This window comes from Frieseomelitta varia, unplaced genomic scaffold, assembly GCF_011392965.1.
Source record: "Frieseomelitta varia isolate USP_RPSP 00005682 unplaced genomic scaffold, Fvar_1.2 scaffold_541, whole genome shotgun sequence".
Classification (NCBI taxonomy): domain Eukaryota; kingdom Metazoa; phylum Arthropoda; class Insecta; order Hymenoptera; family Apidae; genus Frieseomelitta; species Frieseomelitta varia.
This window is the reverse complement of record NW_025110303.1, coordinates 97,643-169,521: the sequence shown is the minus strand read 5'-3', so window position 1 is coordinate 169,521 and position 71,879 is coordinate 97,643. Positions and strand designations below refer to the sequence as shown.

The window sequence follows — 71,879 nt, the reverse complement described above, 5'->3', positions numbered from 1 at the left end:
TATAGCAATCCAAAGGGATAAAATAAACGTGAGGAACGATCAAACGAAATTTCACTCTGTTGAAAACAGTCGTAAACTGTAACAACTGCGATTTTCTGTGATTTTCTTTTCGTATACGTGAAAATGGAAATAATTACGAAGAAAGCCGTATGCATTCGTGCTGCGTGCGCTGTTGGTTGCTACCGTCATACGTGTGGTAGTAGATGATTCACAATAAAACGCGAGATGACGTTACCGTAATCTGACGCGCCAGTGTGGTTTACGATTATGAGCAGCAGGTGATAACGTAGTAATAGCAGCTAGAGGAGAACTCGAACAGTGTTGGAGGTAGCTAATTCCGACGGTTATTACGCTATACTATTCCTTACTCGTTCCACATTCCGTTCATACCCGATGTACCCTAAACACAATTTCCAGTAACCCAACCAGAATTGTACAAATATTAATTTCCACGCGATTATTCTTCGATTGAATGTTCACTTCTTTATTGAGCATATTACAATGGCGAGCGATCGAATTTTGGCAAATTTTTGAGATTCTTCGAAAATAAATGAGAAAGCTAATTTTTGTAGTTGATGATAGATGATGTATGATCGATAGTACGATGGATGCTTATTTATTTTGAACTTGTACGAATGAAAGGAGAAATGTCATTTATATTTTAATTTGATTTCGATCTTTTTTACAATGATGCGCTCGCTATTTCTGTATTGCAATTTTACAGTACATTTTGCATACTACCGTCATAATATATTATACATACATACATATGTATATATATATATATATTTGTATCATCATTTTTCTCATCATTAATGTTATTTGTTTTATTATATTAATATTATTATGTTATTGGCGTGTCATTATTTAAATGTATGTAGTCTAATAATTTGTATCGTGATTATCGATGTTTATAAAAGAATATTGCAACTTATGCTTGTGTCTATTTTAAATTATATAACCCACACCTAGAACTAATCGATATTTAATTGTTCTCTATCAGAAGATCATGTATATAGAAAAAAAAGGAAGCAAATAAAGAATGTCACATTTTACAAGTAAAACCCCTTGCGTGACGATGGATTTCATGGAAACTGTTGTCCGCGTTTTGTACGACACACACGTCGCTGAACACAAATCGTTTCGCACGCCTCTAACCAGTAGAAGCAATTCACGTCGCTGCGTTTCAATGATTAACCGTGAGGATTTTCCTAAAGCTTTTCGCATCGTGGCTAAAACAAAGTGTCTATTTTTTTAATCCGATATTCTCTCGCTATATTCAGGTTTAGTCTCGAGTATAGACGTCGCGAGCATGCGAGTAATTTATTTTCGACGCTGTTTCAAGTTTTATTTACCTTACGCGGACATTAATTCGTGACTGCGTGGAATATTTTATCCTGATTTTTTTTTTTTTTTTTTTTTTTTTGTCGTTGTTGTAGTAGTAGAGTGGTAGTAATAGTAGTAGTAGTAGTAGTAGAGTAGAAGTAGTGGTAGTAGTAGAAGAGTAGTAGAGTAGTGGTTGTAGTGATGTGTGGTGTATTCACAGTAGAACAACGGTGGATTGTGATGTTGTGGTGTTGATTTTGCAGATGCAGTATGTCAATAGATATATATATATATATATGCGTGGTGCGTATGTCAAGATTTCTCTCAAGTGGAGGTGTTGTAGTTTTTTTGATTTTTTTTTTTTCGTTTGAGTGTTTTGTTTCGAGGTTATTATTATTATTATTATTTTTTTTTTTGTACAATAGTAGTAGAGCCGATCGTTTCCAACGATCGATCGGGATGATCCGCGTCGAGTGTTGTCCCGTGACACGATCGCGCGAGCGACGATATAGCCCGCCACGATGAGAAATCGTGCAGGTGGGTGCAGATCGATGACGTGAATGGTCCCCAGCGTCGAGAGATAGTCGGTTGGTAGAAGTAAAGTGTGAATGTGTTCATGTCGAAGAGAGGCGGATAGAGATGAGGAGGGATGGCGGAGAAAACAAGAATACGATTAGAATGTACATACTGCCCCGTTTACTGGGTTTTTTTTTTTTTTTTTTTTGCTCTTCTACCGTGCGCTCTTGATATAGTTTTGCACGCCCCGTATCGCATCTGCTTCGCGGATTCTCCCCGTGAAAAATTCGCGAGGACAATCCGCTTTCCGAGCGGTTACATCTTGTCGCGTGTGATGTAAACGGAGGGTACAAGTTTTTTTGTTCCAACAATTGTTCTCCTCGGACAATGGGTTTAAATTTGAATTGAAATTTCACGTTAAATCTCCATAGAAACTAATATTCATTCATAATAAACTATAAATTTCATTCGCGAATATTATCTTCGTACTTCTACTAATTACTAATTATATTTGTTTGACGATGGTACAGTGTACATTGGAACAAGTCTGTCACCCGTGGTTCAAGGATATACCGAGAGCACACCGTAGATCTACTCACTAATGATGCTAAATTAATGCTACGCTATTACTCGAGAAACTATATCGATATATATATATATATATATATATACATATATAATATATGTGTATGTATATTACAAAAAGATCGACTACATTAAAATGACAGATAGAAAGAAGAGACAGGAAAAAAAGATAGTCTAGCAAGATCGCGCGAGAACAAATGTATGAAATATGCGAAATAGAGAAAGTAGTGTCTTCACGCGACCGCTCTCGAATTTATCGAATCTCCCGGGCAAAGTATACGGCAATACAACGCACGCAACGTCTAAAACGTGAAACTGCAAGAAACGACTAGTGTGACGATGTGTTACCTGTGGCGGACAGCTGACTGGTGCTGTTACTCTTCTTCCCAAGACCTGACTGATACTGCACCGCGCTTCCGCCGCCGCTGCTACTTCCACTTCCGCTTTTACTCCCCGGCGAACTTTTGCGACCCCTTCTCGAGGAGTCCTCCACGTTCAAACCGATCGCCGTGTCGCTCAAACTACCGTCTGACAAACAGATATCGCGTGAACACGGAAACGATAAAATCTACGCGAGCGGAGTCAACGAATCTAACTAGGATGTGCAATTTCATCCAGGATGAAATGGTTACCATATCAGTCAAATTGAAATTAGAGAGAGACGCTCTGTGAGATAAACAGGTCAGATTGGCCGAAAAGTAACTGCGTGTTTCTGTTTCTCGTGTACGAACGAAAGGCGAATTTTCTGTGAGAAACGAAAGCTTTGTTGGACGATATATATTTTTTTATTTTGCCATCTTTCAACTTCGTCTTTTCGACGAAAGAACAGTTCCAAGAACGATTTGATCAGCAGCGATGTATAACAATTCTGATACATTTTTCGGGCACTTTTCTTTTCCTTTCAGTACGATAAAATGTTTCCATTTTCCGTTTTGAAATCGGCACTAAACGAGGTCGTGCAACCTTTTCTTCTTTCTAAAACAGTAGCTCGAACAATAGCTGTCAGGTTGCACGATGAATTTACTGCTTAGAATGAAATTAGTTACGTTTCAAGATACGTGTACGTTTATCTATTAAAAAAAAAAAAAAAAAAGAGCAATTACTTTTTGACCAATCAAAAAATTACTTTCGGGGCACATCTGGATCGATTACGATTGCTACTCGAATTCGAAATTTCTATTTTACAATGTTCCTAATGGTGAAAGTTCCTAGAAAGCAACCTTTTGGCAATGAACGATCAATCGTGTATCAGCGTGCTTGCGAAAAGAAGAAGAAAAGAAAAAAAGAAAAGAAAAGAAACGAAACGGGAGAAAAGAAGAAAATAAAAGACTCACCGACTTTCTCGTCCTGCGGCGCGTCGGTGTTGCTGAGACTCCTGGTGAACTGGCCCCTTTTATGATCGTCGTGCTCGTTATCGCCTGGCTGGCTCCTGGACGGCTTCTCGTACGAGCCCGACTGACTGGTGTACTCGCTGCTTTCGGGCATGGATGAGGATCGGCGATCCCGCGCGTCGTCACGTTGTTGTCGTTGTCGTTGTTGTTGTTGTTGTTGTTGTTGTTGGTTGACGACAGCAGCGGCGGCGGCGGCATCGTCGTCAGCGGCAGTTTTTTTCCGCGAACGCCGTCGGATCGACGACGTCGGGGATGCAGACGACGTGGTCACGGCGTTATCGTCGATGTTGCCGCGCGTCGACGATTTCGTGTTTCGTGAGGTATCGTGGTGGTGATCGACGGCCCGTGGGTGGTAGTTTTTAGCAGTGTCGGAGGTAGCGGTTTGGGAATCAAAGAGACTTGAATTAGCGTTACCGGGGTGGGGTGCTCGGTTACGGGGCCTACGCGGATCGCACGGGCCAAATCCGCAGTTCTCGCTGCACTGGCTCTCGCTCTCCATCGAGTACTCGTAGTACTCGAGGGTGTCGCTGATCGCTACGTTCCTCTTACTACCCTGCTGCTGTTGTTGACTCGGATGCTGCTGGGACGATTGCTGATGGCGTTGCTGTTGCTGCCTCTTCTCGAGCAGCTCGAGATCCCTAGCCTCCGGGCAACTGCTATTTCGCCTACGGTACCTATGCCTCGATTCTACCGAAGGTCTCCTCTCTCCTCCGCTCGAACGCGAGAACGAGCCAGACCTACCTAACTCGTACGACATCGCTAATTCCCGACACTCCGGACAGCTAGTCTTACGCCTACCGCGATAACGCGAGTCCGACCTAGCCAGCTCGTACCATTCCGCATAGTCGCGTGCCCGTACGTTCTCGTACTCGTATCTTGAGTCTACTACGTAACCCTCGCGACTCGTAGCCTGCCCCCCGTCGTCGTAGTAGCCCCCCGTACTAATACCCTCGCTAATCATCGCGGCCCCGCTCCCGTTCTTCTGGCGGAAACAGTCCGCGCACACGACCGTCTCCATCGAGCCGAAATCCTCGTCCGAGTCCAGAATGAAGTTCGTACTTCTCTCTTCGATCTTTCTTCGCGGTGGATCGTAGTATCGAAGCTCCCTGGCCTCCGGGCAGCTGCTGTTCCGTTTCCGCCGGTACAGACGTCTGGCTCTCTCTGCTCTCTCCGACGAGCTCAGCTCCTCGTCCGAGCGTAGGATCGGCGTCGACTCTGCTCGTTGCAGCATCATACGCTTGCTCTCGGAGAAGCTCGGCACGGTCAACGTGTCTCTCGCGCTCGACACCGACATCTCGCGATACGGCAAGTTCTCGTATACACCTGGACTGACACCGACGTCCCTGCTTCCTCTTCGACTTCTCCTCTTTCGTCGTCGTGGGAACGTGTTGTCTTGGTAACCCAAGTCGACCCGATCACACTCCGCTCCACTGTGCGCTTGATAGTCGTACTCCTCCGCGGAACGATAGTCGCGATAGTCGTCCACGTACTCGCTTTCTACGTACGCTCGCGACGATCTCTTCTTCCGTCTGCCACTTCGACCGCTCTCCCTTCCTCTGTAATAATCGTCCTCGTACGTTACCACGTCAGTTCTCGGGATTCCGCTCTCGTCCCCGTAGTCGTACAATCGTCGGTCGTCGTCGTACTCGTCGTCGACGTGCTCTCTATCGATGAAACCTTCGTCGTACTCGTCGTAACCCCCCCAGTCGTCGTAGCCGTCGTAACCGTTCTCCAAGTACGACTCGCTGCTTTTCGTTCGTCTCCGACTCGAACGACGCGACGCGGCTCTCTGATTGTCGTATCGCTTGGAACGCGCGACCCCTCGGCCGTGATAGGACGTCGTCTCCGCGGACGACAGCGCCTCGTCGATGCTGCAGTAGATGTGCTCGTTGGCCGGGTCGCCGCTGTCGAGACTCTTGGTTCGTTTTTCCGACACGTCACGGCCGAACGCGGGATCGTGCTCCTGAAACGTCGAGTCCCTGTACTTCCGTTTCGTCGGGTCCTCACGGCCGAGTAGAGTGTTCCTCAGGCCGATCTGATCGTCGCTACTGAACGAATTCTCCTCGGAGAGGTCGTACGAGTGGTAACCATCGCCCATGGCGAGATCCATGCCCACCGTGGACGACGTCTGTTGGTCGAATCGCGGCACGTAGATCTCCGTCTCGCCGCAGCTGAATTCCGAGTCGTATCCGTAGAACGGCTTGCTTGCGCGTTCCTGCTTCGCCTGGACGTAGCTCCTCTTCTGCCGATCGAGCAGAATCTTCTTCGGCAGCTTGTTGTCGTCGCCGTTCGAGTCGAAGTACGATTTACTCTGATCGCCGAGGGCCGGTATCTTGTCGCCGTAGCCGGCGTCGTTGATGGCCAGGTTCTTCTTCAGTTTTCGCCGCGCGGTCCTCAGGCTGTCGTCGCTGAATATGTTGCTTGATATCGTGTCGTACTCGAAACTCTTGGCTCTGCGCGAGAGCATGCCGGCGTTTAGCCCGAAACCGTAACGATCGGCGTAGGTGTCGTGCAGCACGTCGTAGTCGAAGCTCCTAGCCTTCGAGAATAAAAAAGATCTACGCGGCCGTAAGCTAACGTCTAGGTTCCTAATGCCGTGATCGTCCGTCACGTCGTGCAAGCCTCTCGAGAACAAGTGGTGCCGGGATTTCGCGGCCCGGCCGGCGGCGCGGTCCTGCCAGCTACGCGACCGCCTACGCATACCGGAGTGATCCAGTTGATAGGGCGACGAGTATCTGTCGCGAAACTTCTCGATGAGACGATCGTTGAAGTCGACCTGAAGGCAATCCTCCACGTATATCTCCGGTATACGATTCTTGGAGCTACCGGTTAGCTCCTCCGGCTTGAGCATGTAACCCTCGGAGACGCTGTACTCGCTGGTCTCCGGGCTGTAATATCTCAGCATGTTCTCGTCGACGGTCTGCGACCTCGTAAACGGCGTACGCATCTTTCTGTACAACGAGCGCACCACTGCGGACTTGCTCCGTACGAGGGGATGCGGGGTGGGATTGTGCTTGCTGGGGTTGTTGCTCCTGGTGGGCTTGGTGGGATTGTTGTTCGGACAGTGACATTCGCTGCAGGGTACCCTAAGTCTGTGCCTGCGCCTATTGCGCCTAGGGGGCAGGGGCATAGGGGATATGACACCGGGTATTAAAACGTTTTTAACTGTCGGTCTGCAAACAATGTTTTTCATATAGAGTTTTAGCGCATCTGCGGATTATATTAAAACGAGATTTTCTATTGTATTTTATTTTATTTCCTTTTTTTTTTTCTTTTCTTGTTATTCTTTCTTTCTGAGCCCATTCCTCGTTTTTCTTTCTTTTCAATTGAAAGAAGAAAAAAAAACAAGCCTCTACTCGCACGTTCGCGATCGATCGAACGCGTTTTCTTTTTTTTCTCATTTTTTTTTTCTTTTTGCCGATAGAGCGTTTTGCGTCTATGTATTACCGTTTTTTTCTTTTTCTTCTACTTTTTTTTTTTGATTTTTTGTTTTTTCTGGTTTCATTTCGTTTCTTTCTATTTTTTTTTTTTTTATTTTTTGTCTTTTTAACAACGTGGCAAAGCAATAGGCGCGAGAGAAAGAGAGAGAGAGAGAGAGAGATCGAGAGATCGAGAGAGAATTTGACACGAGAATTTTGTTGCACTTTTGTCACTCGCCGAACAAATATATACGTATAAAATGAAGGTTGTCTGTAGGACGTGCGACGATTGATTTAGTCTTTTCGTGATTGTACACACAACATACATACAACATATATATGTAATTGTGACGTGTTTCAACGTAGACCTAGCCGTTCGACCAACGCCACGCACTAATCCCTGCTTTGTTAGAATGGGACAACATTAAATGGACATTGACACGGTGCATAGGAGGTGCAATCTAGCCAACTAGAGAACGAAGAGAGAGAATCTCTGTCCAAGAGACAGAGACAGAGACAGAGAGAGAGAGAGAGAAAGAGAAAGAGAAAGAAAAGGAGAGAGAGAGAGCACAGAAGGATATTTTTTCAGGGTCGACCTAATCAAGCAGGCGAGGGTGGGGGGGGGGGGGGGGGGGGGGGGGGGGATGAGACGGTGCAACTACGGGTGTCATTTCATTCGGCAATGTCCATTTAATTCAGGGATTATCGTCGATGAGAAGGTAAGCCATCAAATGTTCCATTCTGCGCGCGGTGTTACATGGTCCGTAACCGGATGATTTTACTCGCGAACGAAAGCGGGATTACGCTCTATTCTGAATGAATGAACTATGAAATGAGATTGGTGGGGAGGAAAGAGGACAAAGGGAAAGAGAAAACGAGAGAGCAAAAAACGAGGGATGGGGAGGGAAGGAGAGAACGAAGAGGAAACGAGAAACAGAAAAAGAGAGAGAAGTGGAGAGGAGGGAGGAGGGAAAGCACGAATTACCCGAATGTCACGTAAAAAAAATGGTACAGTGGATGGCTGTCTCCTCTAAAGGGATACTTTCTTCTCTATGGAACTTGTCTTGCTTTGTACACTGACTTTTGAAATGCAAGGTCATCGACTCGAATATTAAAGTACAATAGACATCGAGCTATACTCACATTAGTCCTCTAGAGCCACGTGGTCGTTCCGATTGCGTACTGAAGGCACTGCTCGTCACGGAGGCTATACTCTCCATATCGGAGTCACCGAGATCGCCAAGTACGTCTTTGTCGGGGCTCAAGTGTCCCCTTCGCGGTCTGGGCATACGGTACGCGTGACTGTGCGGCAACGACAACGGATCGTGATCTATCGATAGCAGATCCGAGTCCGACAGTCCGCTGTAGTGTCTCTCCCAACCTGGAAAATCAACGATAATTCCCGTTGAAGATGCGCGTATCGTCTACAAACTTGCAAATATGTATAGAGATTTTATTTACGGATCAACGTAACACGTTTCTGACACGTTTCTGATACGTTTCCGAACGGACGGGTCGCAAGAATGCCAACGAAACTATACGTAGCTGGCGCGCGACGGTGTTGCGAAATTTATCGTCGAATTTTACACGCGCGGCATCCATCCTTCGATAACCGTTCTGTCGGAAAGTTCGTCGCGGCCGTATCCGTCGCCGCCGAGAATTTTCGGAAACAGGGTCAATTAGCAGCGCGGATTTTCACGGAGGTTCCATTACCGTCCTCATATCGCGAGAGGTATTCGAGAACTTTCGAATTAATAACTCCCTCCCCCCTCCCCCCGCTCCCCCGGTTCGCCCCTCTTCGCGGCAAGCGAAATCGAGGGGAAAAAGCAGACTCTCACCTCCGATGCCCGTGCTCCTGTACGTGGTGTGCACCTGTCTATTGCGGTGCCTTATGAATCTGGCACGTTCCTCGAGATCCTGGGCAGCCCTTTCCTTCAGAGCCGCCGGGATCAGGGGCAGTTGCCTCTTCTTCGGGCTACCGGTTGGAGTGGCTGTCGCCGACCTCGAACTGAATCTGAAATTATCCGTGAAAACCGAACATTTCTTTTATTTTATCGTTCGATCGTTTTAATGTTTTCGGCTCGGCCGTCGATAAATAATTACGTACCTGGGCGGAACGTAACCGTGCGAGTAGGGCATGGATCTGTGTTCCGGCGGAGACAGCGAGCGATGACCGGTGGGACTTTGAGACCTTCCGCGGTACCGCAGGCTCGGCGAGTCCATGGGCGCTGCACTGTGCGACCTGTGGCTCATCATTCCTCGGTGAATATCGTCCTGGGGATTACGGATATTTAAATATATAACCATCACGGTGTTTCCGTCAGGCGAGATCGATAACGCGACACGCGCGAACCGCGGAACGAGTTGAAGATGAGAAACTGTATGTATCAAACTTTGTCGATATTCCACGATCGATTGATCTTAATATGTATCAAACACAATTCAAACACGGAAAGATGATTTTGACTTTAGAATCTGTTAAAGATTGCTCTTACACAACGCTTGCTACGACTTTTCTCAAAGACTCTGACTCATCCAAACTCCAAATCCACGCTGTCAGTCGTGACTAATAATTTACAAACGCAAGCGCGACATCTTGCGTCAAGGTGACGTGGCAAGACTCACCTTGCGGTAGGTCTGGTACCCAGAAATAGACGCCGGCTGGTCTCGTATCATGAGGGCGGCTCGTTTACGCCCCTGCGGCGACATGTCCCTTCGACTTCGATGCTCCCCGTCGACGCACAGCTCCCTCTCCGGCGGGGGGCTGGAATAGTGGCTGCTCCGGCATGCGTGCAGTATTTTTCGTCAGATTAGTGAATCGTCTTGCCGCGCTTATGGCTGTGTTTAACACGTTGAACAAATGGGCGAGTTGTAAGGGGAAAGGCGAGTGTGCTGTGATTCTCGCGCTAGATTACAGAGTGCATGCGGCCAGGCTGGTTCTCATTGGCGATGCTTTTATCAAATATGCATTCTCTACGCTGCGCGTTGCACCGTGCCCGTGGTCTTTTTGTCGACCACCCAAACACCCACACTCGCACACGCACACGCACATACGCGCGCAAACGTACGAAACGAACTGTCGTTTAAGCGACAGACCAAGACACAGGATGCGAGAGTTACTTTGCTACGTCGCAGAAACAACGTAATCGAGAATCGAGAGTTCTCGCCTTCTTTTTTTTTTCAAATATTTCCAACATTGTCAGATTGCACGAGGTAGTACAACCCTTGACGAGAAGTTTCGGGGTCGAACGCAAATGTATATTCGAAAGGCGTTGAAAACCACGTTTCAGCCACGAAACGCCATTGTACTTGTTTATGAAGTGTACGGGAAAATTGTAATTACAGAGCGTACAAGAAACGTACATACATCGAAAGAAGGTATCTCGAGAAGGTATCTGCGTTTATCACCGAAAGCTATTCGTCAGCGGTGGTACCGCAAAAGTATATTCTCCCTTCGAACTTGCTTTGCATCGTGTCTTTCGTCGTCGTTGTGTTTCGTCTGGCTAACACACTGGATGGCTAAGAATTACGGATTTACGAACAGCAAGCGGTGCATCTCAGCGATCGATCAAGCGTTTCGCTCCAGAGGTTCATCTCTCCTTAATAAGTGAATCTCGTTATGTACATCCGTTCGCCGGAACGAATTGTTATCTTGTTCTATACGTTCCGTAAGACAGTATATACTGGTTACCTCGTTTCGTGGACAGAGGGGAGACTGGACGGCGAACCGGTCGATCTGCAAAGTGCAAATACACACATATCGCGGCGCGATTCACGCGCGCGAGACTCACTTCCCCCCGCGAGTTCCGCTTGCCAATAATCAGGACGAAAGTTTGGACAGTGTGTCCTCCAAGCGTTACGAGAGCGAGTCGTGTCTCAGTTGCCAAGAAGCTAGTTGGTTAAAGAAAGGCTTGGCTGCTGTAAACAATGGCCGGCGACGGGGGAGCCGATCAACGCGCGGAGCCAAACGCGTAGAAAGCGAAGGCTAACGGCGGTGGCTGGTAGATCGATCGCGCGCGAATCGCTCGGAGAACGAGTCGTTCCTGGCAACCGGCACGCCAATGAGCATCGCGAAACTCGTCCCCCGACCAACTGGACGTTGCCCAACAAATTTCCACCGACGTAGAAGCTTTCCCCGGGCAGAGGCGGAGGGGAAAGATGAAGAAGAAAGCGAAAGAGAAGAAGAGGAGAAGAGAAAGAGAAGAAGGAGAGGGAAGAAGACGGGAGCCACCCCGGCCGATGCATCCGCGTTGCCACTAAGCGTTCACTAAAAGCCATGTCGTTCGCGCCAATCTAAGGTCTCGTAAAACGTGAGAGAGATGCAAGAAGCGATGACATGATGACGCCTACTTGTGCCTACATGATCGGTGACCTACTGAATCTCTGCGCCCAACTACTTCGTTCTTGCGCTTTTTCTTTTTTTCTTTTTCTTTTTTTTTTTTTTCTTTTTGTTCGCGTTTCTCTTTTGTCATTTCTTCTTTTTCATTTGTGAAAATACTCTGATTTGGGTCTGACAAACAGGGTGTACAGTACAAACGCGGCTTGTTGTTGCTAAACTCCACTTCGTTCGAGGGGGGGGGGGGCAGTTCGGGGTTCGGTCTATCGAATAAAGTTTACACGGTCGGTGCACATGCGACAGAGAGAGAACGATCCGCGTGCAAGCAGTGGGACACATCAAGAGGGCTGATAGAGACAACCTTCCTAGCGATTAACCCTAGAATTCCTGAATCCCTCAGCTGCTACGTAAATTTCTAAATGGACAGTGAGGACTTTTGTACGTCGAGCTGTGCGATGCCTCTACAGCGAATGTCTCTTTACGACATAAATTTCAAAACTCTTATTCTCAAAATCGGCAAAAATTTCAAAAGTTGTTTGAATGTTCTAGGATTAATACTACTAGGGAAGTCGAACGCCGCGTACGATCTCTTAGACAGAAACGCCACGCGTTGACTGTTCGCTCTCGAGCGTGTTTGCAATATATGTATATATACATATCGGTTATGGTCGTCTTAACGAGCGTGTCCCCGCGCGAATTCCCCGCGAGATGCGTGGACAAAGTTGAAATATTACTTCGGCGCGAGGTTGCTCGCGATAACGAGACGGTCCGGGCGGGGAAATAAAAGCAAAGAGCTTATATCTCTCGCGAGGAAGGGAAATTTCTCTGCGAACTCTCCTGTTGCAGTCGACGCACGCGAACACGCTCGAGTGACTTTACGTCGCGAGAACGATCATCCGTCGTCTCTCGTTAGTAACGACTATATATTTGAATAATTTTGCGGATTTTCATGCAAAATATATAAAACATTCTTTAAAATAAAGTACAAAATTGCATAAATATCCGTGATTTAATAATAACGCGAGACCACGACTTCGTCCTTTTCGTCGAGGAGGGGTAAAAATACGTCTGGAAATCTCCTTCGCATAGCATTCTCCGTCACTTTTCTACAGTCGTTCTCGCCGATCCCCGACTCTCGGTATGCGGTCTCTTGCTTCCTCTACACAGGGAGATATATCTGCCTACGTGTGTCGATCATGTATCACGTATCGATTTGTAGTTCACGGTAGTATTCATCTACACGCGGAGCGCTATTTAACCTAGCATGTGTGAATGCAGGGAAACGTGTGTAAATGGCTGCGTGACTCGTGAGAGAGAGGAGGAAAATAGAAGTTTTAAAATGGCCGTACCGCTTGTAATTTGACGGCATATTACGAAACCTAAAAAATAAACAACAGAACAAAGATAAATAACAAAGGAAATCAATCGGGCGAGATCGTTAGAGAAATCATTGTCGACGAATCGTTATCGTTATCGGAACCGATATTGTGTCACTCATCTGCGACTGAGAGAAAGAAAGAAAGAAAGAAAAAAAAAGAGAGAGAACGGAACATACGTACACACACACACGCGCGCGCGCGTCGAAAATGGATTGAAAGAACGTAGCGGTGAAAGAAAAGAGAGTGATCTGATCGTGCGACACGTCGCGGCCGCCGACTCGACCGACGATGGATTTATTAATGTAACCAGTGAAACCCCTTCGGATAATCCTGTTAGGCGATATTGAAGGTTATTAAATACCTGCACGCCTCGCGGTTCGCTCCCCTTCCGGTACGCTCGCTGGGAAAACGTTTCAATTATTCGCGCGCGCATCTTTCGTTTCGCGGTTTTCGTTTCGGGCGAGCGTTTGTCTAGTCGCGTCGCGTCGTCGACGCCGTTTCAATGGGCAGAGTGAAACAGACAGAGAGTGCGGAAAGAAGAGGGGGAGTGGGTGAAGAAGAAGAAGAAGAAGAAGAAGAAGAAAGAGGAGAAGAAGAAGGAGAAGAAGAAGAAGAGGGGTAAAAAAATTGGTCAGCGACTCGCAGATTGAGGCCAGCGTGGATTAACGAAGCACGCGCCGTTCCGATTCGTTTCTACAGATTCCTCGGGCGTTGTTGCGAGGCGACCTCGAGGCGACCGCGGAAACGCGCCGCGCGTTCGCTCGATGAAAAAATCGGGGGGTCCAGTGCGAGAAGCAGCTACAGGTAATTAATAAGTTAATCGTAAACGAGCCGCACGACGTTCGATTTCTCGAAGCACACTTCTGAGACACACCGCGAGACGGTTTCAATTGAAATTGGCGAACCTTGTGATCAAATACGTTTTAACAAATATGATCTGAACTGATTTTGATCTATGGCAGTGCCTTAGCCAAGTAATTAAGGATTAATAGTAAGAATCTCACTTTTCTACATTTTCTGGTTTCTAACTGCATCTTGCAACGGACCTCTCGATCAATTGATCAGACGAACGAGGAGAGTGGGACAGGAGAGTGGGTCCCCGGCTGTCGAAACTTTCCACCGGCGAAGATCCGACAACTTTCTCCCTCGTGTGGGTTTTCCACGCTGTGTCGTGCAATTTTCAACGAGGCCCCGGTCTCAACTTTCGGATATTATTATTCGAGCACCCTCGAGTGGAAGAGGGTCGGGCCGCCAGATAAGGCGATTGATTGCGAACGAGAAAGCGAACGAGACGGAGCGTAACGCCGCGTTACAACCCTACGAGAACACGCTCTCGAGGGAACGTGCCTCGGGAATTCCGTTCGTGTAAGCATCGTCCGAACGAGGAACGAATTTGCAAAAGATCGGGACCAATTAGAGCTGGGAATGGTAGGGCGAGAGAGAAAGAGAGAGAGAGAAAGAGGCACAGACACGGGACAAAGCGGGCGGGTCGCGGTCGAGCACGGTGATTCCATCCTTTCACGATATTCTCGTTCTTGCGACACAGCAGCACGACCGTGGATCTGGTAACCTCGTGGATGTTCGATCTTTCGCGGTTGTTCGAGTGGCCACCGAATTAGGGCCACGAACAATTCGAAACGACACTGTGCACGATAATTAGCATGCACTCGCACGTCACACACGTCACCGTCACGAACATCGACTGTCTGAAACACTGACCGAGGCACTCGAACGGAAGGATAAAGCAGGCGTAAATCACCGAGCTAGATCCTCGAGGTTTCCAGGAAAAAAAGGAGAGAGAGAGAGAGAGAGAAAAAAAGGAGTCGATTAACTCGCCACAGTTAGCGGTGACACCGATAGCCTCGCGAGCCATTGAATTCGAAAAAGACACCGGTGACCACGAAATTCGGAAAGGAAATTGCACGAATTTGCGGGGGTCGGGCTCCTCTGTGCAAACGACAAAAAACTTTATTAAGCGTCTGGCTCAAAGTGGATTTGTTTAGACACGCCGGTCTACCACCGGCCTGTAGCCGTGCGGATGCCTCGATTCGCATCCTCCTTTGTTTTTCACCTCTTTTCTCCGCCAGTTTGCTCACCCTTCCGTTTTCCACCCATTTCGGTTCTAACTCGCCGCCACTTTGTCGATAGTCTGTGTTTCTATCTTCTTTTTTTCCTATCTTTCACTCTCTCTCTCTCTCTCTTTCTCTCTTTCTGCCTCTCCCTCCTCTCTCCGCCGCTTCTTTGGAGAAAAATAAAGGATCGAGAGGTTCGACGGAAAAGCACTTTGCACTCACAAATAACGATCGGACGTCATCGTTGGAATATTAATATGGATCAGGGGCTCAGGGGCTGGCTTCCGCAGCCAGCGGTGGTTGCAGGCCAACTGGCATGTCAATTGGCTTGTTGCCCAGTTTTATAACTTGGCTCTCGGCCTCTCTTCCCTCCCTCTCTCTCTCTCTCTCTCTCTTGCCTTTCTCCGACTCTCTTTCTCGTTCCCGCGTTCCTCCCCCGTTCTGCTGCACCCTTATTCGCACCCCTTGTCGCCCCCGCCAGTATTGTCTTCGTCCCTCTTTCGTCGGCTCTGTGGTCGTCGGCTTTACGTCACGACGACGCCGCCTTCCGCGAACACAACACGCAAAAACTTCCGTTTGTCTATATCACTCTCCGGATCATCCGGAGATTCACCCTTCGTGGAAATCGGTGGCCTTCGTCGATTCACTGACTTTCGCCTTTCGTGCAACACTCCGCTCCTCTTGATGCGTGCGAAACGTTCTCTCCGCGACTCTTGGTGAAATCTCGGCAATTCGGCTGGAGTAACGAGGAATCAAACACTCTCTCCTATAGATAGAACAAACACTGTTGGTCGTTCTCGAAGCGAACGTAATCCTTTCCAAAGCTAGCCTTCTCGCGACGTTTCTTCCAAAGTCGAAATTTTTGAATCCAGCAATTGTCAAATTCAATTGATCGAGGAGTTCTCGTTGGGGATCGATCAGTCCACGGCGCTGAGGTACGAGTTGCGCTATCGATCTTCGGCCATCCCCTTGCGCACACCTGGCACGCCGTGTGTCTTCTCAATGAACCGGAAGAGGCGACAGCGATGCGAGGAAGAGCAACGACGCGTGGAGAGAGGGGGGGTTAGGTTTGAGGGAGGGGTAGGACGCGTTCGAATCGCGAACCGATCTCTCTGGCGGTAGCGGCGTCCTCCCGTGTTACCGACGATTAACCACCTGCGCTGGCTAGCAACTGATTGCGGACCATAACGAGTGGCCAAACCGTATGACAATAATTCGTCGCTGTCTTTTTGAACTTGTCGGTATGAGATGTCACTGGATAGCAATTATTGAGAAGCAATAAATTCCTCATTCGTTTTTTAACCTTGGGTTATACTTAATTACACTCGAAACTGAGAAGATATTGCAATTTTGGGGACACGAAGTTCTCGACGTGCGTGGCGCGTCATTCTAGCGCAGGAGGTTAAGAGCCGGCCGCGCGCCACCGAGGGAATAACCATTACGACGATAGTTACGACCGGTCGGTTAGGTTACGAGACCTGTAAACGAGATCTCAAGTCGTGAGTAGGAACATTCGGCCAGATTAGTAACGAGCGATTCCTGGTTGGCCAAGGACACCGGCACACTGCACCCGCTCATTAATTCCTGACGAACCAAACACTTTGGTTCAACCGCGTAGAACCTTGCACGACACAGCTTCCTCTCTCCCTGCCCCTCTCACGACAAATTGTTCGTCGCCTGTTCAAGACGGTTTGCGGATCGATTAACGGGGAAGCGGCGCGTATTAATTCCTTCAGCTCGCGAGTTTGAAACCACCCCACGGTTCGTTCGCAAGTACATTTTCCCTTTCTCCCTTTCTTTCTTTCCTTGACGCGTTGACTGTCACGTAGTTAAGACCGACGTATTCGCAACACGTTCCAGAATGAATCGAAACAAAACGAGTGTCATCTTCAGCAAAGGAATTTTTTAAAGAAGTCAAATAGTCCCGTGGGACGTTGAAAGTAAGAATCGAACGTACTGCAGGACACGGTCGACGTCTCGAACTTGAAGGGAAAAGAGGTGTTAATTTCAGAAACGAGTTAGAATTCGCTGGAAAGAAAGAGTCAGCTCACATTTAGAATGTTTCTTCTTACACAGACGCTCTCGACTGACGTACCGAGATGGTGCTACAAACAGAAAAGATTTATCAAAGCGCACTCCGCGCGTGTCTGCATGCAAACCAAAGAGTAACGTCTACGCGTATGATGCAACTAAACGCAGTTGCGTTCTCTTTAAGAGGGAACGAAAGAAAGGGAAAGAAAGAAAGAAAGAAAGAAAGAAAGAAAGAAAGAAAGAAAGAAAGAAAGAAAAATGAGAAGGAGGCGGTCTCAAACTTGTCTGCCCCGTAGCGTGTCAGTTCTTCACTATCGACGGTGTGTGCCTACGTTGATCGCGCGTGGACGACGTTGACGGCGACGTTGACGATTGTTTCTCGTTAAATAGACATTGTCAGCTTTCAGACTCGGCTCGGTTCTTTTCTTTTTTTGTTTTTTTTTTTTTTTTCTTTTGTTTTGTCCCGCCGGTGTGTGGTCGAAGCGTGGACGAAGCCCACTTTGCGCCGCGAAAATGACGCATTCGCGTGTCTCTTCTCTCTCTCCACCCGATTTCATATAGATGTTGTATATCGTTTCGGTGGAAGGGAAGGGGGAGGGGGATTGGAGGGAGGAGTTGGTGGTTACGGTGGGAGAGAGAGTTTCTCGATACGCGACGTAGAGAGATTTTTCGAAGGATGGCTCTTACCTGGAGGAACTGCCGATACTGCTTATACTGGCACCGTCAGCTGTTCTCCTTTGCTCCCTGGAGACGTCGCAGTCCGTGATATCGCATTCGGAAGTGTCAGAGTCGCTCAGCCGCGACGTCGTCGACGGTGGACTGAGATGGCAGTCCACCGGAGTTATCACCGTGTCATCGGGCTCCTGATAGTATCTGTGCAACGCGAAATTTAGATCTCACGCTACGCTCTTCTCGCTAGCGCTAGGTGAAAAAGAATCAGCCGAACGGATTCGCTGAACGTTCACGCGCCGCGACGTTCATTTCACTCACGATAAAATTTCGTTCTCCCTTTCTTTCCCTCCCCTTGGATCATTCCCCCCTACGTTACTCAACTTCTTTCTCTACTCGTCTATATATATGTACATATATATATGTATATATATATATATATATATATATATATATATATATATATATATATACATATATACATATTTTTTCTCTCTTGACTTCAACGTTACGGGAATGAAACCGTTTGAGGTTAGGTTCAACTACGTACACGGGCGATCGTATACAGCGCGACAGAATAAAAAAGGGTTAACGTGACCGTCGACGGATTCCTTCTCCCTCAGCCTAAGTACGTCGGGGACCAAAGGAGAGAAAAAAAAGAAAAAAACGGGTAGCTGCACGCCTACAGTTGTTGGCCTAGCCAGTTTTCTCAGAAGCTCACACTATCTAGAAGAAGAACTCGGGTTCTCTTACTTTCTCACGGCCAACTTTTGCATTCAGCGGCTAAGAAGCGCAAAGAGTATTCGTCAGTCACCAATCTCTAAGGTAAGGTCTCTCCTAGTCTCTCATTGCAACAAGCGAACGAACGAATGCGATTGTAGCGATTGCGTCTCATCTCAGAGGCATGAAGAAAGTGAAACATCCTAAAGGTGGTCTACCGAGCTGATTCCACATACCCAATGTGTCGGTGTTCACCGTGGCCAGTCAACGGATGCCATTCCGGCTCCTCGTCGAGGCGAGCGGTCGCCAGTTCCAGCACCGTTTCGCCGAGGAAATCGTTCGTGTCGTACTTGCCGTAGTCCCACACGGTGATCTCTAACGCCCTTTTCCTCAGCTCGGACCACCTGATCCCGTCGTAGATGAACGTTTGATTCCACTTCGGGTCGTTCGTGTTCGCCAGCGTCTTCGTCCGCCTCTTCGACTTCTCGCTACGTTTGAAATCACGAATCAGATTTGTTTCACTTACTGTTTAGAAAAAAAAAGAGGCAAGAGAAAGAAGAGAAAATAACATGAAATTAGAATTAAATTGTAACATTACTTGGAAAAACCTTTAGAAATGATTACGTTTTTTCTCGCAAAATAGCGTCGTTGACAAAAAAGTGTATCTTCGGCAATTTCCGAGATATTTGACAAAATATGTTTCACCAAGTTTGACGGTGGTTCAACGTCGACGATTACCGATTGAAAAAAAAAAAAAGATACGGGTCAAATATTTTTTACAACTACATTTACACCAAATTTTATCAAAATCGGCGATTAACGTTCCCTCGTTAATCCATCCGACTGCTAAATTTTGACAGAAAGGAACGATTTACATTCACGGTCACAATTAATTTCAACGCGATGCACGAGGAATTTTTGGGCTGATCATAGTCAGCTGAACGGAGTACGACGGAGTGACTCGAAGCGAAGTAGTACCAAAGAACAGACAAATGAGAAGGACGAACAGACGGATAAATGATAGAGTAGGTTCGCGATACGTTCGTAGAATGGAGTTACGCGTAAATGGGGCGATACCAGCCGATCGATGTCGAGCGTTAACAAGACGATGCCACTCGACGAGGGAGGGAAGTGAGAACCGTGGTTGGAGAAGTTTCGTGCGGCGGCGAGACCGTTTGGCAACGCGGCCAAACTCAACGGCTATCTTTTGGCTCGCGGGCGCTTCTTTAGGAAATGATTCATCTTGAAAGGAGGACATGGATCGCACCAGACGCGCATGAAAACGCCTCCGCGTCTCGCCGAGCGCTCGATCATTCTCGCGTTTTATGCTACGACTCGAAGAGTTTCCACCCATGATTTAGAACATGGACGTCCATGCACCGCGACCGTTTGCCGATGTTCGGGCTGAACGAAACTGGACGAAGCTTCGTTAACAAAAGGAAAAAAATGGAGCCGAAATTCCGATCATTTCGGACGGCTAGACGGGCTTTTATAAATTTGTGGGAAATTTGAAACATTGTGTGCACCGATGCAGGAAAAAGTCCATATTAACTGTAATAATATATGGAAGAGATAAATTTCTCTTCGGGTTCCATTTCACTGTTTCACTTGCGTTTGTGAAAATTTACAAATGAAAGCTCAAATGAGATGTGCACGAGGAACACAAGAGAAGAGGCAAATTTTCGTCCAAAATATAATCAACACAGTCGCGCTTTCTCCAGCTATACTTTCCCCTCTCGTTTCTTTCATCATCTGGACCAATATCCAAGTTAATTGCCGACAAGATGGTGGAAAACACGAGTTGTTTGAAAACAAGAAACGGGAGCCGAAACGAATCGCCGGAGTCGTAGTTTCTGGGCCAATCGAGCTCACTCACCTCTTGTCCGGAAGCAGGAAGATCTTGGCGTAGGGATTTCTAGGTTGGCCGTTGCTCCTGGGCGTGAGCCCAGCCGCGCAGATCAACGTGACGATCAACCGTAACGCCGCAGGATCGAAGCTCAGCTTCACCTGGAGATTACCGCCGACGTTCGCGTTGCCGGAGGAAGCGTGTCGGAGATGCCTGGCGCGTCCTTGAGCGTGCAGATCCGGCGAGCCGGGCGAGGTCACTAAAACCGAAGGTTTCTCGCGCCTCGCGTCGTACAACTCTGCAAGCGATCGTTCCGTCACGATTAGACACATTCCCGTCCTCATCGTATCGCTCGCATCAACTTCGAACGATAGAATTTCGTCTACTTGGTATACATATGTTTAAAAGAGTCAGTGAAATGAGATACGTCTCTGGTGAACGGAACGTAAGCATGCCTTTAGAATCGTTGGTTTTGCAGACTGACGTTTGCGACATTTGCAATTAAATTGTTGTTACAATCTACAAACTTTCAACACTTTTCATTGCTTTCATTTCTAAGTAATGGCAGTATTGATCTCGTGTATACGTAATTATGAAACTTGGCACTATTGCGCTTGTTAATTTTTGACAGAGATTACACAGGCATAAACTCGATCTCTGAATATATATATCGTCAACATATCTCTCGCCTCGTCGTCGTTCGGAAACGACCAGAATTCACCAGAGATGCATCTCGGAGCGTCCGCGAAAGGAGAGAAAAGAAAAGGAAAGAAAAGAAAAAAAAAAAAAAACAAAAAAAACCTGGAAGAGAGAAAAGACGTATGCATCGTGTGTGCAGCTACTGGCTCTCGATGCTTCGTATCGCGGTGAATAGAGGAAGGTGTACACAAAATTCGCGAACAAACTCGTAAAACGTCGGGCAAACGGGGACGTGGGTTCGACGATCTTTTACTAGGACACACCGAATCTTGGAATACAGGCGGTGGGTAGAGCCGGGAGAGAATATTGAGTGACGTTCGGGTTTCGGGGCAAATGCAAGAAATTCGTGGAACTTACGGCCAGATGTTCGATAAATTGTTACTACCTACGGAAAACGTTTCGCGACCACGAAATTTGGATTATTCTTGGTTCCGGGGGGGGAGGGGGGGGGAGAATAGATTATATACTTGGTTACAGCGATTCGACGGGGGTAATTCGTGCATGCGTGCATCCTGCCGCGGTCGCATCCTCCGACTTGGAAATTCCATTCCGTGGAAATTCGCAGATTACTTCGAGAATAGAGTGGGAGAGGTTTGGGTTAGGTTTCCGCTTTGGAACCGCTTAACCCGCGTGTTAACCCTTGGTATCACGGCGTGATACTCGTGTTATCGTCCAGATTTCTTTCTCTCTCTCTCTCTCTCTCTTAAATTCTCATTCCTTGTCTCTAAGATTCTGTTTTGTCTGAATATTTATTTCTTGAACTTCGTGTCACTTCGTTCAATTGTTTCAAGTTTCGTCTCGATTGTACGGTTGCTGTGGGACAGACACAACAACGCCGAACATTCATTATCTGGATAAATAACGTACAGTACGTAACGCTGGTACGATACCGCGTGAAACCGAGCGGCGACATGCAGCGCCAACATTCACGAATGACGTAACATTTGCTGCTACTGTCGTTTGTCGGTGAAAAATCGAAGAGTCGTTCGTTTATCGAAGTACAGACGGAGATAAATGCATCGACGGAAGTCTCCTGTTGGTGAAAGAGATCGCGATGCCAAGGGTTAACTCGCCGAATCGCTGTAAGGGACTCGAAAAACACCCTTCCATCAGTGGAGCGTAATGCAATTTTTGCGAGCATATACACCCATTCCTCGAGAGATATCGGAATTCACGTGCAAAATACTTTCTCTTTCTTTCTCTCTCTCTCTCTCTCTCTCTCCCTCTCGAGCTGCGAAAATAACGCATCCCTGTGTAAGAGAGATTAGCGATAAACTTAAATCAACTGAAAAATTCCAAAAGTAAGTGGTTCAGAGTCCAGTGACTGTCGTCGTGGTACAGTGTTGAGCGTTCGTGAAAACGCCTACGTTCGTAATTTTCGTGAACGCTGTTGCGATCGCAACGGCGTCGCGGTATCGTGCAAACGGCGCAACGGCGTTTTCGAAGAGTCTGCGTGTAACAATGGCGCGTTATATTACAGAAGGATTTGAAATGCATGGTCTTTCGTGGCGTACGAGGGGCGGAAATATCAAGAAGAAAAAAAAAAAAAGAAAGAAAGAAAGAAAGAAACGACACACAAATGATTCACTTGTTTCAAGTTGTTGCTCCCATAAAACTATGTATCGTAAAAACGGCGGTGTTAGCAAGGAGGGGTGCATTGGCACTACTACTCTCTACGTTCTACGATAACATCGACGATATATACAGAAAGCGGAATAACAAGTCGTATAATGGTTCTCGCTGAAGCATCGATCTCGATGCTCGGTGCGCTCGATAATCGTTGCTCCTTTTCGTTCCATTTTTCACCGACAATGGCAAAGTCCATTTCGACGAATCTTCTCGAGACTATCGAATCAAGAAAAGAAGAAGAAAAAGGGGGAACAGAAAGATTCAAAGGGGGATGAGAGGCAGAAACCACAAACACGGGAGGGGGGAGGGGGGGTGTAACACCGATTATTTAGGATCGAAATATTTATAAAGAAATTTTGAGGCCTACCCCATAGAATACATTTCTTAAGACCTGGAATACGAAAAATTATATAATCTGTGACAATGTAGCGTCGCTTTCAATACGCTTAACTTATGTCTACGGGTGTGATTTAGGAATTAAAAGGGCTTGATTGTTGTTGTTCTATCGATCTGAAATGCTTGTTGAATTTCATCGATTTAAAGAATCAAATTGTGTGTGTCTTGCTAAGTTAGCTCTAGAACTCTCTATACTACGTAATACTGCTAAAAGTGGTGGATTTGTTGAACGATCTACGTATACCAAATTTAAAACTTCATAAATTCCATTGACGTTTTAATCTATGTTGTAAACAGACTGCGAATTCGTATTTACTTTAAGAAAATATCAAGCGCGAATAGTATAATAAAAATATCGGTATTATATAAAATATCTTTGTACAATAACTTGAAGTGCTTCCCACAATGTATTTGGCACGTGGAACAATTTTCTACTTTTTCCAGGTTCTGTATTCCCAAAAGATTCGCAGTCTAATTACAAACTACGCAGTAAATCGTCGTTCAACGAAACTTAACACAGTGAAAAATTTAACAGTAAGAAATTTTACACAGTAACAAGAGGAATGGGGATCCCACTCCCCTTCGATATCAACTACCACTACTAATTTCACAGCAAAATTTCACAGCACATCCTAAGTTTGGTCTATGGAGCAGCTGTCTGAGCTGTGCTCCTCGATACACTGTCTACCTTCTCTACCTTGTCTAAACGCGCGTTACTATCGTCATCTCAGTTTCTGAACATCCGTTAGCGCGCGTATAATGCAGAGTACGTACTCTGCGAAACGTTGGCGTTGTAACGTGTATACTCGGGCCAGACAAGAAGGGAGGCAAAGAAGAAAAGAATACAGGACCTGAGAACAGATCCTCAGTATGTATGTATGTGTGTGTTTGTGTGTGTGTTCAACGAAGTAGGAGGATTAGAAAAGAAAGACAGTCGAAGAAGAAGAAGAAAAGGACAAAGAGAGAAGAAGAAGAAGAAGAAGAAGAAGAAGGAAGGGAACGAATCGAAGCTTAAAGCGCATAGTCACCTTTGTGATGCGGTTGTTGCGGCCCAGATATCGTCTCCGGGTGCTTCTGCCTCCACTGGATCTGCGCGGCGATCTTCCTCGGCGGCATCGGCGCTGCGGCCGTCGGCCCGGCGGGCATCGTCGCCGGGCCGCTCGTCGACGACAGATTCCGCGAAACAACCAGCTCCACTTGGGGCTCCTGTCTCGACTCGGCAATGATGTCGTAAACCTCGCGGAAGCTCTTGCCCTGGAGGGACCTGCCGTTCCACTTGATCACCTCGTCACCTGAAATCGTCGAATGTCCGGTCGGTTCCTATTGGATCTCGCCTCCGGGTGAACAGGGGGAGAAACAGGGAGGAAGGGGATTTATTTATTTCGGACAGAGCAAGTCCCTGTTCGGACAGCAAACGCTACCGAGGTTCTCCGATGGATTCTGCGGATTTGCAAGGAAGGGAAGGGAGTGGATGCCCGGGCTTTTGTCGAGGAAAAGTCCTGACACTGTAATTCTAGCTCCCAGGGTGACGGAAGGAAGGACGGGAACGTGGCGTTTGCGGCGAACATTGCGGAGTCGAACCGACTCCTGGAAGCTCTTCGCGTTTGAGCAACTTGTTTAATCGTCTCGATAGATCCATTCCTCGTCGAACGTAATTACGGTGATCAGTCCGGTTTTGCTACTAGCAAGATTTCAGACTCGATTTGAATGTTCGAGACGAAACAGAGGTGTGTAACAGAAGTTAAACTAACGGATATTGTTTGTAACAAAGTGTATGAAGCGCAACAGAGAATCTGTGGTAGACATAGGTGTTAATGCAATCCGCTATGGCGGATCAGTCACATAGCAGATGGTTCTCTTTTACACTGCCAGCCAGAAGTTGGACACTTTATCACGACGTATGTATATAAAAAATGAACGTACGTGTCATCGTCGTAGTATAGAAAATACGCAAAGATACCAAGTACAAATGCAGTTCGTATTGTAAAGAACAGCTCCGAGCCAATAGCTCGAAGAATAAGATACGAAAATTTTCCGCGTACAATCGGTTTATCGGTCTGGAATACCACGCAAATACGGGGAATTTGATGAAACTCGGTTCGTCGAGAATGGTTGGAGGAGAACGAAGGTGGATTTCTTTCCCCTCTCCCCCTCCCCTTGAGGGGGAGGGGAGGGGAGGGGTTCAGGATTCAAGGGCAGAGAGGTTTAAATTCATCGTTTTCTTACCGGGTCTCAGTTGACCTTCTATGTCGGCCGTGCTACCCTTCTTCACCTTCTCGATAACGGCGCCCATCGAGCCATCCTCCAACAGTTTGCCGCCGACCACTTTCAGCCCCAGTATGCTACTACTGCTTCCGGAGCCGGGCTGCTTTCGCAACACCATGTGGCCAATGATCTTCTGGCCGTCTCTGCTCGTTTGCCAGGATAACGGATGCTACGAAGCGCGGAGAACGGGTTTCTTTGGTTTTTGTTTTTCTGTCTTTCGTACCGCCGTCTCGTTAGACTTTTGTCGCGGATTCGCGCGTGAGATGAGAAGTGGGCGGAGGTTGAGGGGGTGGTGGAGGGACCGGCGTCTGCGTCTCACACGCCGCGGAGAACTTGGAAACTGACCTCGCGCGAGAATGAGGATCACTCGTCGGAGGATGCACGCGCGCGTCTGGTAGGCAGACACGCACACGATGGTGTGACGTCTGTTTCCAAATTTCGTGGCGTGCGAAGATCGACTCTCGATCGCTATATGAAAGTAACTCGCAAGTGAAGCGGACTCGTGACGTTGATGGCTTCAAGCTGACTTTCCCCGCGTCAGTGTATCCTGCGTCTCACTGGACATATTTTTCTATGGGCGTTAATCAAGCCGCCAAAGGAGCTCGGTCGATCGATCGCGTCGTCAGTCGCAGGATATTTCTGTCGCGGGCGATTCTGATGAAAGAGAAGCTGAAGAGAGTGATGGGTAGCCTTTCCGGCGATACGATGCGCGCGACACAGGGTGAGGAGGACACTCGAGCCTTGTCATCGACTCGACAATGTTACGCGATTACAAAAAAAAAAAGGTCCTGGCGCGGGCCTGTTTGCAGCCTAAACGCAATTCGATCTCGAAACACTCTCCTCGAGTGTCCCCCGGACATTTACAGAGAACGTACAGTGTTCGTATGTGAGGTGAATCTATCTAATGTACGTAATAAATGGTAGAACGATCAAGCTCGACATAAAAAAAAAAAAACAACAGAGAAAAAACAGAAAAGGAGGAAAACACGCTACACGTACATCTAATGATCGTACATCTAATACAGTATGAACAGTCACTACGTCCATGCTTTGCCACATGCTCTTTTTTTTTTCATCAACGAGCACACGAGCAGATAAAGCGACAATCCGGCCCCTTCGAACGTCCGATGTCCGAGGTCCTTCAAGGTTCCAGGCATGCGACAGCAAAACGTGATCTGCATATTTCGTTAAAAATTAAAAAAAAAAAAAAATAAAGAAATAAAAAAATAAAAAAGAACACCGTGGAAGTGAGGTATCTCTGTCGAAGAGCGACTCGATATTCATCTGGTGGATCTACTTTAGGGAGAGGGGTCGCCTCCTTCCGGTTTCCAGTCGATCATGAGTGAGTCGTGGCACTTTGATTTCGCAGACTTATGTTACTCGCTACTGGAGCTACGGATTCGATTTCCATGTGGAGCAAAAATTCCAATTTCACTTCTCACGAGCTTTGATCTCTCGCGATTCTTTGCTTAACCCCGATATAATTGGCTGGCTGTGAACTACCGGTGTCACGTCTTTCGTCTTTCGTCCCTGCTTATCATTTCTTTCGTTTTTTCTCTTTGTTTGCCCTAATTAAACGATTCGGGTATCTTCTCGGGTATCGTTCTCGTCGATGCCACGAGACGGCCGACTAAATGTTTCACCAGCGAAAGTTAAACACGCGTTCGAGAGTTCCCAAGCTAAGAACACTCGTTAAATCCGCGAGAGAGGTCCCTCGAAGTACGTTCGTCGTCCCCGTTACGAATTCAAACGCGGTTCTTTAATCCTCGTTGCGCTTCGCTCTAACCCCCGTCCCTCCCACGCCGTTCGATTTAAAACGCGCGCCAGAGCTTAGAAACTAAACGAGCGGGGGGAGTATATCTGGTTTCCGTTCTCGTCGCGGCCGTTCGAAACGGGCGCAGCCAATTACATCCGTGTTTCATTTCCGGGACGTTGAGAAGTCGCGGATTTATCAAAAGACACCGCGGAACCGATCGACGAGAGCAAACGAGGTCGGTCGAGGCCCGCCGTTGCTTCGGATATCCTTTGGCCGTGCTCCAATTCGATTAATTATGAAACAGGTACGCTTCTCTCTCTCTCTCTCTCTCTCTCTCTCTCTCTCTTTCTCTCAACAAGCAGCCGTCTTTTTAATTGGACGTTTCGGGATCGGTACCGGGCTCGCGAAATCGTCTTCGGCCTTCTACAAAAATTGACAGTCGAGTGGATCTCTGTTCGTCAAATTTTCATTATTTAAGAAAATAATATCTACAGAGTGTCGCCGAATCTATTGTATTTATTATTAAGTAGATGTTCACAGAAATTTTATTTTCTCACACAGTACCATTTCCCTCCAGGTTCTGAAATATATTACGAGATTCACGGAAATTTGGTTGGAAAACAATTTGCTGGATTAACATCAGTAACATAAGAGATTTTCACGTTTCAAAATCATCGAATGACACGTGTTAGTGCAATTTAATTCGATTAAACGATCGTTGGAATTGCCAGAGATACCGATCTCTGTCTTCTTTGTCAATCAATCGGACGGCTGATCTTCCGATCGTAAGCGATTTTTAAAGAAGAATCGGCCCAATCTCGGCGAGCGATCGATTCCCGATTCAATCGAAGAAGTACACAAGACCCATCGCCGATGGATAAATTGCTCAATCGCAGTCCGTTTACCCGGGCCGAAATTTAATCTTGCTTATTTGCTTCGGATAATTGGAGCACGGCCTTCCGCGCTACCCTCAGAATTTCCTCTCTTCTTCCATTTATCGAACGATGATCCGGCGAAACCGACTGCCGGTTGTGTGTCGGCTTTCTTCGTCAATCAGCCGCGAACGCGTTCCCGCTCGAGGAGAAAGATCTCGCGAGACGAGAGAGATTTCCTACAATCGACATTTCACAATGTTCGTGATGTTCTTGCCTTGTTCTTAACGCTTCGAACATGCGCCGATTTTACATTCGAAACTCGAGTTAACGATAAAGAAGACAATAGCTGGGAAACGGTTGACAATTGACATTTTCCTGACGTGCGTGCGTCTGACGCTCGTAGGAAATCCCTACGTCTCGATTGTCGAAACCAAAGGAGAACGATCGCGCGCGCGAGAGAGATATTTTCGCGGTCGAAAAAGGGGGCCTCGGGAACTCGGTCACCACCGTGACATAGCAGCCGCAATTCCCTCGTTCTCGTTGCGGCGCGCGAGAATTTTTCAAGAATTACCTCGACCTCTCGCGAGGCGAGCAGTGAATCGTCGTTTTTATTGCGGCTTGTACAGGGGGGAGGGGCTTTAAGAAGCTGTAATTCCCCTCGTTTCACCGATGGGGAGAGAAACTCTGAGGCATCGTCCGCGCGACGCGAGATTTCTTTCGTTCGTTTCATCGAGAGCAAAAATCGTCGAAACTCGCGAAACACTGTATTTTCTATCTACAAGTCTCGTTACGATGATCGTTCAAATTCAATGATTTCTGTTTCCAACGATTTTCGTTTCCATTTGATTGCCAGGAACGACAGAATATTAAATATCGGAAATCTTACGTATCGGATATCTTTGAAGGTTTTATACGCGTGTCTATTTTTATAACTTTCACGTAGTTTACGAGACACATTTCAGTAGAACTATCAAAATGACCAATTTATAATTTTTGTTAGGAATTTTATAGACACAAAGTAATGTATTTTTAAACAATTTAAATGATTTTTCGACACATGTGCAAACAGAAGCTCGTGTAATTTATTGTAAAGCTTTTCTATTTTTTCAATGAAAATTTTATTTATGCTTTAGTCCTTAATATCCTATCGACGATCGTTTGTTCACAATTTCGAGCGCCAAAACAAATTCAGATTTATATCGAAATTTTCCAGCAAACGTGTAAACGCCTCGATATACCGACAATACGCGAATCTTTTTTCTTTTTTTCCTTTTCTTCGTCAGACTGCAACCTCCAAAGACCTCTCGTTTTTGTCGATTCGTGCCTCGCGATCCTTAATTCACAAGCTCGCGGAAGCTTTCCATCCGAGAACGAACAAACGAACGATTAATTGGTCAGGACCGATGCCGATCCGATGCCGTGCTGTTGTCGTGACGTTGAGGAGCGGCGGGTTCCGTTCGAACGAATTCGAACGAGGGGGTGACACGGGGTGACACGAAGCGTGTGGGAAGGATTTGAAAGAATGGCTGCGCGCCGATCGAAATACGAAGCCGATTTACGGGATCGCGTAATAACAATAACGGGTAATCGAACCGTGGTTGCCCATCGGCCGTCCCGACGCCGCCAAATTGACAAACACACCGTGCAAGGAGCGGCTATCGGAAAACCAGCGTCCGGATGCTGCAGCCCACCCGTTTGGAACGATGATTTCGGTCCTTTCTCTTTCACTTTTCACGCAATGATTCGATCCTCGTTTCTTTTTTTTTATCACGCACGGTGAACAGCACAACTGTACCAGTGGCCAATGACAAATTGTCGACGACATAACTTTGTATCAACACACCCACGCCACCCGCTTGATCTCGTTTTAAAGCGCGAAGCTTCTGTTTCGACAGTCGTAAGTTCGTTCTCATCGAAAATTATCGACACTCAAACACGCGTGAAAATGTTAAAATTTTCTTCGCAACTAGATCTGCTAGGTTTGTTTAAAGATCGAAGCTTTCCCTTTGCAACGACCTCTCGAAACTTATTGTACGATTTTTCTCCACCATTTTGCTGAACGTTGAATGTTAAACAAGAAATCCCAACGTTTCGTCCTAATGTTCAAAATTCGATAAAGTATTGGGGGAGAAGTCACACAACGAGTTCCAAGTGATCGTTGTAAAGAGAAAATTTGAATCTTTGAAATCATAATCGATTTAATCGTGAAAAAAATTGTTTAATGTTTGAATCTTCACAGTTTTCGAGAAAAAAGTACATCTCGCTTTCCTCCTCGTTACATGGTATAAAATCATTTTCAAAAAAAAAAAAAAGAAAATGATCTAGCTACTTTTAAAGTGAAGACTTTAAAATGAGAACAAGTTGATTATATCATCTTCCTTTACCAAGTTAAATCAGTTTATGGTATCGATCATTTTTCATTGTCATTGGTGCAATTATGCTCTTCACTGTTGATGGTTTTTATTTGATTAAGTAATTATTTAGAATAGGAGATTCTAAGTTCACTTCAGCCTGATGTACATGTGTATTTTGTCAAAGATGAGATACAATTTTTGCATATTATCAGCAATTGTTTGGCCTGTTACGATACAATTAAATTCTCGTTCACTCACGGCAAAATTTAAGACCAAAAACCCATTAGTATCTAAAGTCATAGTCAGCAGTTTATAGATATTGTTCATGCTCTAAGAATCCGTTTTATTCTCCAAGTTTGATATCTATTCTAAATAATTACCCTTTTCTGAACAGTGCTTATCTTCGATCGATCTTCAAGTGGTAGAACAAGACTCGTCATTATCGTTTATAATATACGCTCGAATGCTCGAACTCTCTAGCGTTTCTATAAACTGAACGTTGCAAGATTCGTTTGATTCTCCAAATAAACATAATCGACGCTCGATCTCAACCTCATTCTACCAATTGAGAGCGAAAAGTCCAAGAAGTTCGTCAATTTTCTGTCGAATCTGTTCTTAAACACCCCCTTCGCTCCAGGCGAAGTTCTCAGAGGCTAGTGGCGACGAGACTGATATGTTTCCTTCAAAGAAAGAAAGAAAGAAAAAAAAATAGAGAGACAGAGAGAGACAGAGAGAGAGAGAGAGAGAGAGAAGGAGAGAGAAAAAACCCAATCGCGAGAAAGAAACGAGTTTCCAATTAACAGCGGCAGTTTCTCGTTTTCGAAAATTTCGTCCAAAACGAAACGGACCTGTGGACTGTAGAGTCGCCGGTGATGAAACTTGATTAAACGCGGTCTCGCGGCCTCTCGCCTCGGAGCCCGAGAGCTGTTTGGTCGTTTAATAACGCGAAGCGATATATCGTTGCGGGGATGTATCGTGTGGTGAATGAACAGTGGCGATGTGAGGCTTTTTTGATGAGAGTCTGGGTGTATCGTGACCTGGCGGGCGGCGGGGGGAGGGGGGGGGGGGGCGTTCCGCACGAATCCTCCGAACGGTGTTGTGAAACTAGCTGAAGAAACGTGAAACGATCGATAACTAGGACAGAGAGAGAGAAAGAGAGAGAGAGAGAGAGAAAGAGAGAAGCTGTCTCTCCGGAGTATCCGTAGGATGGAGATCGAGATGCGTTTCGATGAAAAGTGGGGAGTCGATAGATGAGCCGAGAGATCGATAGATAACGAGAGAACGTGCGGGATGAAGAACGGATGAATCTTTTCTTTCTTTCTTTTTTTTTTTTTTTTTTTTTTTTGATCCACCATTTTGATGGCGTTTCGTTCGGTCGAGGAGAAGAATTATATGCAGAGAGATGAAACGATGAGGAAGAAAGAAAGAGAAAGAGAGAAAGAAAAGAGAGAGAGAGAGAGAGAGAGAGAGAGAGAGAGAGAGAATGAGGTACGCGAGGGAAGCATCCTAATCTATGTTACTAAATCACGTCGGTGGGGAAGGTTTTTTTTTTGGGCGAGGCCCGAGAGCTTTGATTTGAGCTGTTGGTGAGATCAATCCAAGACTCATGCGAATCAGGTGCGATCAAACTATGTACGTTTTGCCAGGAACGTTGCATTCCCGTCGTGTTTCGTTAAATGCTCTCGCTCCGTGACACGTGTCGCTGAGATGCTAGAAAGAGACGCTCGACGAAAGGAGGTCCGAAGGATTTCGCACGTAACAGTAGCAACAACCAGTATTCAGTACAAATTAGACTCGTATTGTACAATATATATTATATATATGTATATATATGTATAATATATAGAAACTGGTGCGTCGAAAAAGTAATGTAATCGTAACGAGAAAAAAAAAAAAAAAAATGGACGCGTATTCCAAGCACGAAAGCCTTTAAGCTCGAAGTTTGGGGGGTGAATCGAGCAAAAGAGGTTTCCTCGTCGTACTCGAAGTAATCACATCAATGTAGCATGAAATGACGAAGAAAGAAAGTGAGAAACAAAAAAAAAAAAAAAAAAAAAAAAAAAAAAAAAAAAAAAAGAACAAAAAAAAAAAAAAAATCAACGTCGAAAATAATAATAATAATAATATGGAAAAACTGAAAAATGAACAGTTCGATCCTTCACTGTCGAGCTTCCAGCAGTCTCTCTCTCTCCGTCCCCTTCCTCCGATAAAAACTACATTCCGAAAAACTACAACGATCCACCGCAATAGTGACGACTCTTCCGCGTATCTCTTTTATTGCACCCGTTTAAGAAAAGAAACCTCTGTATCGCCGCGCGTGGAACGGACGCGCGTGAACCGACGAGGATCGACGTGTATTTTCTCGATCGTCTCGGTGGCGTGTTTCATTCGCGCAGGAGATCGACACTGGAGGAAGGAGAACGGACGATTTCGCGAGGAAGAGGGCGAAAACCATTGTTACGTTTTGCTACGGCAAACATTAGTGGCGCGTTTTCTTTTCGCAGGTCAGAGGAACGAAGAATAAGAAGACTTTCCAGTCAAAAAGCTAGTTCTCGTGCTAGTTCCCTCTTGCTGACGTCGACCAACTGAAGATGCGTTCTATGTGTCATTGTCAACGAAAATATGGAATATGGAATATACCGGTGCTAAATTTCTAAATTATCGTCTCTGTGGTGTGCATGCACGTGTGTATGTGTCTGTGACTTTCACTCTGTTTCACTCTGAACAGTTTGAAACGTGTAGGAAGAAACAGTTCGCGTGTACGTTACCGCGTTGTTGTACTTGATGCAAAGCCGTATCTGCCTACACGTTTCATGACTCATGCGATCTTTCACTTATTTGCAAGACACCCGGAATAACGACAGCCACTCTCTTAACTACAGACGCATTTTTGAATCCACGCTATCGAGGGCGTGACAGCACAACTTCTTAATAGATCGCACAGCGATCATCAATCGACCAGTAACTATTATTAGCAACACCGCCAAGAACAAAAAGAAAAAAAAAAACGCGAGATTACAACGGAGGAAGCAATGGAATTCGATAAGAGAGTTGCGTGAATAGGTATTGTTGGCAGAGACCAGTCAGTTATAGTTTTCTTTTTTCCTTTTTCGTTTTTTTTTTTTTTTTCTATTTCAATGCCGAATGGCATTTGTCGAGCCACGCGTTTTCGACCCGTAACACCGAAACACGCCTGTCTTTGGAGCACGTTCATCGTCGAGTGCATCTCGAAAGTGAAAAAGCAGAAGAAAAAAAAGAACAGAACACATCTTCGTTCGACAAGAACGGAATGAATCGACTTTCCGCTCGATCGCGACGATAATCAACGAGACTTGTTTTAATTTCTAACTTCGAAATTGTAGCGGGTCTCTCGTTAATGTGTTATCTCACACGATCTGGTCGAAAGAGCCGATTCCATTCTACTATTCTCCAATTATTATCTCGTATCTTCGTTCGAACAAGTATGAAATTGCGAGGAATATAACAGTTCCCGAATAGTATCGCGCGCATGGCTCGTGACTCGAATACACGCCCGATTACCAAAACTCGTTCGATAACACTACGAATCCGTACGAAATTCCATTCCGATCGTCTCGTACAATATCGTAATCGTAACGAGAATTATCAAACGCAATGTTCAAGTGGCCTACAGATCTATTTATTTACATTCGATACAAAACTATTAATGTAAAAAAAGCGAACATCGCGAGTAGCTTTTTCTTGCTTTCCTTCTTTGTCTCCTTCACCTCTGCTGTCGCGAGTTATCGGTATACGAGCTTTGAGAAAAACTCGGAAGAAAAATCCTTTTGGAGGGAGGAAAGGAGAAAGTGCGCGCGGTTTCTAAAAGAAAAATATCCCCTAGGGAAGGAAATGTCCTCTATTTTCCAAAACTCGTGTCGATAACTCGCGACGAAGATAGGAAAGAAAGAGAACCTAGAAACCGGTTCAAGCCCTGAAATACGTCCTAAGACCAGTTGTGGCCTGGGAACCGGTGCAACTAACGTCGAACGAGTGATAAGCCTCGTTCCCCCTCGTGGTACACGGATTTCGTATCGCACAACGAAATGCTGAACGGCGACGAGATACCGAACGATATGAGAAGCCACGTCGGAATCGAACAGTCGAGACACTTTTGTCAACAATAATCGTCGTCTTGTCCATTTCTCTTTTTTCTTTCTCTTTCATTTTGTTTTTTTTTTTTGTGGCCTTACTCCGTCGGATTTGTCTCGAGGTATCTAAATGCAAGTGTAATGCGCGAAAATGAAAAGACTCGTACGCGCGTGTGTATGTGTGTATATGTAAACGTGCAAAAAATGCGTAATAAATAGCGGATCCGTTTCGCGACTCTCGTTCGATCTCGTCCAGACCAGTTTCCGATCTATCTCGATCAGACGCCGTGTCATCGCGATACATAACTTTCTCTCTCTCTCTCTGCAAGAAACTAACTAACTACGGGGTCGAATAATTCTCTCATAATTTGGATCGATTCGTCCTTCTGGACCGAGGTCCTTTTGCACCGACGTTGAAATTTTCGAAACGAAAATGAAATCACATCCGGCCAAGTGACGATGTGACACGGTGTGTACGAGGGAAAGACGAAAAAGAACGGATTTCGGGGGAACCGGAAGTGCGCGAGCAACGCAGGCGGACAACAGTCCAGAAGGAGCCGAATCGACACGGGACAGAATCTTTCCTCGCTCGCGTGTGTAAGTTGTCATCAGCGATTACCGATGACAATGTATCTAATCTTCCTTCTTCACCCTTAGCGTGTCATGGCGAGACACCTCCTCAATTGACTAAGCCTTGCCCGTAGTTTCTCTTGCCGCATCCTAAGCTCCATCACCTTCGTCGACGTAACTTCGTCGGTCTCCTTCAACGTGTAACAGTAGGAAGCCGCTTGCCTGAGAATCGCCACCTTCGGCGCTTTGTCCTTCTTCTCGACGGCTGGCACCAGCACGCGCAACTCCTCGAACGCGTTTCGCAGCTCTATCCGCCTCTGGCGCTCCATGTTGTTGTGCTCCCTTCTCTTCTCGGTGTCGAGCTCGTCTTCGGAGGAACTTCTCGAGGCAGTGAACGTTTTCGGCGGCGGCGACACCACGGCCATAGACGCGGACGTGGTCGCGGACGTTGCCGCTGGCGTGCATTGTTCCGTCTTGGCTCGTCTCGTGTAACAAGCTCGTTTCGCTGGCTTCTCCTCGGCCTGGGCGGTTCTCTTTCGCGCTGGATTCGAGGGTGGTCGGCCACGCGGTCTCGAGCCCGGTGGTTTCTCTTTGAACGCGGTTTTAACTGTTAATTGGAAGTGTTGATGGTCGGCCGGGCTCGGGTACGTTGGCAACACCGGTTTGCACGGTTTCTCGAACGTCACCACGTCGATCTCTTCCTCTGTAATAAGAAGAAAAATAGGGGTGATGATTTACGGCTGTTCCGGGTGAATGTGACGTGTGGAGATGACACTGTATAATATATATATATATATTATATATATATATATATATATATATATATATATATATAATACATATAATACACAATATAATATATAATACGGTATCCCTGCTTCTTGATGAAACGTATGAAAAAACATTTTACCTCCCGCAGAGAGCAAAGCGTACTCGAAACATTTATTTTTCATCGGTGCAGATAATAGTATAGTATTCTAACATCGTTAATCATGCTCACGGTGAAACATACACTTTATACTTATCTTATTTAACAAATTATAAATATCAATTTGTACCAACTGTGCAGTACTGAAAAATTATAATCAATACAAATCGATCCAAATACCAAAAATAAAATGCCAAGGTACTTGGTTTGGATGACCAATGAAACCCAATTTGTACTATGTACCTTGTCGTAGAAAATATTTGAATTTGATAATAATACCAATAATGGTAATATTATAATTTGATAATAATACCAATAATGGTAATATTATAATTTGATAATAATACCAATAATGGTAATATTACAACGAATATATTTTTGATCCTCTCTCCACATGAAGTAAACTCGACTTTCTTTCTTTGGAGAAATGGCTAGTATCAGCGGATAACCGTGAAACGCGTCGTTAATTAGTCGACACATTGATCCAGGCACTGTTCTAACTTCGGCAATCCTATATTCAGGGTGAAGGTCGGCCGCGAACAGCGGAAGAAGATCCTGTCGCGGTTCTTCAGTGCGCTCTAGGTATTCGGATCAACAACGGCAGAAAAAGCTAACATCGAATTGACCCTGAACTCAAACCGGATGCTATCGATATCGTTTATCTCGAGAGATTCCCTGCCTGCGGCTACCAGCCAGAAACAGATAGACACATCGTCTATCTTCGCTGTAGTACAAGTCACAAAAAAAAAAAGGACAGTTAGGTAGAGTTATTCGGAGAGGAAGAATATTGAAAGTTAGGGTAAAGTAAAATTTGTCAAATTCGATTATGAACAATTTTGGCCAAAGTTAATGTGTTATTGTACATATCACTTTATTCCTAAAATATTATTATTAATAGTAACACCTCCCATAAGAATTACTTTTCCTCACTTTTGTCACATTAGGGGCTATTTAACGAAATCATTTATTTAATAAAAAAAATTTAACTAATTAGCGTAATTATATAAAATTCAAGATTAAATTTTAAATTGAGGGATAACACCCATAAATTCACGTTTTTCTTTCCTAATACTAATTTCCTAAGATGGAGCACGTTTTAATATTTTACGTTTAGACAATGGATACGAAAATGAAAGACCTCTAAAAATTTCATTAAGAATGATGCACGACTCTACTTGAATCACACAGTTTAATTTACAGAACCAGTCTGCTGGCTTCTGCGACGACGTGATGGCTTCGGCCTCTCCCGAAGTCTTAATTGCGCCTCAATTGTAACTAACACTTACTTACACTCACTGTGACGTATGCTTTGACCAACTTTGTTCTCGACAAACTGATCAACGTTCTCAATGACTATGGCTGGATTTTCTCCTCTTCGCTATTCGCGAGCCTACTTTATACGCGTTGGCTGGGCGACAATGACGTCCAATCACATTTAAACCCGATATGATCCGCAAAAGTCATACGTCGATCGAGAGATGGACCTTGTATGATTGTAACCCATCAAAGTAACGAGACTCGCGGATCAATGGACCTAGGTGATAATAGTAAAACGCTCCCGTAAAACAAAAATGGCCTGGGGGACGCGCGGAGGACGTTAGGGCTTTTTATCAAGATCACGAATCGTTGATCCTCGATAAATATACAACAGGGCAATACAATTTCTTTGTATCGGCAACAAGTACTGACCGTTGTCAACAAATTGCACATACATAGAAATCGCGCGCAGATATACCAATTTAATAAACTTTCGCTGGGCAACTGATTGCGGACCATAACGAGCGACCGAACCGTATATACAATAATTCGTCGTTTTTCTTTTCGAACTCGTCGGTACGATATCACTGGATAGAAATTATTGACTGGTAATAAATTTATTATTTGCTTCGTCTGGGTTAACACTTAAATATACTTAAAACTGAGAAAAAAAATTGCAATTTTGGGAAACACAAGAAAGAATTCTCGACGCGCGTGACACGGTCATTCCCCTTGGTTCCGGTCTCGCGAACAACCCTTCCTTACTGTTACGTTATGGAAAAAAAAAAAGAGAAAGAAATTGACATGGTAGACGACTGTGTTGGAGCACGTGGCCTTTGCGGAGGCGTTCGAAGGGACATACGACACCGTGGGCGTTTCTACAAACTGTGTCATCCATGGCGTCTGGCACAATCAATGGAAATCCGGTTGGTCCAGATTCCTCTCTGCTCTCAGATACGGATCGTAACTCTTTCCTCAAGGACAACGTTCGGGATACAATCGCTCAATGTCGACACGTGTATCACTGACAAGGAAGCCTTTCTCTCTGCATCTGTACTCCTCTCTCTCTCTCTCTCTCTCTCTCTCTCTCTCTCTCTCTCTCTCTCTCTCTCTCTCTCTCTCTCTCTCTCTCTCTTTCTTCATCCGTCTGTATAACGGTTCGATCATGTTCAGTTGATTTACCAATAAATTTCGTTCTGCACCATCATTCGTTCACAAAACGAATCATTAGCGCCGGCCAGTCCTCGTAAATACCGTTCTAATTGAATTTCGAGCAATATTATAGTATAGCAAAGCGTGTTTCGCGACATTTAATAAATACCCGGAGTGCATCAATCGCGACGCTGAAGACTGTGAACGGACTGTACGTACAAGTGGACGAGAGGGGATGGTTTAATGAAGTAAACGAATCCAACGGTGAGAAACAGACGGCCGATTCGGAGTGTAAAATCGATTCACGGTGAGGAATCGCAGCCTGCGTTCACTTTACAGTCGCAGCTGTAATTTCATACGTCACAATGCGATACTATGAACCGCACGATGAATTATCAATCGTGTGACTCCGATAATTTTATTCATGCACCGGAGAAAAAAAAAGGCATGTAAAACAGAGAGTGTACGCAAATGTTACGTGATCGATGCATGCAACGAACTTGACCTCGGTTAAGATACCAAAGGGAACATAATTTATGCAATTTATGCGTTCTTCTTTTGCGCGTCTCGTTTTTCCTTATCCATCAGTCTCTCGTTTCAAATGCACTCTCTCGTCTATCCGGACGAGCTGAATTAATTCAATTTCGACAACTTTTATCGCTCTCGCTACAACTTGTCGCGGCTCGTTACATAAAACGTAGACGATCGGTTGTCGATTTAAATTACAAAAGTTTCTAGTCAGAACACCTTGAAACACGTTATGCTTGGTCTGCAAAACATCTAGAGCCGCATCTTCCGGTTTCACTTTACATGCCCGGTCGCTGCAACCGCAGCGTAAACTTTTAATTAAGGCGAATCAAGAAAAAGAGAGGTACTCCTTCCACTTTTCCCCCTTAAATCGCATCCCTCGTTCGTTTCAATGCATCATTCAGGATCAATTAATCCGTTGACGGCCGAAATTTTACTTGCAATATACTTTTCGATCAATTTACCATGGTAAATAAAATAATTCCGAGTTTGATTTACATCTTCTTTCAACCATTCTTACTTCAGCCATTTAGATTTTATGAAATTTCAACATACACCGTTGCTTGACCTTTAACGAGTTAATCCTTTGCCCGTCTTTCGTCCAACGTGACTAAACAAACGTCCTGCCTATCGATTTATCATGTACTTAAGTGATTAACGAACTTTTAATGGCCAAAGTTATCAATGAACTTTTAACGACTAAAACTATTAACGGAACTTTTAACGACACGCTCTGCTAAATTTATTTTGGCAAACATTTCCATTGCTCCCGAGATTTCTTCGATTTAAGTGCAAACCTGTCGGAGCAGTCTACGAGAAGAAAAGGATTGATCCAAATAATGGCACATAATTTAAATATGGAATATTAGTTAGATGCTCGATGCCCCGACTCGACACCATTTAAAGCCTGAACATCCAAGGGCCAGGCGGAAAGAGTCTCTCGAAGAACGAGGAAGAAGCCAAACGAGAGACGTGTCGCATACGTGGCGCGTGTATTCGTGTGCAAGGCAACGAACGCGGCAATCTCCCGTTTCGCAGGCACACACGCATATGCACACACGCGGTTTCCACGTGAGCCAGACGCACGAATCTTGCCGAAATTGGCGCGCCGCCAGGTCGTCGATGAGCAACTGCGAAAAGGCGCGAAATTTCTAAAAATAACCGAAGGAGCCACCTAAAGGTAACTATAGAAGGAACACCGAGGGTCGCGACTCACGAGAAAACACACGCCGCTTCTTCTTGGCCCCGTGTGTCTCATTCCCACTGGAATGACAATCGCACTTAATACACACGTTGACCCACGTGTCACCTATTTTCGCGCCTCGCTTCGACTCGAATTCCCTAGTCCGGATCAAGAATTTCATTCTCTCTTTCTACAATTCAAAGGGTTGAAACCCTTTCAGAGCATATGTAAGTAATAAGTAGAACGTATCGGACGAGGACGTATCGTCGATTTGGGAACGATGATTATATTAACATGCTCCTGGCGCTGGAATGACGTGCCCACGCACGACTCGAGAATTTTTCGTTCCAAAATTATTAATACTTTCTCAGTTTTAAATACATTTAAGTGAAACAAAGTAGGCAAAACAAGTAATAAATTTATTATTTCTCAATCATTTCTATTCAGTGATATATCATACCGACGAGTTCAAAGAGAAAGCGGCGGACTATTCGTACAAAGTTTGGTCACTCGTTACGGTCCGCAATCAGTTGCCAGCGCAAGTGGTTAAAGCTACGTGCGCTAATTTTAGTTTTCAATAAAATGCGATGGTAGATTGCATTTGGTAGATCGAGAAATGAGATTAAGATTTACCAAATTTCTATAAATGTGCCCTCGTGACATTCGTTAAATTTCACTTGACACTCGTTAAATTTCAATGATATAAATTAATCTTACTACGTGAGGAGGCCAAAATTAAAATTTGCAAAAAAAATGGAGTCACGCATGCTTTCGTTTCAACGAATGACTCACATGATGCCTCCACTCTACAGATAATTTATACAAAAAATTCGTCCGGAAGTGAACGTTTCTGCCGAAGGAAGGAAGTGCCTCGTATTTCGTTCTTCAGTCGCATGACCTGGCCGTCGAAAAGTCACGAGGCCGTCGAATCGCTAATTGGATACGGTTATATTTGAAAAAATATAAAATAGCCGATATATTTGAAAAAAAGAAAAGAAAAAATATTTTGAAGTTCACGGCTATTTAATAGCTGTGAGAAAATAATTAAACGCACCATTACTGCTCCATTTCGCTCCGGTTTGACCGACATCAACTTCTGCTACTTCGTTAAATTGATGACCTGGAAATTACTAACTGTGAGTAAAGGCAATGATAAACGTCTAATATTATGAAACGTATGAATATTTATAACATTTATAATATTAATATTTATAGTTATACTTTAATTTTATTATAGTTTACTTTAATTTATATTATTATTAATATTTATAGTTGTACTTTATTAAATTTATATTATTATTAATATTTATAATTATACTTTGAAGAAGAAATAATTTATAAATTATATACTTATACCAAGAAAACTGACAGTGGGCGCATAGAACGTGTTACTTATCTACTGTATGACGCACTAGATTTACATCAAGAATTAACATTAAACGCGAAATGATAATTACCGAGGATCGACTGCTTAACATATTTGAATATTAAGTATTGGCGATAATTTACAAAGCTCTCGATTTGCCGAAGAGCTGTCTTCGTATACTCGGACTTATCACTGAAGAATATTCATGAAGTGAAACGTATTATTATTAAAAAGCAAAAAAATTTAACAAACACACCAGCTGTCTAGAGGAAGATCAATCTGCGCAATTCTCCAAAAACCACTTACCGAGCATCGTCACGGGCGTAGAGCTACGAACGAGCGTAAGAGAGTGTCATCCTCTCGCAACCTACCTCACTCGACGAGCGCGAGAAACTCGTCCAAAATTAGCAGAAACCGAGTCAGGAAGCGGCGTGAATCGAGCGCGAAAGAGACGAGGAGGCCGAGAATGGAAGAAGCGGAGCAATGCGTGTGACAGCAGCGCGTGTTCTCGTCCGGAAAAGGAAGAGCGTGTGTGCGAGAGGAGGCTGCGGAAAAGGTCGGCGGCCCACAGAGAAAGAGAAAGAGAGAGAGAGAGAGAGAGAGAGAGAGAGAGAGAGAGCCCGCGCGCAACTAGAGAAAATTTCAAAGCGGTCGCGCGCTCCACGAAAAAGAGAAGAGAGCAGTGGCGACGAGACGGTATACGGCGCGAACTGCGAGTCGACCGCGTTGGCGATGAACGCCAGAAGAAGCGGGAGGGGAGAGAGAGAGAGAGAGATATCAGCAGCGAAGGGGAGAGGAAGAGGGTGGCTGGCTACGTCAATTCGCGGCAGCACGTGCAACCGCGTAAGAGCGACCTTGGGGGTCAGTGCTCTCCGTGTAAGCAGGCCATAGTAGTACGTCGACGCGAATCGATCGCCTCTCCTCTCTCATTGGGATAGGCGACCGCGAGTCGAGACAGGCGCAGGGGAAGGGGAAGATAGGTTTTCGTGATATCGAACGGTCGCCTCTCTCGGTCGCCTCTGCCTGAGAGGAACCATGCTTCGAAAAACCAGGGAGAAGGGGGATGAATTTCTCTTCTTTCCCTTCTTCAGACCGTCCTGCGTAAACTGCCCCTTTTTCTTTCTCTCTCTCTCTCTCTCTCTCTCTCCCTCTTTCTGTTTGCTTCGCACACCTTCCCCTCGAACGTCGAGTAACCGGATGAAAGTCCCGCCATTTTTTCCCGGACAAATCCCTTTCGGCTGATTACGCGTTTTGATTTGTGCGCCTCGGACAGGGCGCGGCACCCGTCCTGGCCTGGCCGAATATTTCCAGAGGGGAGAGGGTACGAACCTCCTGGCACGGGAGGAAACAACACAGAGTGAACGCAGAATACGTAGTGCATGAATTTCTCTGATCCCGGATCGGAGATAAACAAAGACAAGTGTCCGGGAGGCTAGAAAACTGGACCTCCGTGTGTAAATTACGGAATTATTTAGCCCAGACACCGCGGCGCACGGCATTGGGTGGTTCCCGTTACGAGCGAGGCCAACAATCACGATCGACGAGCTAGGATTGAAATTGTAACACAATGCGGAGGAGAGCGTGCGCTCTTACGAGCTACACGCGGATAAAAGGGCGTGAAAATTCCACCACACGCTAAAGTCGAAGGAGAAAGCGAGTCCGTAGACAGCGCACCATCGGTAATATCGGTGTGACGAGAGAGTGTAATATTCCACGACTCGCGACTCTCTCATTGACGCGTACCGAGAGGATCGTGCATGAGAGGATCGAGGAAAACGCCAGGAATACCCCCTGCACGAGTTTCACGTACTCGTCATCGCACGATACGTAGGTCTCTCGACGTCCGATGACCCCGTCGGTTCCTCGGCAGCCGATAACTGTCAGATACGAGACAAATCTGTGCAAGGCTGGAAATCTGCCCCGCGTGGTCTGCATCGCCGGTGACCCGCGCGAACTTTCCCAAGAAGAGTGATGTGTTGCGTTAACTCGTCATTCATGGATCATCAACTTCTTCGACGATCGCGCAACACTCTCCTCGAACGGAGAGTTGCCGACAGTTGAGAGATAACGCGGCGAAGTCCGCTCGCGAGCGTACACAAATTACGCTCGGACTTTTAAATTACGTGAAACCTAAATTCACGGCAGCAACAACAACGGTTCGATACGTAACGCGTTGAATGTAAATCGTCCGCGATTTTCTATCTCGCTGTCCTGCTTGACTGGCCTCTATATTATTCTTCAGCCAGGCTGAATTCCAACGATATTGGAACAAAAGAAGAAGAAAAAGAGAGAGAGAGAGAGAGAGAGAGAGAGAGAGAAAAGAAAAAAGGAGGGGGAAATTCGGTGACGAACACACGACACGTTGCACGAGATTACTGTGTTCGTGGAATCCTTCTACACCGGCCAGAAACGAGTTCCACGGTTCAAAACTATCGCGAGATGACAATCCCTTTAAGCGGAGCCACATACGCGAACGTGACGGCACGTTTCTTCTCTCTTCCTGGTCACTCGATGTTCACAACCGTATATGAGAAGAAGCCATAAATCTAGTCGTGCCCGAGGCTCTCCGGCGCGCTCGCAGCTGATGGCCTCCCCGTACTACCAACCGGCTCATCCAATCCAGTTACGAAAGTGAGCGCGGATGCCCTCTTTCTCGCTCGCCCGGGTGTCGGTCGCCGGCTCGAAAGTCGATACGGAACCACGCGCGGCGGCATCGCGCGTTCCACCGCGAGAAACGGTTTCGCGGGGGACACGGAGATCTTGCACGTTGCGTGCAACAAGCCTAACGACTCGCAGGATTTTCTCCTTACGTGCGCGATACGTGGTACGAGATCAGTTTGATTCGAACTATGAAGCTAGCTTATACCCTGCTTGGCAAGGTCCCCGATTGCGGACCATAACGAGCAACCAAAACCGTGTACAATAACTCGTCGGTGCGATATTCATTCACTGGATGGAAATTATTGAGAAGTAATAAATTTATTATTTGCTTTGCCTAGTTTGTTTTACTTAGATATACTTAAAACTGAGAGAATATTGCGCGGCACGTCGTTCCAGAGGAAGAGGTTGAATCTACGATCAAGTTTAGATCTACGGGCGTCACTTTCAAAGTTCCATGACGAGTTACCTCGTCAAAAGATAAACCGCTAACGATTTATGGCAAGTTTGTTTCGCTGTCGGCGAACACGGTGACTATTATACTTTGACAGCTCGTTGTGTATTACCAGTGACTATATTCATTGACGTTCGTTGGATATACCATATACTGATGACTATAGTCAGCCAACATCTGACGCTCGCTATGTAGCGACGATCCTAGTCAACCAATAAAATTTTGCATTTATTTAATTAACTTTAACGCCCGGGACCACCCTCGTAGCTAAAAAAAGGCTAGTTTTCTCCATTCTGATCGAATCAAAGTTAGGAGAAGAAAGACAACGAGTAGTAGGTAATAGAAAAGAAGAAGGCGTGAGGCTCGTTCAAAAAAATCACAGACCATAACGCGTTATTATCCGACGGGGCCAGTCCAATTACGAGGAGTCTCTACCGCTGGTGTGCTCGTTTGGAAATCATGCCGCGAGATACTATGCTACACCTTGGATACAAAATACGGCAGACGTATCTGGGGGATAGCAGCCAGGAAACGACCTGGTGACCAAACACCATTAATGCCCTGCCCACGAGACCGCGATCCGCCCACGAAACGGGATGCAACATCGCGTCATCGACGTTCGTGCGAACCGCCACATACGTATCGCGCCAGACGAACGACACGTCGACCGACCACTTCCGTACCACCGACGCGCATCGTCATCGATGCCGTGGAACTCTTTCATCCGGTGTATCGAACACGGAAGCGACGAAAGGGAACACGAAGACATCTCTCCTTCGTCGTCTCTATCCTTGCTCGATTGACTCACAGAGAAATATGCAGTTTCTCTCTGTTCGATAAGAACGTTATTATTCCGTTATTAAAATATTTACTTTAGGTTTCATTTTAAATTTAATTTTATTAAATGTTAATTTAAAAATTTTATTATTATAATTAATATACTGTTTTTTTTATTTCATTAAAGTTTTAAATAAATGTGAAATTATTTATGAAATTATATTTTCTAACATTGTAATTATATTTCCAATGTTGAAAATAAAATTTCCAATTGTTAATAAAATTTCATTTAATATTAATGAGAATATTAATATTCCTTTCTCCTTTCTTTTCCCTTTCCTTTTTCCGCCGTTTCTCTCCTGTCCGACTTATCTCCTTTTAGAACACTGTCTTTCGATGTTAGTCTTCTCTGTCTCCCGTTCGATCGACTCGAGAGAACTGCTAAGAGAGAGAAAGGGAGAGAGAGAGAGAGAGCTGCAGAGAGTCTGGCATGCCGCCTTGGGAGAACGAGAAATGCAATAAGAAGGAGAGAAAAGAGAGAGCTGCCGCTCCGATCGAGCAGAGGAAGGAGTGCCACGCTGGGGGCACAGTGTGCGGGAGGAACATGAAAGAGAACCATGCCAACCACATTTCTCTCTCATTCTTGAAGCAAAGTTTTCTATTTCAATTTCAATTTCGAATCTTTAACCTCTTGCGCTGGTAATTGGTTCGCGAACCATAACGAGTGGCCGTATACAAATAATTCGTCTTCTTTTTTAATTCATCGGTATATCACTGGGTAGAAATTGCTAAGAAATAATAAATTTATTATTTGTTTCGCCTAGGTTATACTTAAATATACTACAATGGAAAATGTTGCAATTTTGGACCAAATATTCTCGTCATTCCAGCGCAAGAGGTTAACAGAACCACCGACGACTAAAGTGTAATACTTGTGGCAAAGAAATTAAAGTGCCAAGTACAAGAAAAAATTAATAATAGAGTAAAAAATTAACAATAAAGAACGCAAGCTTCTATTAATTTTAATTTTATTAATTCTATTTTATCCTTTCTGTTAATTTCGATTTTATACAAAAAATCACTCGAATATCTAAAGAATATGCACTGCCACGGAAAATTTTTAAATTGATAATTGTTTCGACTACTTTCGTAGTTCCAGCATTAATTGACCAACGTTCGGTCGGTAGTATCGGCTGAAAGCTTCGATATATCAGTTCTTATCGCAGAACGTCTTGAAGAAATCGAACGTTTCGTTATCGAAACGTACGTCTAGAATAGAATTCTCGTGGAAAATCGGAATTTAGAATTTGCTATTTCTACGTATGACGCGGAGAGGGAGGTTGCGATATAAAAATGGTATTATAGAATGTGTTACGAAGAAGGAAGGGTAAAAAAAAAAAAAAGAAAAAAATCGCGAAAAGAAAAAGGTCCTCTTTGATCACCGCGCTGATGCCGGTCGGCATTCTCGAATCAGGTTTTACTTGTCTGACATTTCGGCGACCGGCCTCCTAATTCTTGCAGGGGGGAGAAGTCCAGGCATCCAGGTTCGTCGACCAGGCATTTGATACAGAAGAAAAATGATCGCGGATTAATCTTTCTCGCGTATCAAAAACTGCACGAAATTTGATCAATGATCGAAAATTCTTCGAGTGATTTCATTTTGAACGGATAAATTAAATAAAATGCCGCGTGATTGTAATAATTACGTATTGTAATTGTAATTACACGATTGAAGTTCGTACCCATGTATAATTTAATAAATAATTGCCTATCGACTCCGATATATATAATTTATACGATCGTCTGTGAATTTTCCAACGGAAGGTTGACGTCGATGTTAAAAACGCGGACGCGAAGTTGGCAATCGGCAAAAGTAAAAGTCGTAAGAGTGACCTAACGCTTTTGTTACGATATTCATCGGAGCAGCGGCCTCTCTCCCACGCGGTCTCGAACTTAATGAATGAATGAATGAATTACGTCACAGCCGGAGATGCACATATACGTGCGGCGTGAGGATAGTTCCTGGGCGTAAAAATAGGCGCCCACTTGCTGCTCCCGAGGGAAAGGCACAATTATAGACACCTCGGCGAAGGAGAGCGCGCGATGTCGCCCAGACAATGCAGTGAAAATATACGCACGTACGATGAACCAGTCGTAACCGGAGAGAAAAGAAGCAGAAAAAGAAAAAGAGGGAAGAAAGAGAGCGGAAAAACGGTCGCTCGCAGCTCATACTTAGGTAGAATGTTAACTAATACCTTCGAGAGATGCCAAACCCACCCGTGTGCGCCTGTGTGAAACACCGACACCGCTTGAATCGTTTTGCAATAAACGCCGAAGACCGTTACGGTGAAAACCGGCCGTTTCAGCATTATCAGAATGCAATAAACACTCACGTCGGACAAAGTCCGACGTCGTTTGTTTTAATAATAGGAGAACCAGGGCGGTCGGCCGTTGTTTTTCCGCTTTTGTTTCGTTGCGCGTCTAAAATTGGCGCGAGATAAAAGCGTGTATATATCGAGCTGCTGCCGATACCGACCAAAACACATGTAGCCGATCGGCACTCTTTTCGTACGTATCGAGAGTGCTGTCGGGTTTCCGTTCGTGGAAAGACCACCGCCACCACCACCATCCATCTTGTGGCGCGTAATTGGCGCGCGTTCGATTCAGCAACGAACAACGGCGAAGGGAAATGTGGCCAAAAGTGAAAATGACACGGCGAATTTCTTGACGGGGAGGGGGGGAGGGGGGGTGGGCGTTGATGGCGTCGCGCCATTGACTTTCCTCGAACGTCGTTCGGCTTTCGCCGGTTCGCTGAAATCGAAACTCGAGTACCGCGTGCACCCGCGCTCGTCCCTGTATCACTCCCGGTGCAACACGCTGCACCCATTGAATTCCAGGATCGAGCGGAGTGCCCATCGGGAGGTGACGATATGCCGACCGACGACAGCGCGTACATTTTTATGAGCGTTACGCGCGCCGGCAGCCGGGCCTTTCTCCGCTCGCGTTCCAGCGTGCCGCGTGATTTTCCAGGAACCTATAACCGAAGAATTTGCATGGAGAACCGAACGAAGTCCAGAGAGTTCGTCCCGTTCGATGGAAAAGGAGAGGCTCGGGCAGGGTTCCGTGCGAATACCACGAGGAAGAAAGGAGAGAAAGGGGGAAAAAAAAAAGAAGGAAAAAGAAAGGTCCAGACGTAAGACGAGCCGGCGTCTTCGTTGAATGTGTCCCGGGGATCGCAGGATCGTACCAATATGCCCTGACACCTTGTTACAATAAAGAAACTCGAGACGATTGGCTCGGGGGATACGGTAACCCTTTCTATAATCGGGGGGGGAGGGGAAAGTCACACCAGATTGACGACACTCGATGCACCTCTCGTGCCACGAATTAGAGAAACTTGACAAAACACGTACGAATTTTGCTTCTATTTGTTTAACTTCTTGCGATGGAATGACGTGAGAATCTTTTGTCCCAAAATTGCAATATTTTCTCAGTTTTAAGCATATTTAAGTGTAACCCAGGCGTAACAAGTAATAAATTTATTTATCACTTCTCAATAATTTCTATCCAGCGACATCATATCGACGAGTTTAAAAAGAAAACGACGAATTATTGTATACGGTTCGGTCGCTCGTTATGATTAAGTGGTTGACCTCTTGCGCTGGAATGACAATTTTTTTCCACGCACATCGACAATTTTTTCCCCCAAAATCGTAATAGTTTCTCAGCTTTAAGTATATTTAAGTAAAACTGAAAAAAATAGGTAAAACAAATAATAAAATTATCACTTCTCAATAATTTCTATCCGGTGATATCATACCGACGAGTTCAAAATGAAATTACGACGAATTATTGCATACGGTTTGGTCACTCGTTATGGTCCGCAATCAGTTGCCAGCGCAAATGGTTAGTCCCGGTGTTAATCGAGTTGGACAATTTTATTAAAAGTCGCGCACGAAGTCGACACGTTGCAACGTATATTTACTACATTAAACGCAAAAGTGACAACTCCTAACGTCTCGTGAAAACTGTCGAGCGTCGGAGTCGATTGCGAAATCAATCTATCACCCATGGACGGAAAGAGAAATATTGCAACCAGTACAGTATTTTACTTTCCATCGTGTAAAAGTAGGACTTGGCGCGACCTTCGTTCGCCGTGGTATTACAGAGTCGATGAAGATTCTTAATAGGCCTGACAGACCAGTCCGACGATTTCTAGGCATGACGCGTTTCCGCGATAAAGTACATGCTTCGACATCGAGACGGCACTCGCTTCCAAGAATCGAGTTGGCCGCGCGTACACGTCGGGAAAACTGATTTTCCACTAGGACGGTTAATCCATTGAAACGTAAGCCATCTAGATTTTCTAAGAATTTCGAATAATCGTTCTTTCCAACGAGAATCTCTCTCTTTGTCTCATCACTACTACTACTGCTATCGTTCGTGAAGTTGAAGTTTAACGCGGTACTTATCGGCGTTTACGTAATTAATCGGCGCTAAGCAGTTGCAATTGGCGCCACACGTAACTCACATAACACACACAAGAGCGACAGATAACGTCGTACAAGTAAAGCGTGAAACGTGTTGCTGGGTGGGGAGGGGAGACGGGGGAGGAAACAACTCGATGTTCGTTATTGCTGTCACATTGACAATCTTTCCCCGACTGTGACGAAGAAATTGCGACTAAACGTTCCCGGTATCCTTTGCGTATGTATTATGCAAATATTGATATTTCCAACGCGAGATACTTTATGACATGAAATTCCCAGCGTTATCTTCCGCATGCCTCGGGTGCGCGATTCGTGACTAGCGCAATTCCTCGGAACTATTAAGAGCCAAATGTTTCTATCGGGACAAAGAGACACGCACAGTATTCGAACAAAGTGATTACACGGTCGATAAAAGAAAATAATTTCGTAACGTACACTAGACAAGTGACTCTCTGACAACTAACAAAAAGAGAAAGTTCAAATAATCTTTTGCTGCAGACTTTCAATAACAAGTTTCAACCTAAAAAGGTGTTCAAAAAAAANAAAAAAAAAAAAAAAAAAAACAAAGTGATAATAACGATACTCTTACATTTAAACCAACTGCTTCTTTGCGTCGTGAAAAAAAAAAAAAACTTATCTCGTTACTATTACCGGCTTTAAAAAACGATTGATTTACATCCTTTCGTTCCCGTGGTTAAATAAACGCGTGTATCGCGTATTGCGTAAAACGTAATTGGAGAAGAGAGCTGGAGGGTACGAAGGTTGGAAGATATTGGAATGGAAAGAAAGATGCCAAAGGGGCACCGGTACCCGCGTAACACGCGGCTGGAGTATCCCTCGCCGCGGCGAACGCGACTGCGGCGCGAATGGCAAAAAGGCTTAACCGCATTCCGGCGACCATTTAAACCGCCGCGGCGGGGTCCCACGCTTGACCGCAAGCAGCGACCGACCGGCCGGCCGGCTATCGATTGACGTCACTTGGTACCGCGTGACCTTCGAGTTCCCGCGCGATTAACTGCGCATGCTCCGTCGATCCTGCTTCACCGGGTTCTGCAGCACCTGTGCACCCGCCGCAACGCGGTAACGCTCGAACGCCTTCGTCTCGTTCATTAAAACTCTGGACATTTTTCCGTACCTTTCCTTCTCTTTCATTCTCGCGAAGAAAAGAAAAAATGGGGGGGAAGGGGGGGGGGGAAATAGCGAAAGTTCGAGGCGATCGAGGATGCGGCGATGTAACGCTCGACGTAAACTAGCCGGCAGTAAATGACCGGTCAGATACCGCAGACGTCACGCAGCGTGGCGCAGCCCCCTAGTCCGCGACCCATTGTTCGCAATGGAGAAGACGCGCATGCGTTTCCCCGGTCATGCTTCCACGGTGTAGCAACTCTGACTTTTTTTTACCTTCGTCTCGCGCCGAGGGAAATTGCTGGATTCAGAAGCGCTGCGACTCGAAGGAAATTGACAAATCCGTAACAACGTCTCGAGTTCCCCTTCGCGAGAGGAAAAATTTCCTTTCTCAATCGTCGGGAGAATCGGGAACGAGAAACAGACATGAGCGATAAACATGGATGACATTATCTGAAGTCCGTAGAAGCGAACCGAAGAGGGAAAGGGAAAGATAGGTTCGTTATCGGTACGTGTTGCCTCATGTCCACGTCAGGCGGCGGAAGACGAAGGGTGAAAAAATAATACCGTGAACTCTCGAACAAATCAGATTAGACGGGAGAGGACACAACGGTGCAGAGGTCTCGCCAGATATCAAAAATCGGGTGCTTTCTCGTGGCCGAAACGAGGCCAGCCCTCATAATCAGAAATTACGCAAAAGTAAGAGAGCTGATTACGTATGTACACTCTCTTCGAAATTAGAGTCTGTCTATCGACGTTAAAATTTCGTTGGATCGACCATTTTCATTCATATTTTAATCCATTGACTATCAAACGAGAACGGACGTTCGTTAATGCTTCTCGAATAAGAAAAAAGAAAAGAAAAATGTTAGGTAATCATTAATACATTTAACGAGGACATGTCTCATTCGTCGCGGTGCACCGGTTTCTCGTCGTTTCACTGATCTGTCTGGCCGCGGTCAAAAGTAGCCATTTGCAAGTCGTGGCCCTTGGCAATTACCAATTACGAACGGTGACACGACAACACGAAGGCCGAATCTACGGTAGTGTCCGGTCGCACGATACTGTCGTCTTGATCCATTAAGCCAACCCGATCAGGAAACGGCGTATAGCTCTGGTAAGAGGTCGGTTACTACGGTCGACGTACTACGCTGAAGAATTCTCTCTCACCGTCCGCTCGTTCTCCCGTTCCTCGCCCGCTGAGAAACTTCAACCGCGTCGATCAAACAACGTTACAGCCGATCGCTACCCGGTGTCTCTCCCAGTCCGATCGATTTTCCGTTCACGAATCACGTCCACGATCGCTACCTGTGTCACGAGCAAACACGCTGCCCGTTTCGCTTCAAATCGATCGATATACTGAATCTGCGATTCGACATAGTTTAACATAAATAAATTCTCCTCTCACACCGACAACCTCCTTATCTAAAGGAGACGCGTAGGCAAACGTGCGAAAACAGACTTTGAAACAAAGATCGCGAGAAGCTGGCGGGAACATGAAGGTTAAAACAACTTCGCGAGTATGCTCGAACATGTCACTTCACATCGAACGCGTCCGTAAGCATGACGTAGGAATATTGGAGAACGACGTACCGCAACACACACGGCTCCGGTGCATCGGTGGTTCGAATTGACGTGTAATCGAACGAAAAGGTGGCCGCACCGCGGCTAAGCGTCGGGTCACGTGCGCGTGCGTTCAGTGTCGCTTGCACACGTGCACGCAAGTGCAAACGGCGTGCACGTGTGTGCGGGCAGGGCGGCGCGGTCGTTACGCGACTCTTTCCTCGTCATGCTCTCCTATCAAACGAGCCACGCATACGCGCGCGACTGCGGCGTATCGAACAACACCCGGCTATCTCTGTGTGCGCGTGTGCTCTGGGTATCTATAAAACGACGTTAGGATGTCGCCATGTGGCGCAACGTATTTTCAGGTGGCAAACGACACAATTTTCCCCCACCCTTAGGCGAGACGGCAACGTGCATAGCTCGAGCAAATTACGCGAGTCGCGCCAAACTGTACATAGATCCCCCTCTCGTTCCCACCCTTATTCTCTCTCACTCCCGGAATCACTATAGTTAGACCAGGCGAACAAGATGAAACGACGTCTTCATTCGGCTACGGGGAGAAGCTATACGTGACGTGGCCTGAAAACCGACCGCTGGAAACCTAATCGCGAGCTGCCAAGATCAGAACACCCCTGAAATGACCACTCGAGGAATTCGCGCGACGCGCCTGCACATTTTTCTGCGCGCGCACCGGTACCGCCGCTGCGCGAACTCTTCCGCGCAGCGGCGCCTTTAAGCGCCTATTACGAAATTACACCGCTGCGAAGTCTGCTTTTTTTCAAATCGAGAGAAATAAAGTTCCAAATTACAGATTAAATAATCGTACGTCGGATGAAAAAGTTGAAGAGACTCAACTTCGCGAACTGAACGTTGTTATTAAAATAAAAATTTGGCGATGACGCTATTTGTCCGTTCATTTCATTCCTAGAACTCTTCAAACGACTTATGTACTTGCGTGTATTATTTGTGGATAGCAAACTAACTTCTACAACCACAAAAATACAGTAAACAGCAATCTTCTACATTGTTCTACACCGAGTCGTATTAATAATTAATGTTCATTTGCAAATAAAATGAAGTTTCATCTACATCAACTTCCAAATATTCCATTGCAACTTTGTACCTTCTGTAATGGTATTAGATATCGTAAGAGATTTCCACTCGTCGTGAAATAAACCAACGAATAAATTATAATACGATTTATCTTTTCCATGGGACACTGCTACTTTCTCATTGTTGAACGATCATATAATTTCGTCGCATACGATCGTAGGAGCTCCAATTATACGATTCGTCGTCCGCAATCGCGCGTTTATTCCCCCCTGATGTTCTTTTGACTTCGATATTCGCGTTTCCTACGTTCTGTATGGCACGAGACAAACAAGTGTTTGCGCGCTTAGATATGCGTGAAGTTACCGACACGGATAGGAATAATGTTCGCTCTTCGGAACGAATACTAAATGCCCGCTAATGTGAATATTGTGAATGTGTACGTATGTTTCAATGCGAATGCTAAATATTCGTGTGTGAATATTACACGCGTGAAATTGGCATAACGCGTCCAGGTTAAACCGACAAAGAGAATCAATGTTTAAAAAAAGCTAAAATGTTATACTACAGTGTGAAATTTTGTAGAACTAAAAAAACGAGCTGCGTGTATTTAACATGGTAATATATTGCAATGAAATATTTGACCAACTGTTAAGCTCTTCTTATTAAGAGTATTAAAAACACTTTGAGAACTATCATCAGCTGTTCTAATTAGCTTAACGTAACTCAAGGGGTTCGTTAATATCTGAAATAACCAAACCCATTTGCCCTTGTTTCACTCCCATTTCTTAAGAAAGAAGAATTTATCCTTAACACAAATTCCGTGTAATCGATTTTCTAATACTATTGATGCAGCAAGATTAACCATCGAGGGTCCCTTCTTCACCGATAACAATCATTCTCGTCATTGGAAGCGAACAAACGTCGCGTATACAGACAATTAAATTACACTTACACTCCGTGACTAGTCGTACGCTGGCGCCGTAACCTTCGCCGCTATTAAACTAAAACGAACGGAATATCTCGTCTGGTAGCGAGACGATAGCATCTAAGGAAATACCGTTGCGTAAAATATTCACGAGGACCAGCAACGCGACGCACACACGCCGACAACGAGATCACGCACACGTGAAAGGAGGGGTCTTCTCTCTCTCTCTCTCTTTCTCTCTCTATCGACTGTCCGACCAACTTCATACATTGTAAATTCTCTCTCGACCACAGAAACCGAGAAACAGCGACACGCGCGCGTGTGCCTGAAAAATCACGTTCTCACAGAACAAAAACGTCTTCTGTTCTGTCGGGATTATTCTCGCCATCGCGGCGCGAAAATTTGTTCGCCCCTCTGTTCTTGGTACTTGCACACTTGGTGAAAACCAAGTGAAACGAGAAACTGCGAAAAATTCGTTTTCCGAACGTGCAACGCTAAGGCAGATCAAATTATTTGCACAAACACGAGACCAACGGTGGGCTAGTGCACACGACTCCGCGTTTAGTTCAAGTTTTTCAAAAGAGAAGCCGCCGCGCGTCGTAACCGACTCGAAATTCTCACGGGTTTCTTTCTTTTCTTTCTCTATCTCCGTCTTCCTTTTTTTTTTCAAATATCTTTTCCGTTTCCCCACCGAAGAATAGAACAACGAAGAAAGAAACGCCGCTGTCGAGGCGAGGACGTTAGCGTAACGACCTCCGAACTCGCCCGTGGAACGAGTTTCTTTTCTCGATTGTGTCGCATTCACGGGTACTGGTGTGCTGCCACGACGAATGACGAACAACCAAGGCGCATGATTAGCATACTCATGCGGGTACCCGAATTCGGCGAACTGCACTCTCGCCCGGGAGAGGCCCGTCAATTGCACTCGATTAAGAGGATCCTTAGTCCGACCTTGCGCTCTGCCTCCGTTTAGGAGGGCACAAAAGAACCAGATGAATAAACTCGTTGATCCTTGGGCGGATGCGTAAGATAAAACGTATCCCGAGACCCGGGAACAACCGATACATTTATGTTCGTTTCGCGGTAAAACTCGCGCGATATTTTCATCAATGAGAAACGAAATGATCGCAATAGTTCGTTGCAAATAATAATTGATTGTTAAAAAAAAAAAGTTTGCGTTACAAGAACACATACTGAAGAATTGTTAATTTCTTCGACTATACTCTGCACCAAAATACAAATTAAAAAAAAAAAACGAAGAAAAACAAAAGTCTACGTCGACAGAAGAAATACAAATAAACGTTACAACGCGAAGCTATTCACTGTGATAAAAAAAAAAAAAAAAAAAGAAAAAGAAATGACAACTTTTGAAACTTTCGTAGCAGAAATCTACGCAAAGTACACGATCTATATACTCTAGATGCGTTGCAACACCACAAAAGTACACTACGTGTAATTGAAAAACGAAACTCACCCGAATCGGTCGGTGACTCGCCAGAATCGGAGGGTGTCTGCACGCCAAGGTGTTCCAAATTCTGAACGGTCGGCTGGTTCAAATGGTAACAATGATCACTGAGTGTGTTCTTAATATTTGTCACATGACACTGCGTTTGAGTTTCCACTTTTCTTCTGCCACGTCGACCGGCCACTCGCTGGTTCCCGTTCACTGGCGCAACTTTGGTAGCCTCCTCTGGCATACACTCCGACAGTTTCTCGTATAGATCGATCTGATCGTGTCTGAAGCAAGGACCTTCGTCCTCTGATTCAGTATCGGAGCTGGAGCTTGGCGTGTCCGGTCTACTGGATTCGCCGTCACTGTCCAGATGATATTTCGCACGGTAGAATTGCTGGGACTGTTGGTGATTGATGGGCAACGGCGTCCCTAGATAAGCGGTCGCTCGTGATATCAAAAGACTTCGACCAGCTGGAACTTTCCTCTGTATCTGCGAATCCCTCATCGCGGGCAACGTCCTGTTGTGCTCTTTACTAATGCACAAACCTGCCCACATGCAGTCGTGATGACGTATCTTCTTCCGTGATTCCGTACAGGCCATCCCGCCATTCGGCAACATAGTTTCATCGACACCGTATTCGCAGTACACATCCGAGTGGTCCGATCGGTGATCTAGAGGCAGGAAGTCCAAATCAAATTTCTTCCATATGTCGTCGGACAACACTGTTTCGCTGTCCGGGGGCTCGTGTTCTATGTCGAAGTCAGAATCCCACTCTGCCACTGGCATCTCGCCTAAAAAGAACAAATCATTGACAATTTAGTTTTTATTCATCTTTCATTTGTGAATATCGTATGTTTCATTGTAATATGTGTAATATTGTATGTTTTATTGTAATCTTGTTTTTATTTATCTTTTATTTGTGAATATTGTATGTTTTATTGCAATTGGCTCGTAAAAGTAGAGTCGTGCCGAGTTCGAAGTGACGAAAATTGTCATTGAACTTTAGATTGTAAGAGAAATAAGAAACGATCGCAGAATGAATTTTAATTGAAAATGAAATTTGAAACAAGATGTTTCATTAGTAATTAAATTTAGACAGATTGTGTCTATTTCTATTGTCCAGTGATAATTTCGCGTAGTATTCCTGAAAAACTTTCACTCCTCGTGACTTTTTACCTATCCAAAATATCCAAAAAATAGTTTTACACGAACAAAAATTAATATGGCAATCCGTTTAAGAAAAAGAAACAAATTCTCTGACTGACACGATTATCTCAAAAATATCGCTTCTTTCCCAAATAATCTCGGTACCTGAGAAAGGGCACTTTATGACTCGCCCTCATAAATGACTACCTTAATGACAGTAATTCATAACTTAGGGACTAATGTGTTGTAACAATAAATGACTACTTTTATGATAGTAATTCATAACTTACGGACTAATGTGTTGTAACAATAAAAACAAGTCCGACTGTTCTAATGAAGGTCTACAGTGATAAACATAAAGAAAACAAAGAAAACTGTCCAATGGTTTTATGATACACAAACTTGCGTTACTACAGAGGGTAAGATCAAATATCTGTACACCTACGATACTTGGTTCACGAGATGCAAAACATTTGCGGCGATCGATAAGCCTCTTGTTGCACATGGGAACGAGAAGTAAAAAGAAACCGGTACGAATCGAATTCGCTCGGACGAGGTGGTTAGGTTAACCTTCGAATAAATCACAACCCGCTTCACGAAACATCCCTAGAGAACGCAAGTTTTTCCCTCCCAGCAGAAGAGAACCGTTACGCGCGTCTTTTTCTATGCCGTGCAGCCCAAACCGACAGTTCAAAGTACGTTTTAACCACCAGGTGCGTGTTGCACCGCGACCCTCGAGATCTCGCGTAACCAAAAAGCAACTGTCCAAGTGTTACTCGCGACTCAGTTACTAAAACAGAGTGCAACGAGTAATCGCGACGTGACGCATTGATTTGCATACGCTAACACGCTGCAACACACTGGCAACAAGATTCGATCTTCGCGCGATCACTCGCGGCCGGAGTGATTGGCTGAGGACGTTCCATCGGGAAAGAGGGATATCAAAGGAGGCCTGCTCCTCCTCGTACGACGACCACACATGCACCGAGAAGTCAAACGGAATGACGCGACATGGGCGGCACGACTGACTCATAACAGTTCCAACGAAATTCGCCTACTATATCGGTTTCACGGATCTGCAACACTGACAGAGAAAAGTTCCGTTGGTTTTTTTTCTTTTTTTTTTTTTTTTTTNTTTTTTTTATTGTCGGCGACCCAACTCAAACATTAACATCCGCTCGATTAGGCCCATCTCGACGATGACAGCTGAAAGTGCGCGGCGGTCGGCCGTTATCTTTTTCCCGCGTCCACCACCCTCCACGTGCCAATTAATCGTTACGTAAACGCCGATTGTCGCGGGAACTGTCACTCTCGCGAGGAACGCGCGGAACACGCGGTGTTCGAACGAAAAATGAAATTCGACGGGAAATTAATTAATTTGGATGAAGTAGAGTCGGGGGAATACGAAAGTTGTTAAGATTGTAAAATATTAGTGTTTAGCACGTGCCTGGACAATTCTAGTATTTTGAACGAAAAAACGAACAATTTTCTATTGATTTTTTTTTTTTTTTTGTTTAAAGAAAGGAAACGTATGTCAGAATTTTACAACTACGTTAGCATCATGTGACCAAACATTCTAACGTTGTTAACACGGTGGGAAACCAAAAAAAAAGAAAAAGAAAAAAAAGAAGAAAACACGCTGGTATACACATCTGCTTCTCTTCCGATCAACAAAAAAGACAAATTCCGCGGAATATTTACGCTAAGAATAAACAAGTATCGAGAGCCGAAAAGTCAAACGATATTGGCATTAATATTTTGACAAGCACAATCGGAACAAATAGTTTGAGTTCGTTCCACCGTGAGAGTTCTTATCGAAAACTACCGAGCGACGGCTAGAAAAATAAGCAGCGAGAAGGAACAAAAAAAAAAAAAAAACGCGAGAATGAATCTTTACGAGTCTCGCCGCCCGTGAAAACCGAACACCGTTCGAAAAACAATGACACATTATCCGTTCCTTCTTGCCCCTAACCTTAGCTTTCAATCGAACAAAAGACAGCCGGTAGGGGAAATCACCTTCCTAGAAACGGCCTTGGGAGCGAAAGAAAGCATCGGTATGTATACTTTCGTACGTACTCTCGTGAGAGAAAAACGGGTAGGAAAAAAAAGTAGAAGAAGGAAGGGAGTAGAAAAGAAACGAGATAAACTTTCGCTAAACCGTTCTCGAAGCGCCGACCAAAGAGACCGGGCAAAAGAAATGTTCCTCGACGAATAGTAAACACAGAGAGGCAACGCGGAGCGTGGCTCCGAATGTTTTGGAAAAAAGTGGATAATAATAATCCTCGCGAACATTCGTCGTGTTTCTACCGAGGCTACTGTTTCTATATCGTTACCAACAGGTCTTCTTTCCCCGCGATAACGTAGCATCGCTCGATCTTCTCGTTAATGAGTGTTTCCATGAAAATCGTACACTTTACCGGTTTCGAAAAATTCAAGTATCTACATGTATGCACGCACGAAGATACGATTCGTGGCAAGTTCGTGTGCGTGATGGCAAACATGAACACTGACGAAAGAGAGAACTAGGAAAAGAAATTATTCGACAACGATACTACTGCTTTCGAAAATCTGACGTGTGTGACACGCACAAAACACATTCCACGATCGCGAACGAGTGTCGATGCATGGATCGAAATTTTCAGCCTACACGTGCCAAGAGAAACAGAGAAACCAGTCCACCGTCAGCAGTTTTAGATGTAGGTAACAGTGTGTGCGTGTGTGCGTGTGTGCGTGTGTGTGTGTGTGTCTCGCTAACTTCCGTCGAACATTATCGTTCAAGCGTGTAACGAGCTGACAGCTTTCTTACCGCACTCTAATTAACGGTGGCTTTCTTTCGTGGGCCGAAAGGACGCAGGACACACACCGGTGGCAAAAGCGAAATGAGAAACGAACACGCCTTTTTCATTCTTTGTTTTTTTTACAAAACGTTCGTGCAGGAAAGCGTACGTGGATTTCGTGAAAACCAGAGACACGCGAGGACGCCGCGCGCCGGTTAGATTGACGTGTTGCACGACGTTGCGATAGAATGTGCAACATATCGGTTAGCGTGTCTATCTTCACTTGACATATTTTCGACAGACATCGGACCCGATGGGTCGCGACGCGTATTATTTGAACGCATCGACGACACTGTAACTCGATTAGTGAGACAATTTTCGAAATTCCGGACGTTAGAGTTCCATTAAGAGAATTCGGTGTAAAGAACGTTATATATATTTGGAAATTATTTCCGATAATGTAAAAGAAGGGGACTCGAGGATGAAACTACAGTAATTTTTGAAACTTCGCAAGTTTAACCGAGAAGAAAAACAGTTGAAGAAAATTACTGAGTAACGAAAATAGAAATTTTGTAAAACTGAAATTTTAGAGGTATATTGAAACAATTTATTTCCGTCAGATCGGTACTAGAATATCAAAAATGTCAATTTCGACGATTATTCTCACATTTCCAGATCCAACTTCTCGCGTTTCTTCAATTATTTAACATCAACGTAGCGTAATTGAGAGTTGCACTTGAAAAATCAAACGGCAAAAATTTTGGCGCCAAACCCGCTAGTAACAGAGAAGCGCAGTCATACGCGATAAGACACGACGAGAATCAAGTTATATCGAATTCTATTTATAAGAGGCAGGATATATATTCGAACAGACCGGCTAACTGCCAAAGAAAGAAATCCTTCTTACAAGTTACTACAAAATTTTCGAGGAATTTCATCTCTCGCGGAATAACTGTATCTCATCGATATTTATACGTGAAACCGTTGACTCGAGTCTCAAAATACCCCAGACAAATCTATCGAAGGTATATCGGACGATTTGGCAGAATTTTCGATACCGGTTCTTTTCGTGCGACACTTGACGAGACGAAATCTGTGTATTTGAAATTTTGATCTGTCCTACGAACGATAAGAAGCACGAACGATCCCGTTTCGCGCAGAAATTCTGACTCGAACCGGTCACGAGTGGCGGCGTTCGCGTAGAACTGTCAAAATGGAACAAGAAACTCACGTAACCGCGAAATTTATTTTCCCACACGAGCGTGAATCGCGATTGTTACCAACACTTCGAATTCGGCACTCGGAAATCCAACGAACAGAAACGAAAGAGAACAGAGAGGAAAGGTAAAAAGAAAAAAGAAAAGAAAAGAAGAAAAAAAAGAAAAAGAAAAAGTAACTTGCACTGTACTAACCTGCTGGCCTAGTGTTGTAAATAAAATGGTAGGTATCCACTGTGAAGCACACTTTGGCGCGAGTTTAAAACTCGCGCTAAAAACTAAACCAATGTAACTAACTAAGGCGCGTCCCGCCTCTTTTATCAACTGTATAGCGTTGTCTACAGTAGATTTTGTTTGGCCCGGTCTCAAATGACGGACCAGCCACGCGAGAGCCAAGTTATCAAGCAAGCACTGAGCAAAAACTGTGTGTAAACGAAGAACGAACGAAAAAGGTGAAAAAAAAGAAACGAAAATAGAAACGGGCGTCGCCGATTCCTTTCGTCACGTCCCGTGTCGAGCGAAACGCGTGAAAAATCTGTCGTAACGGGTGAAAAAGAATCCGTTCAAACGATACAGCCGCCGGTTCTACTGTCGTTGTTCGGCCATAAATGTTCCAGCCGTTTTCTTTTACTCGAGTCGAGACTGCTGTACAACGGGATACAGTCGCTACTACTGCTACTACTGCTGTATTCGACTAGACAGAGAAAGAATTTCATTCTCGGCGCGAACCGCACGACAAGCCGGTGGCTCTAACTCTGTCTTGTGTACGCGTACGGCGATCGACGACGAGCCGATCTTCGCTTTAAGGCCGATTGAAACAAACTAAATTATTCGGCTCGTGCGCCTTCCATCTTCCGCAGGCATGCCCACCGCTACGGGACCCGGCACCAGGGCCGTACCAATCGCTGCCACGCCCCCACTCCTTTGCCCCCCATGCGCGCGCTACTCGAATATTTAGCCACCTAGCGTCGTATCGCTCGATAATCGCATCGCTACTTAAAGACATAGTCGTCGAAGTGCTCCCATTCTACCTTTCACGGTCGATCGTACGGTCGGGCGCGTATTATTAACAAATACCATTCGTGAATATGCAATTACCTTATCATCAAGTAGGCACAGTTGTGATTGATGCCTCGCGATGCGATAAACGACCAGTTAAAGTTAAACAAAAAAGGCAAAGTTTTCTTATTGTTTTTTTTCTTTTTACCAACTATTTAACATTAAACTAGCAATTAGCGATAAATAAGTTTGTTCGCACGTATTTACTTGTTCTTCTCCTTTTTTTTTTTTTTTTTAGCAAACTCGTTCGTTTGTTTTGTAAATAGGGATTGAAATTTCCCCGGAAGTGTATTCGTATTTATCGTTTGAGGGAATCAAACTGAGAACAACGAGATATCGCAGGGAAACGTCTTACATTTGACAAATAAAATGTATCGTACACGACGTGTCTGTGAAAATGTACGAGTCAGAAATACGCATATCTCTTAATTAGCATTATCGAGTCTCGAGCCGTAATCGCATCGTGTACTTTTCACCTGTTGAATACAAGACGTTTCCAATTCCTCCAGACGTAATTAACTTACATATGCAAAATCAACGATACGATTCGCGACCTGTTCGATAAATTTATGGCCTGTCTACGCGCAATGTCGATGACATGTACTGTGCAAACGGAACCATCTGCAATCAATTCCAACACAGAGCGATTATTGTTTCTGACGATTCGAATACCGATCACCGTTCGCCCCACACTCGCAGGGTTAGACAGGTAGGTTCTAGTGTTCTTTTGTACCGTGTCGCAGCTGCTCAACCCGTGTTAGTTGCGAGAGTATGTTATAGTTTGATGTACGCTGTTTCGCATGAGTTTGTCATGGGAGAAATGTGGAGGCCACATGTGGAGTAAGCTTGTGGTTGGCAACCTGTCGGAACCTGTACGGATTTAATACTACAACCAGTCGCGTATAATATAAAAGATACTACACTGCCGACGCTCCCACCGTTATATTATTCTTCGTAATAACAACCGCTCGCCCGTAGACAAATCTAACGTCGAACCGTCTCTTCCTCTTGCCTGAAACATTTCTAAAGTTTAATCGCCAAGGGTCAATCGGCAAATCCATGAATAAATCTGACAGATCCGCGATTCTGGAGCCTTTACACGTAATCCTGTAACAACTTCCTCTCGCCACGTTCGATCCCAAGGCAACTGAAAACAATCATATTCCTGTTATTTCGCGTTACGATGCGGTCGCCGCGTTTTTAAATCAGAGTTACATAATGACAGAGGAGTTTACTGAAACAACGGGGAAACACCGATTTGATAACGTTCCAAGTCAATACCAGTCGCTTAAGTTCCGCGTTCGTGTCAGGCGTTGTATAGTTCGAATGTTCCTTTCCGAACATTCTTGGAAGACTCTTAACTTCACTTGAAACTCGAAAGAATGGAACTTGAAGCTTGAGACTCAAGAATGAATCCGACTGACGTTTCCATTCCCTCGTATACTCATTACGCTATTGATTTCGCAGAACTCGTTGTCCCTTTCCGATTCTGCTTTAAGAAACAATGCCATTAGCTCGCATGTGGCAGCTTGTCTTCCACTCGAGATTAATACTTATTAACTTGAGAGAAGTTTCGCGTTGGCCATGCCCGAGAAGGCTGCTCGCAACGTTCGTAGCCCTTGACACACAATGTTGTGCAATTCGAAGCACGGAAACTGCCGGCTGATAGTGTCTCGTCGTTACGTCACTTCCAGCAGCAAAGGGGTAGATTTACGACGGCGCTTCGATTACGAACCTTGCTATACCAGAGTTATCATTACCAGAATCGAGGAAGGGCTGACAAAAGGATAACAAACTTCGCGTGGTGAACGTGTTGAAACTTTAACTTGATCGCTCTCACGCGTACCCAGTCGTAATTATTCATCGAGTTGATGAAAACAACTTGTTGAACAAGCGTTTAATTCTGAACTCGGCTGGCGATAGCCGAAGCAAACTCTGAGCATTCTCTGAAAACGATTTACCAAGAAACACCGTATGGAAGGTGAGAATCTGCGATAAACATTTTTCTCACTTTAGTTCTATCTAATCTCTTGATAATTGGATACGAAATATAACTAAAGTACCTACACACGTCATGCGAGCTTGATAAAATTCTAGTCCTAATAGCTGTGAAAGTCACGTCGATCTTTATACGTTTAAAGAAACAATGAAATATAGCTCACTGTTTGCACGTAGCGACGTCTTAAAGCATAATTACACGGAGTTATTTGTTACGAAAATGAAAACATGATGTATCGATATACGTGTTATGATATACACGTCGAATATTCGATATTCGTCTGGATAGAATTTAAAGGAAGATTTTCACTGATACTTTATTCAAATTCTAATTCGATTGAAATCTACCGACCGGGCGTTCAAGTGGCATGAGACGCTACTGAGGAGCTCGAGTGGGGAGCTGTGCCCGCCCGATTCTCGTTGCTATAATGTTCCATATATTGCAGAAATTACGTCGTTTTGTTTACAGAAAGCTCAATCATAATTGTCCACGACGTTAATCGGCACTACTTGACAAGTTTGAGTATCTGTCCTGGCGTACTTCGAGAGATTTTCGGTATGGAACAGCGGCTTTGCGGACTACTTCTCGTCGCGTAATATTGAGCGCTGCGACACAGACGCCTTAGTAACAGAACCGAACGGCTCGCGTGCAAGCGTTACTGAATAACTCCTTTTATTATCGAGCAGGCTAGATAATTTTTCGAACATTTGTTTCATTTACTTTAATAATTACTTCATCCTGATACCATTCTATCCTACGTGGAATTTTAACGTTAGAATCTGTCGTGAGTCTGTTCAGAATTCGCTCGGTCGTCGTTTGAACTATCGCGCGATTACTCTTGATTTTATGCTTGTTCTTAATACACCCCAATACGGTTTTAGTAAAATTCAATAAACTTTTTCATTATTTTCGTTACGTTGCACGTCCACAATGTCCAAAAACCGAAATAACGAGGAAGTGAAAGCCACCTCGTATCTGTTAAATTTGATGACCATCGAACTCGTTACAGAGTTCATGAGACGTTTTTTTCATGACTGGTTTCAAGCAGAACACGTTCATATTCCACGCGGAGTTATTTATGCATACAGATATTATTGGGGCAAAAAAAAAAAAAAAAAAAAAAAAAAAAAAAAAAAAAACGCGCTATCTGCGGTTAGGCGAGATCTTAGGCAAGAAAAATAGGGGACCAAAGCAAAGACCGATAAGCGCTTGGAGGTCAGATAACAAAAATTTAAAGATTTCTATCAGATCGCATCACTATCAAGTTCTCTTCCTCGCCGCCATTGTAAAAACCCATCCTTATTCGGCTGGTATCGGTGAACATTTTAAAAAACTGTTATCGAGGCAAAACTGTGAGAAGGGACGCTTCAAAGTAGGATGTCGTGATAGCGGCGATGAAAATTTGTAAATATTGACACGTAGCCGAAGTGGTCAAACGTTTGGTTGGTACGTATTCGTAGTTCGTGGCCGTGGCGGGCTTCTTGAACCAGCACTTTATTTAGACTGGAGCCGTCAATAAGGACGCGGCAAAGAGGGCAGATCATCCTTGACAGTTCACAGTCGGCTGGTTTCGTTACGGAAGCAGCGCGGCATTTCGGTCTCTAAAGTCGCTCTGAAACTCGATAACTTTGAAAATTTATCCAGTTTCAGAGGTTGCATCCGTCGTCCTTCTGAACAGCTAATCTCGCATAAATCTGACTTTTGCGTCAATTCGACTTATGAATTCGCTTGCGCGAACGAATTCACCGTGTTCAGAACGCTTGGCCCCATATCGATTTTGCTTCATCCGAATTACGTACGTACATATTTAGTGAGAATTTGTTCAGCATTTGTTTATTTTGATTTGGTTATTCGTCGCTTTCGTAAAAGAATTCCCTTTTAATAAGTTAAACAATTACGGCTTCGCAGAAAATATTAAATTCGTGTTACATTGAAGAGTCGAACAAGAAAAATCATATATATGCTTTAACGTTTTATGCTTTTATAAATACAATAAATTGCTTCCGGTAGATGCTAGGAGAGGAACAATCTCCGAATTAACATGAAAGAATCGTGTCAATCGTGTTAATTAAATTGCTTCCTGGATGTTCTTGTAAATTTTCAAAATCACCGATGTGACAATGCAAAATTTTTCACAGGCAGTCTATTGACGCTCCAAAATAGGCTGAAATATATTTTAAGGAAAACTGTGAACAACCAAGAATTGTTGCCATGACATTTGCCATTCGACTATGTTTTTCATTCATCCCCGGTGTAAACAGCCGCAAACACTTTTTGCATTTGTCACCGAGAAGTATTTATACATAACGCTTACTTTCTTCATCTTCGTAAATCCTCGTTTCCTAATAGCAGTTTAATAATAACAATTCCAGGAAACTGGTCAACTTTCGTCAACAGCGTGTGTTGAAGCTCTTTTTTCGCTGCTATAAAGGTATCGCGATATAATAGCTGAAGGCACGGGGGAGAGAAAAAAGGTAGCAAAAATTCGTACAAACAGTATTCTCGTTTAACCTAAAACGGAAACAAAAACGGAAAAGGGGAAAGAAAGATTCTCTTTTTTTATCTGGCAACCTTTCAACTTTTCCATTACTCTCTGAAAAAAACAAATTCACCCTGTTCGCGTTGGCCGTTCCATCGACGACGATTCTGCGCCGAAAAAGCGAAAACACAATCGAAGATCTCTCTAGGCTCCGGTGTGACGGTGTTGCCGATCGATCAATAATTCTGCCATCCAACTGATAACCATGAACGGTCAATGGAGGATCCATCTTTCGTCCGGGGCGAAAGAATATCGGTAGAGCCTGACTGTGCCGACAAATCCCAAAGGGAGCCAATCCCTTTTGCCAGATAAATATCTACCCACAGATTTCCAGGGTGAAATGACGCAGGCAAAGAGAGAGGCTTCGAACAGGTAAACTCATGGATTATTCGGAACACGTGTTTGACAGTACCGTAACAGCATTCCAAGGTTTTCTTTCTCTATGCCCTACGTCGACTATACTATACCAAGGAGACAGTCCGATGTTCTCCGATGACAGTAGTCAGTGTTCGATTACTCATTTGTCAAACGAATTGTTTTAACTGGCTTAATTGACAGATACATCACTCGCGCCAGGTGATTAGGATATTTCACGGAGTATTGTGCTGATGAATCTCCACTTTCTCCGTGATTATGTACGTTCAGCTTGTGAAAATGTCATTTTACATGGTTGGTTGTAATGCATAAAGTTGCGCAACCAGTCGCTGCAATCTCACTTGCCTTTATTCTCGACATTGAGAAAGGCGTGGGTTGCGAAGCGGAATTTGGTGGTTCGATGCATTTTATGTGAAAATCTAGCTGCGGTCGTGAAATGAATGACATGACGTCAAAGAGAGTTTATTGATTAATAAGTGGGAGTATAATTCTCCTGGAGGAAACATTTTCTTGCTTGAAAAATATTTAAATGTGATAATAAAAGAAATCTCACGCTTTATGGCTTGTTGGGTTTCTACACAGTCTCAAAATACTCAGTTAACTTCGTTGCTTTGATGATCCATCAATTACAAAACATTGATTCACTGTCTTATACTAATCGACTCATCATATAAAGATCTCTGCTTAAAACAAAAACTTCCATACTTCATTTCTCTTAACGTCTAATTTTCATGTTTCATTGTGAATATATTCTTATATTCATTCTTCAAAGAATTTTGTAAGAAACTATCTGCATATACATACTACGCTCAAACACAACTAAAACTATTTGTCCTTAAATCTCGATAATAGCTGTTTCATTCAATCTTCCTAAAGGGTGCACGGAAATAACGAATTATGTAGAACGAATTAAAATTAAAATCCCTGCGAGAAATCAAATCCCAATACAAAAACTCAGCTATCAGTTCTATCGACGTTTCTATCCGTTTTGTGTACCCGCCGATCGCCACCATTCCTATCTCGCCTGCTCATTAATCAACCGCGCCAATTACGCAAGCTCGAAATCGTGGCACCATCCGTGCATGAAACGATTCCGATTCCCTTCCATTCATTAAACCGCGTTCGGAGCGAGTGCATTGACTGACAGCAATAAGTAGTAGTATCCTCGGCCACGGCAGACAGAAGATAGTGAAAGGTGGAGGCGGCAGAGAGAAGTGGGAGTCTGGGCTGGTCGGCCGCATGCGCGCCTCCACACCCTCATCTCTCTCTCTCTCTCTCTCTCTCTCTCTCTCTCTGTTTTTCATCACGTCTTCCTGTTCCCTCTGACGATGCCACCATCTCCCCGCCGTTCCTTTCGCACCTCTTCTTTCCGCCATCCCGTGTGAATAACCGACTGGCAGATGACCGCGCGCAAGCAAGGTCAACCGGCGTCTGCCGCCACCCAACAGCAGGAGAGATTCGCCAGCGGTGACGTCACTGGACACGTCGATCCATCGATCCACGGATCTTGATGCGAATTTGTGCAATCGCGTAACCTTTGATTCACCGTCTGGCCCTGCCGAACGTCGACGGAAGCCGCCGCGGCCGCGGAATGCATGCGAACTAACGCTCACCTTTTTGTTCCGGCTGACTTCCAATCTGCGTCCGCTGCCGTCTCCGGATCTATTCTATTTTATGGTTTCGCTCGATCAGTGTACTTTCGAATTTCTCTTCGATCGATGGCTGACGGAATTGATCGCGATTTTATGTCACATTGCCCATGCGGAGCCAAATTGAGATTTGTTAATGACTTGCTGCGATATCTATATGTATGTTAAGTTTTTACTTGTTATTTTATATTTTATGTATCTTTTACGTTATTGTTTATGGATTTCTGCATAAAAATCTGTCGCTTGACATTTACGTTAACTGTACGTACATTGTTGTTTTTGAAATCAGTCTGAAATTATACATACATAATTATACGTACATGTATATAGAAATTACAAATCTATTATCTATTAAAATGTTAAATGGAAGAAAGTTTTGTTACAAGAGGCCATTGAAATTTCAACTACTAGGCTTTACGAGAAAATTAACGTTGCAGCGTTTGGTCACGACAAAAGTTCGTATTTCGTTGGGTCGCATGTTAATTGTCAGCGTCCAAGCAGCAGAAGGAATACGTTTCCTTCCCATTCGAGTGGCTTTTCAATTGCTCCGCTAACGAGCAGCCAAAATACAGGCTGGACCACCCTTAACTCGTCCAAATGACTTCCCAGCGAGAAACGAGTTTGACATCTCGAGCAACTTTCAACTCATCTCTTCTATCAACAGAAAATGCTTCTTTATTCGAAACGTAAATTACATACGCGAATTTAATTTCACTATGTGAATAATATTATAAAATTTCACGTATTTGACGAAGTAATAAATTACAGAATTGTAATTAATATCTAATATTTAAAAAGATATATATATATTTATGCCAGCATTCTTTGCTAATTATTTTCATTAACAATAAGCTACAAAAGATTATTTTCCTCGTTTCGAATCGAATTATATGACTTAATTATCTGTTTGTTCATACTTTCGAAAATTCCGGTAATCGTAAAATAATTGTAGTCGTAAAATAATACATTCAAGGACAGCACCCTCAATTAGTTGTAGTCATAAATTTTATTATAGGCATCCTTATGAATCACAGTGAGCACTTTATGAAATGATTTTGTCCTTAATGTTTAACAATGAATCAAATGGCCTTACTCTGGGTTTAATTTTCAAGATACTGGGTAATGTACGAAAAACTATACCTCAGGTGTCATAAACTTCTAACGGTCAGTTCCTAGCAGTCACGGTTCCCTTTCTTCAAAATAACGGTACAAAGAACCCGCAATAAATCCTTTTGCTACCTTGGGACTGGAATTGTCAGCAAAACGGCGGTCAAGGTTTATTCGTTTGTTTTTTCTTAGCATTAGTAGGTACCCAAGACAATCTTCGATGTGCAATCTTCGTTTGAGCGGCTGAGAGGAAAATATCTCTCTTGCTCGTACAAACGAGGATTAGGACACGGGTTGTTGGAAAATTTTCAAGGTTCTCTTGTTCTGTAGAATTCTTTCCTTTTCTTTTCTTCTAACCTTCGATGGGACATACATTTCAAGGCCAGGGTAACAAATTCTTTTCGTTTTCTTGGGCCTATTCAAAGAGAAGTCATTTCGAAAACGAGAATGAATAATAAACATTTGTGAAAAATCATCCGTGGAATCTCACGGAAAGATATTAATTTATAAATATTTAACTTTTGATTTCAAAATTATTCAACACGATGTAACAATATTACTTGATATTAGGTGTAAATTTAATTTATACCATTTAATATGAATTTAGAATTAGTTTTTAAAACACAGGGAGGCGTATAGTCGATGATATAGTCAATTCGAAATTGAAAAGGTTATCGTCCTATTAGCAAAGATTAATAAGATCAAAGTAACTTAAGACATTTCTCGCGTAATTGAGCAACAAAAGACTAACCTTCTTGCGCGGATAATAACAAAAACGGTAAACACGTGATCAAGCCGGGCAACGAAACATTAAAACCTTCCTTTTTCACGAAATCAAATTCGTTTTTGTCCGCTCACAGACGTCGAATATAATGCGGATGATCGATCTTGATGATTTGCAATATTGCGAGGGATCGTGAGGTATATTAGCAACAAAGTATTTTGCCATTAAGAGCGCCAGAAGAAAAACAGTCGAAGGCGGAGCGTAACGAAGGAAAAGGATCGACACGTACAGTACGAAATCCTTTATGAAAAGAATAAAGCCGTGTCATGGGGAATAATTTTTTTCCTCAACAGATGATTGATGTTACAATAACCTGATTTTCGAGCCACGTATTAACAAGAAACTATATATATATATATATATATGGTTTCAATGTTTAACCACTTCTTTCATACACGGCGATTGTTCCATATTCTTCTTCATTGTATCCTGGAGGTCTCGCACTTTCACTTCTTTTTATTTGTCAAATATTTTGTGTCCGGTGTTGTGCGCAACAAAATTGTGTGCATTGTACACATTGTTGCGCAGTTACCCTTCTCCTTTCGAATGAAATAAGTCTTTTTCCTGAGAGACACGGACATTGCAACAATAAGTTTCGTCCCTAAATGTAATAGATTGCAATTCTAATGTTTCAAAGTATTAATATCTAATGTTTTAATGTAAAATATTTATTGAAGGAAGTCGCCATTTAAATTCTAAGATATCGTTGTGTCTACAAAAATTTCTATTTTTAAATCCGTCGTGCTTCTTGGCGACGATGCTGCTTTATTTAGTTTTCTTTCAATTTCAGTTGCTCGTTAAAAGAAATAAAAAAAAAAAAGAGAAACCTCGTTTCTTGAGCAAACCTGTAGCTTCGTATCTTTTATTTACTTTCAGGGAAAATACCAAAATATTCGCAGAAAATACGCTCGAGGGTGTATGAATTTAAACAAACTACTCGTACGTTATTTGTTTGATCTCGTGAACACACCCTGAGCAGTTTAAAGAATGTGCGCGTCGCGAAACGATTCCGCGAAAGATAGGAATCGTTCTTGATCGTGGTGTTTATCTTCGCGATACAAGAACTCCTTATCCAGAAACAAAATTCCAAGCAACGTTTTGATTGACCGAACCTTTTTCTTCTATCCATTTTTTTCTATTAACATCCGTTCAATTATTCAACCATTTTGGCTTCTATAAGATGTTAATCTTTGTGGGGATACGTATGAAATATGATGTTGCATTACCTTGCATGCTTCAATTTTCTAAAAGAAAAATATAGTCAAATAAAATGTTTACCGGATGTCGGACAACATTTGTGGAAATTTTTCGAAGCGAATCCGTATTTAAAAAGAAACTGGAGTGATAAATGACGATCAGGCGATAATC

General features: G+C 44.5%; 2 protein-coding genes across 9 annotated transcripts; both read right to left on the bottom strand.

Moving 5' to 3' along the window:
• Positions 1–2,349: 2,349 nt before the first annotated feature.
• Positions 2,350–25,642, bottom strand: LOC122533614. Of its 6 annotated transcripts, none has more exons than XM_043663507.1 (13): positions 25,241–25,642; positions 24,043–24,306; positions 22,986–23,033; positions 20,321–20,588; positions 18,681–18,932; positions 17,743–17,928; positions 12,923–12,952; positions 9,863–10,013; positions 9,345–9,511; positions 9,076–9,251; positions 8,381–8,618; positions 3,762–6,769; positions 2,350–2,955 (listed from the first exon to the last, which is right to left on the bottom strand). In XM_043663507.1, exons 1-13 carry the CDS (start codon positions 25,395–25,397, stop codon positions 2,756–2,758), a joined length of 5,145 nt encoding a protein of 1,714 aa, XP_043519442.1. In that variant the 5' UTR covers positions 25,398–25,642; the 3' UTR covers positions 2,350–2,755. The 6 variants fall into 6 exon arrangements, with proteins under 6 accessions (XP_043519442.1, XP_043519436.1, XP_043519437.1 ...); XM_043663501.1 differs by having other exon boundaries at positions 2,351–2,955; positions 3,762–6,991; XM_043663502.1 differs by having other exon boundaries at positions 2,351–2,955; positions 3,762–6,991; positions 22,986–23,009.
• Positions 25,643–34,428: 8,786 nt separating this feature from the next.
• Positions 34,429–61,816, bottom strand: LOC122533601 (protein L-Myc-1b-like). Of its 3 annotated transcripts, none has more exons than XM_043663480.1 (4): positions 61,195–61,816; positions 55,880–56,650; positions 41,046–41,111; positions 34,429–35,646 (listed from the first exon to the last, which is right to left on the bottom strand). In XM_043663480.1, the coding sequence occupies exons 2-4, from the start codon at positions 56,643–56,645 to the stop codon at positions 35,027–35,029; spliced, it is 1,452 nt and encodes a 483-aa protein (XP_043519415.1). In that variant the 5' UTR covers positions 56,646–56,650; positions 61,195–61,816; the 3' UTR covers positions 34,429–35,026. The 3 variants fall into 3 exon arrangements, with proteins under 3 accessions (XP_043519415.1, XP_043519416.1, XP_043519417.1); XM_043663481.1 differs by lacking the exon at positions 61,195–61,816 and adding an exon at positions 57,296–58,573; XM_043663482.1 differs by lacking the exon at positions 41,046–41,111.
• Positions 61,817–71,879: the final 10,063 nt, after the last annotated feature.

Coding starts and splice junctions, on each gene's coding strand:
- LOC122533601 (XM_043663480.1), bottom strand. CDS start 56,645: ATGCCAGTGGCAGAGTGGGATTCTGACTTCGACATAGAACACGAGCCC. Junction 41,112..55,879: donor CGAGTCACCGACCGATTCGG/GTGAGTTTCGTT, acceptor AGTAATTTCCAG/GTCATCAATTTAACGAAGTA. Junction 35,647..41,045: donor AGCGAAATGGAGCAGTAATG/GTGCGTTTAATT, acceptor TTCTTATTACAG/AGGAAGAGATCGACGTGGTG.
- LOC122533614 (XM_043663501.1), bottom strand. CDS start 25,397: ATGGTGTTGCGAAAGCAGCCCGGCTCCGGAAGCAGTAGTAGCATACTG. Junction 24,307..25,240: donor AGAAGGTCAACTGAGACCCG/GTAAGAAAACGA, acceptor CGACGATTTCAG/GTGACGAGGTGATCAAGTGG. Junction 6,992..8,380: donor CGTGGCTCTAGAGGACTAAT/GTGAGTATAGCT, acceptor CATTGTTTGCAG/ACCGACAGTTAAAAACGTTT.